General features: G+C 47.3%; 2 protein-coding genes and 1 pseudogene across 8 annotated transcripts; all 3 read right to left on the bottom strand.

The window, feature by feature from the left end:
* Window positions 1-4,853: 4,853 nt before the first annotated feature.
* Window positions 4,854-14,827, bottom strand: LOC109742830 (wall-associated receptor kinase 3). 3 transcript variants are annotated; one of them, XM_020301927.4, is made up of 5 exons: window positions 14,442-14,820; window positions 7,691-7,868; window positions 7,393-7,575; window positions 7,084-7,233; window positions 4,854-6,287 (listed from the first exon to the last, which is right to left on the bottom strand). In XM_020301927.4, exons 1-5 carry the CDS (start codon window positions 14,751-14,753, stop codon window positions 5,086-5,088), a joined length of 2,025 nt encoding a protein of 674 aa, XP_020157516.2. In that variant the 5' UTR covers window positions 14,754-14,820; the 3' UTR covers window positions 4,854-5,085. The 3 variants fall into 3 exon arrangements, with proteins under 3 accessions (XP_020157516.2, XP_040251315.1, XP_073362047.1); XM_040395381.3 differs by having other exon boundaries at window positions 7,393-7,858; window positions 14,442-14,827; XM_073505946.1 differs by having other exon boundaries at window positions 7,393-7,868; window positions 14,442-14,694.
* Window positions 14,828-14,845: 18 nt separating this feature from the next.
* On the bottom strand, window positions 14,846-17,039 carry LOC141027044 (wall-associated receptor kinase 3-like; annotated as a pseudogene).
* Window positions 17,040-17,100: 61 nt separating this feature from the next.
* LOC141028088 (uncharacterized) lies at window positions 17,101-46,919 on the bottom strand. 5 transcript variants are annotated; one of them, XR_012190341.1, is made up of 2 exons: window positions 46,452-46,919; window positions 17,101-18,305 (listed from the first exon to the last, which is right to left on the bottom strand). XR_012190341.1 is itself a non-coding variant. In XM_073505943.1 (2 exons), exon 2 carries the CDS (start codon window positions 43,497-43,499, stop codon window positions 40,473-40,475), a length of 3,027 nt encoding a protein of 1,008 aa, XP_073362044.1. In that variant the 5' UTR covers window positions 43,500-44,711; window positions 46,452-46,919; the 3' UTR covers window positions 39,046-40,472. The 5 variants fall into 5 exon arrangements, 3 of the variants coding, with proteins under 3 accessions (XP_073362044.1, XP_073362045.1, XP_073362046.1); XR_012190340.1 differs by lacking the exon at window positions 17,101-18,305 and adding an exon at window positions 37,253-37,534; XM_073505943.1 differs by lacking the exon at window positions 17,101-18,305 and adding an exon at window positions 39,046-44,711.
* Window positions 46,920-72,089: the final 25,170 nt, after the last annotated feature.

Here is a 72,089-nt window from a genome sequence, read left to right on the forward strand (position 1 = left end):
GGTCGGATCTATCACCTCCGCCACTGTCGTTGCTTGACATGACTATGTAGAGGGGGAGGGAAACGAACGGGGTGGAGGGGAAGCAACGGAGAGCGGAGTGCGAGTGAAGTGGAGCTAGGGTTAACTGTGACGCCCGGATGATCAAGCTACAGTAAACCTCTGCTAATGGTGCCACGTCACCTCGGTTACTGTTGATAAACTCGAGTTAGTTCAAAAACGATTCAAGTTAAAATTTAAAATATAGGCCAACAATAAAAGTTTTCAAATAATGAAAACTAAACTAAAAACTGAAAACTAAATTGTTCAAAATTTAGAAAATAAATCATGGGTGATTGTGGTGGAGAAACCACATTTTGATAAAATGTTTAGATGCAATAAATTAATTAAAACAGGGGCTAAACAATTACTTAAATGCTTTTAATTAGCAAACAAATATAAACCTATTTTATTAAAGTGTGAAACTTCTTGTGACAGAGGGTAATTTAAAACACTAAATTAAGTGTTGGTCTCATATTTTTATAAAACTAAAATCTACTAGTAATAAAATAAAACAGTAAAGAAAAAAAGAAAAAGAAACAAACAAAAAAAAGGAAAAAGAAAGAGAGAGCCCCCCCAATTGGGCCTCGGCCCAGCAGGCTACCAGGCCGCCAGGCCGGCCCAACCGCGCCCTCTACTAACCCCCCTGGGTGCCCGAAACCCTAGCCGGTCAACCCACTCCCTCCCGATCCCCACTCCCCCACTCGCTCCCTGCACGCCCCTCTCCCCTTTCCCCGCCTGGATCAGGGCAGAGGGCCCCGACCCCTTCGCCACGCTGCCGCCGCCCGGCGCCTCCGGCCACCCCCTCGCCGGCGCCTGCCTCCCCGACTCCCCCCGCATGGCGCCCGCCCCACCTCGACCCGAGCTAGATCGGGATCGACCCCGCTGCGCCCCGACGACCATGCCTCGCCGCCCGGTGCCGCTCGACGCCCTCGTCCACGACGACGCCATCGCTAGCCCCCGCCGGACCGCTACCTACCCCGCTGCCCCGGCGATGCCAGGCGGTCGCTGGACCTCGCCGGCGCCGCCCCATCTTCTCTTCCCCGCCGGCCTCCTCGAGCCACGCCGACCGGGGCGACCGCACCGGACGCCATCGCCTACGTCCACCCCGCCGCCGGATCTCGTCGCCCCGCCGCACGTCGTCGCCGTCCTCCTCCCCACGGATCGTCCCCGAGCCCACTGCCATGCCCCTCCCGCTCCCCTGTGAGCCGCCACCTCCCTCCTCCCTCTCCTCCTCTGTGCGTGCGTGCCGCCCTCACCGCGCGCTCGGCGCCCCGCTCCGTCGTTGCGACGCACGGCCACACGCGAGCCCGCACCCGCGCCTGGAGCTCACTCGGCCGTGGCCTCCCCCCCCCGTCACTGCCCCCGCCGTCCCACTGCGCCCGTCGCCGCCTGCACATGCGGCCACAGCACCTCGCCCGTCCGCCCCGCCCGCCTGCGCACGCGCGCCCACGGCTCCGGTCCCCTCCGCCCCATCGCCCTGTTCCGGCCGGCGCTCGTGCGGCCCCTGGCCGCTGGCGCCCGCGCCCGGCTCTGCTGCGTCGCCTCGGCGGGTTACGCCCGCACCCTGGGGCTCCGCCCCGTTTCGCCAGCGCCCCTGCGCCCCCATGCCCGTAACCCGTTCGCCCGCTTAGGCCCCAGGTGCCACTGACCCCTGGGCCCGGACCCCCCTAGGCCACTGACAACGGGCCCAGCGCACAGAACGAATAAAAATAAAAATAAAAATAATAAATAAAATAATAATGATAATAATAATAATAACAATAATAAAAATAATAAATTAATTAATAAAAATTAATAAATAAATAAATAAAGAAAATAATTTTAATTTTAATTAATTAATTAATTAACTAACTAAATTAATTAAGTTAATTAATCCTGTTTAAATTAATTAAACAGTAATTATTTAGCTAGACCCTAATTAAACTAAACAGAGAATGACAGGTGGGTCCCACTGGACCCACATGTCAGTTGACCCAGTCAACCCCTGTTGACTTCTGACGTCAGCATGACATCATGCTGATGTCATAAATCCATTTTCGAATTAATTTAAATAATTAATTAAATTCTAGAAATTAATAAAATCTTTAGAAAATCATATCTTTTGATCCGTAACTCGGATTAAAATACTTTCTACATGAAAGTTGCTCAGAACGACGAGACGAATCCGAATACGCAGTCCGTTCGTCTGGCACGCGTCCCTAGCATAGTGAACCTACAACATTTCACCTCCGGTTCATCTGTCCGAAAACGTGAAACACCGGGGATATTTTCCCGGATGTTTCCCCCCTTCACCGGTATCACCTCATACCGCGTTAGAACACGTCTAGCTCTGCCTGTTGTCCTGTTATGCACTTGCTTGCTATGTATTTACTGTTTCTCCCCCTCTTCTCTTCGGTAGACCCCGTGACGATGCTGATGCCCCTGTGGTCGACTACGTCACTAACGACCCCTCCTTGTCTGAACAACCAGGCAAGCCCCCCCCTTGATCACCAGATATCGCCTATTCTTCTCTATACTGCTTGCATTAGAGTAGTGTAGCATGTTACTGCTTTCCGTTAATCCTATACTGATGCATAGCCTTCCCTTGCTTCACTGTTGATACCTTTACCTGCAATCCTACTGCTTAGTATAGGATGCTAGTGTTCCATCAGTGGCCCTACACTCTTGTCCGTCTGCCATGCTATACTACTGGGCCGTGATCACTTCGGGAGGTGATCACGGGTATATACTATATACTTTATATACATGACACATGTGGTGACTAAAGTCGGGTCGGCTCGTTGAGTACCCGCAAGTGATGCTGATGAGGGGGCTGAGAGGACAGGTGGCTCCATCCCGGTAGAGGTGGGCCTGGGTTCCTGACGGCCCCCGACTGTTACTTTGTGGCGGAGCGACAGGGCAGGTTGAGACCACCTAGGAGAGAGGTGGGCCTGGCCCTGGTCGGCGTTCGCAGATACTTAACACGCTTAACGAGATCTTGATATTTGATCTGAGTCTGGCCATTTGGTCTATACGCACTAACCATCTACGTGGGAGTAGTTATGGGTATCCCGGCGTCGTGGTATCAGCCGAAGCTCTTTAGACGTCAGCGACTGAGTGGCGCGCGCCACATTGGACCGTAAGCTCGCGCTTGTATTAAGGGGGCTAGGTCTGCTTCCAGCCGCGTACGCAACGTGCAGGTGTGCATAGGGCGATGGGCCCAGACCCCTGCGCGCATAGGGTTAGACCGGCGTGCTGACCTCTCTGTTGAGCCTAGGTGGGGCTGCGACGTGTTGATCTTACGAGGCCGGGCATGACCCAGAAAAGTGTGTCCGGCCAAATGGGACCGAGCGTGTTGGGTTATGTGGTGCACCCCTGCAGGGAAGTTTATCTATTCGAATAGCCGTGTCCCTCGGTAAAAGGACGACCCGGAGTTGTACCTTGATCTTATGACAACTAGAACTGGATACTGAATAAAATACACCCTTCCAAGTGCTAGATACAACCCGGTGATCGCTCTCTAACAGGGCGACGAGGAGGGGATCGCCGGGTAGGATTATGCTATACGATGCTACTTGGAGGACTCCAATCTACTCTCTTCTACATGCTGCAAGATGGAGGCTGCCAGAAGCGTAGTCTTCGACAGGATTAGCTATCCCCCTCTTATTCTGGCATTCTGCAGTTCAGTCCACTGATATGGTCCTTTCCTTTACACCCATGCATATGTAGTGTAGCTCCTTGCTTGCGAGTACTTTGGATGAGTACTCATGGTTGCTTTTCTCCCTCTTTTTCCTTTTCTATACCGGATTGTCGCAACCAGATGCTGGAGTCCAGGAGCTAGAGATCCCGAGGATGATGCTACATGGAGTTCGGCTTCGAGGAGTAGTTAGGAGGTCCCAGGCAGGAGGCCTTGCCTTTTCGATCGTTGCCATTTTTGTGCTAGCCTTCTTAAGGCAAACTTGTTTAACTTATGTCTGTACTCAGATATTGTTGCTTCCGCTGACTCGTCTATGATCGAGCACTTATATTCGAGCCCTCGAGGCCCCTGGCTTATATTATAATGCTTGTATGACTTATTTATGTTTTAGAGTTGTGTTGTGATATCTTCCCGTGAGTCCCTGATCTTGATCGTACACATTTGCGTGCATGATTAGTGTACGGTCAAATCGGGGGCGTCACATTAACTCCGGGTGAGGATTTTACTGGGGACGGAGTGGGGTGGTGGGGGCCATGGTGGGCCGGGCTGACGTGGCGGAGGCGTCCAGGCCTCCCTAGATTTAGGATGGATATGAGGGTGCCGAACAGCCTGAACGTATAGGACTAGTTTGAGACGCCCGACCGGGTTGAATTCATCCGTCCGGTCGTATAGGAGGGTTTGGGGAACCCGGCTGTCGATGCACTAAGGGGACCCACTAACTGTCCACATCCAAATCCAATCAACAGGCATGAAAAACAAGCATTGTTGGGCGCCAGAGCACTAATATTTATTTTTTACCCTAGGCTCATCTGCTCTGGGTGCACAGTAAAATCAAAATAAATAAATACTAGAATGATTCTAAAAATCTGATTTTTTTTGTCAACCAAGACACTCAAATGCATGATGCCCAGGCAAAATTTCGTCATGTGCAGACATATGAGGAGCTCGTGGCAAAAATAACCCGGTCCAAATAGTGCATGAACAATAAACTTTCTCACATACCCCAATTTTGTTTTTGTTTTGCAGATGTCCAAACACCACCAAATTGGCATTTGAACATCCTCCATGAAAAAAAAACAGTTTTTTTTTGAATTTTTCTGGTATTTCTTTGAATTTACTGTTAATGCAAGGGAGCAAATGAGCTCTGGAGCCGAATCGCCCTGTCAGCCGAACCATCCTTAACGTTCACATGAAATGTACAAAATCATCCGAATCAAGGAAATGTCGCTACCAAATTGTTTCCAGAAAGATTTACAATTGAACAAGAACTAGGTTTCCTCCTCAGCAAAATCATCCGAAGACGTCCTTTGACTTGACATGTATTACAAGGAACCATGCAGTAGAGTTGTTCTTCAGGCCAAAACAGATCATCATCGAGGATACCTCTCCGACAACAAGATTCGCTCTTCCACGGTGTACTCCCCACTTGGCTCCTCGGTGTCCCCTTCAGTTGCCGTGTCGTCGATAGAGAATTGGCCATCATCATCATACCTCCTAGATTTTGCATCACGCGCAGCTTGCTTCCTCTTGATCCGCAGGTTTTCGAGCGTCATCTCGACTTCTCTCATCGCCGGCCGGTCTTCTCCGTTCAACCTCACGCACTTTGCTGCCAGCGCAGCTACCTCCTGGACCTCTCCGTCTTCCTCTTCCATGACCTGAGGATCCAGCAAGTCAGCCAGCACGCTTCCCGTAACCAGCGAGGCAAAATGCAGAACAAGACTATCGCCATCCACAGAATCATAGGCGAGTGGCCTCTTCCTGGTAAGCAGTTCTACGAGAAGCACGCCAAAGCTGAAGACATCGCTCTTGTCTGTTAGACGGCCAGTGTAATAGTACATGGGATCCAAGTAGCCAATGGTTCCTTGAACCGCAGTAGTCACCCCCGTTTGATCAATAGGAATAAACTTTGAAGCCCCAAAGTCTGATACCTTGGCTGTTAAGCTTTCGTCAAGAAGTATGTTGGCGGACTTAATATCTCTGTGATACACTGGTATTGAAGCAGCTGAATGTAGATAGGCCAGAGCTGTAGAGATCTCAAGTGCAATCCTCAACCGGTCGTTCCATGAGAGTGATACCGATCCTTCTACGTGCAGATGATGCTCAAGAGTTCCATTTGAAATGAACTCATAAACCAACAATGGGACTTCTGCCTCGAGACAACATCCAATAAGCTTTACGACATTCCTATGGTTGATTTGGGAAAGAATTGCAACCTCATTAATAAAGTCATCGATTTCTCTCTGTACGATAATCTTTGATTTCTTGATGGCTACAACTTGTAGATCCAGAATGCCTTTATACACAATGCCATGTCCTCCACCGCCAACCTCACGAGTTTTGTCAAAATTGTTTGTGGCCTTCTCTAGCTCTGCTAGGGTGATGATCATTCGTTCACCCATATCAGCTCTTTGTGATACTAACTGCTGAAATAGCAACCCATGATTTTGCTTGAAAAACTTGTCTTTTCTTTTTTTGGCCTTCTGTTGCTTGATCTTACGTGTCACAAAGGGAGCACCAAAAGCCAGAAGCACAAGAATTGACCCACCACTGGCTACTAGGCCTATGCTTAAACCTGCATTATTTGGAGAAATGGAATCAGATATTGCATCCGTACCCCATATCTTACTAAAAGGAAACAGTGTGCACTAAATTTATGATTTTTTATGAAATCCTGCGTCACAAGATTTAGAACCAAAGATTAATTTCTACCACCAACTAAAGGTTTGCAGTATGCAATTAGATTTAGTAAATTAAGCTGAGTAACATTGTTCTAAGCAAATTACCTACTTTAGCTATCTTTATATGTTTGGGACCATAGAGCTTTATCAATTTTTAGCTAACCTTGCTCTTGTCACTATGATGCTATATTATATTCAAGAATGCACACATGCCTTTGCTAACCAGGCTAGTTTTATTTATAGAAAAGCAACTTATCAAACTCTACTAAAATATCTGCCTAAAGTGCTAGACTGAAAATGCAGTGATAAGTTATCATTAAACTTCCCTCCCTGCAGTACAAGGCTGTAATGTCAAAGTGATCACTGGAGACCATAAATCTGAACTTATGAAGATGATCAGAATCAGATTTTTTGGAACAAGAGGGTACTTTTTATGCATGCAAGTAACAAAAATATAAGAGCAGAAGATATTCAGCAAGGAACATAATGGGTTATGTAAGCATTCTCATGTATAATATCAGCTTTCAGATCTCATCAATAAGTTGATGCAGGCAAGTAAAAATGGTACAGATTTCAGATTACTGAGTGTCATCAAATAATTGAAGGATTACTACATAATTTAACTCACATATTGAGTTGTGATCAGATGAATACATATTTTAAGTAATTACTGATGTGTAGTTTTGTTACCTTGAGAGGATTTCTTGTTCTTGATGCACCCCCCTTTCATGAAGGGATTCCCGTAGGTCTCATCAGGGCATTGGCAGCGAAACGCTCCAGGCATATTTATGCAGGTTCCGTAGCATGAGTGGAGTTCCCAGTGCGCACACTCATCAATGTCTAATCAAACAACAAAGAAGCACCGTAAACAAAACTGATAAACTAGCCACATATGTGGCCCATGAAATTATACCTAATTATAGGCACTAAGCTGTCCTCAGATCAACCTAATTTGCATAAGAACTGTGTAATAAAACCAGGTGAATTCAACTTGTATACCTTGGCATCCATCCACAACATAAGGGTTGCCTTGATAGCCAGCAGAGCAGCGACAGCGGTACCCTTTGTAAGCAAAGCTCGTATAGTTCTGACAGGAGCTGCTGCTGCTACGGCACCCAGATGTAGGCGTGCCAAGAAGCTCCTTGCCACATGTTGAGTTGCTGATCACCCAGTCCAGCAAGACTGGAAGAGTGTTTACAGTTTCGAATATCAGGCGCGTGACATTATAGGAGCCTTCCTCGGCTATGTAGACTGAAGAGTCTGCATCGAATTCAGAAACATTGCCAGGGGGCTGGACCTGGATGCTGTAAGAGGTGTAGCCTTTGGGGATGGCAGCACTGCAGCAGCCAATGCCGGAGCAATCCTTGCTCAAGGGGAACTGAAAAGGCTGGCCCTTTCCTGGGGCCGGTGGGCAGTAAGTGGCACAGGCGTTGACGGTGCTGTTGTCCTCCGCGAGGAGGAGGACCTGGACGTTGCTGCAAGACAGCACCAGGTGTTAGGTTGATCTCTCCACCAATGGGCCCAACGGCTCATTGGGCCCTTGACCCATGCCCTGATCGGGGGCGTCCAGCCCAAGCAAGGCTGGTGGGCCCCTGTCGCGCAGTACTATAAAGAGGAGGTGGGGACCAGGGGCACGGGGTACGAGGTTCGTCACCGCCACTGTTCCCCACTCCTAACCCTATCCGATCCAGAGGGAGGCACTGAAGCGATGGGAAGCTCCACCGCCGCCACTCACGCACTCTCTGCTACCACCTGCCACCGTCACCATGGCCGGTATCAGGACCTCCTCGAATCAAAGTGAAGGTATCTCCTACTACTCCTCCCATCTACCCTTAATGATCTAGCCTAGACGATCCCACAGAATCTATCAATGGTATCAGATGTCAACTAGGCTTGTTTTCGGGTAGAGAACCGAAAAGAAAACCCCTCCCCTCACCAGATCGGATCGAATCCGAACCACACAAAAAAAAAATCTTGAATCACTCCTCAGAGTTGTGCGCCGCCGCTGTGCCGCGCCGTTCCTCTCGATCCCGGCGCGCATCGCCTAGCGAGGCACCGGGAAGAAGAACAGAGACCCCAAAGGGGGACAGGGCACCGCAACCGGGCCGCTTGACGGCGGCGCGCGCTCCTTCGGGAGCACGCGCACACCGGCAAGAGGGCCGGGAGGGGCGCTGCCGCTCCGGTCGCCGTCGCGCAGCCAGGGAGCTGCGGAGGTCGCATCTCTGCTGCGTCTCTCTCTCTCACAGTAAACAGAACAAGGAGATGGCGGCGAGAGAGAGAGAGAGAGTGGAAATAAAAGGGGGAAGGGAAAAGGAGGTGCGCGCGGTTGTGGTGGCTCTCGCCGCCGTCGCCGGCGGCCGGGGCGGTAGGCCGGGGCGCAGCTCCCCTGTCTCGCCGTCGCTGGCGACAGAAGAGAGAGAGAGAGAAACAGAAAGGAGGCGCTAGGTCTCGGACGGGAGCTCTCTCTCGGTTTTGTTCGTCCTAAACGAGCGGGAGACCGTCCGATGAGAAAGGACGGCTGGGATTAAAACCCTAGTTCAGCCCTGGGCCACTGGGCCGAAAGCGCTGGTGGAAGCTGGGCCATTGCACCAGGCCGCAACCGCCAGCACCAGCTTCCACCAGCGAGCCGTGGAGCTCGCCCGCAGGCCGTGGGCGGCGAGCCGTGCGCGCGCTGGGCCGAGGCCGGCCGGCTGGGCTGCTGTTTTTTCTGTTTTGTTTTTGCTTTTCCTGTCCAGTTTTGGGCTAATTGCAGTACAGTTTTCTTTCTATTCACAATTATTCAAAGAATTTTTTTTGTTTAGAAAATAGAAAAGTAAACATAAAATGTTTCTGAGAATGAAAATTTTCAAAAAAGGAAATGTTCATGAATTTTATAAAGAAAATAATAAAGTCCATGAATTTTTTTTGTCAAAGAAAAGTTTCTGTAAAGAATTAAAAGTTCATGAGTTTTTATTCATGTTTTTCCGCTGCCTAAATAATTAATAGTGCTCTTTTACAAAGAAAGTAAAAGTTTTATCCTCCAATTAAATTTGAACCAACAAGAAATTTAATTGGAAGAACGGTTTTTGATAGAAGTTTTTTCACTTGTGGGTGAAATCAGATTCAGATAGCTTCAGTAGAAAGATATTTGATTAAAGTTTAATTATAGTATTGTTATTTTCTGACCAACGTTGAAGATGACAATATTATAATTCAATGAGTCTTATAGTTAAAAGTTCAAATCTCTGCCCAATTTTCAGAGAATTTGATACAGATTGAGAAATGTATATTGCTAGTTTTCCGCTGCAATAAAGTTGATAATGATGATTATTTTCTTAGCAAAGTTACTTAATAGAAATTTTATCATCACATTATTTATGAGTTATGCGTTTTTTCCATTTCTGCCCAACGGTGATGTGCAATTAATGTAAAGAGGTGATGTTTTATTCTAATTCTTCCACAACGATGATTTAGAATATAAAAGAAAGTTTCAAAAGTTTAATGTGCATATTTTTTTAACCAGACCAACGTAGGGTTATTTTTATGCTCATTATTGTTGATTATTGGCTAAGTTTTCTCAGACTAAAAGTTTTCCATGCCTTCATTCGTGAAAGCGAATGGCTGGGTACTTGTGACCCGAAAGATGACCAAGAAAGGTCATAACGTGAGGGAATATGTTCTCTCTAAAGAATGGCTTCAAAAGAGAAAGAATTCTTGGATATTGATCCAAGAAAAGAAAAGAGATAGATCATTGAGAGTCTTGGTTGACGAATGTCTTTCATGTACTCTCTATGAAGAAGATTTTTCAGTCAACATGATTTGAGATGAAACAAACAACATGCGTGTTTAATTTGACCAACGTCGGATCAAGCATGTGTGTCAAAGAGCATTCGGATTTATTTCTGAATTTGATTATTGAATATGCGGTCAAAAGAGCCAATTCTGTCATTTATGTCCCTTATAGGGAATTACCCGCATAGCGGGAAAAGATGATTATGATAAAACCGGCATGGCGGGAAAAGTCTGGAAAAATACCTGCGTAACTGGGTAAAGTTGACATAGTATTATGTCAAAAATCCTGTATGGCGGGAGAAATTTTGGCAAAGGACTTATCCTGTATGACAGGAGAAAGATATGATGGCTCATGTGCTTTTAATATGTCCCACTCTGGGAGAAAAGTATGGAGTAGCTATTATGCTTTCCTAGTATCGAATGTACATCGGTCATTAAGCACTCAATAAATCCAAAGAGAATAAAAGTTACAGACGAACCTAAAGATAAAAATGATATGTAAGTGCGACTTGCAAAAGTACTAATTATAAAGAACTCTGTTGAGTTTCTGAAATGGAATGAGGAAAAAATACTCCCATACCAGTTAACAGATAACTTCATTACGTATGAAGTAATCAGTTAAATGAAGTAGATAATCAAAGTTTCCTCAATTCACAAGAGTTATGAATGGTTTTTCGAAATTGTGGCAAAAAAGTTCTTGCCACATTTCAAGGGGGAGAAAGAAATATGAGATAATCTAAGAATGATGAAACTCCCCTATACTTTAGATAATGTGATGCACATTATGCATCTAAGGTGATCCATGAATGAAGAATGTGATCGTCTGGGGGAGTACGGCGGTCATAATAATACCCCTAAAGAAAAGAAATACATGTATTCCATTTTGAAAGCATACTAAGGAATGCTAAGACGGTGCTTAAAGTGCCATAAATAAGAAAGTTTTAACAGAATAAACCCAAATAATAAAGTTTAAAGATACGCCATTTTTAGTGAAGATGGAGTAATCTGGGGGAGCATGTTGTATGACCTATACAACACCTGTTGTTTTCTGTATAAAGGAGGAATGAGTAAACATGGATCCTGTGATAAAGGTCCCGGTAAAACCTATTGCCTCTTGGAAATGAAAGACTATACAATGAGATTGCCTCTTGGCAATGACAGAGCAATAACAACCCCATATGAAAGAAGTGCCAGTACCTGAGACACACAGATGGTCTCAAGGAATGAGAAAATCATATACTTCTGATTACTATAAAGTCTATGTTAATGGAGGTAGATCCTACCTCATTTAAAGCGCTCAATCGAGTTTCGAGAAGTGTTTGTTTGTATAAATGATAAGAGACTATGTGAGATGAAATAAAATTGGTGAATCCCGACGATGTTTGGGACTCATAAGTAATTTCCAATGGAGCCAAAACAGTAGGCTCTAAAGGGTCTACAAGGTCAATGTGACTCCAAAGGAAATACGTAAAGGTGTAAAACACGACTTAAATTGAAAGGTTTTTGCGCGTTTACACTGAATAGATTACAATAAGTGTTGGTAGCACATCATGATCTGAGTTACATCAGATGAAAGATATTATGATCTGAGTTACATCAGATGAAAGTAAAGAACACAGGGGATACTGCCTGAAGAAGTCTTTTATGGACTAAAGCAATCAAATGTTGTTTTGGGTTAAAGAAAATGAGAGGACAATTGTATCCATGCAAAGTTATAGAATGGGAAATTCATTTCATAATCCTGTGCATGTGGATGACGTCCTACTTGCTAGTGGTCATGTCAATCTACTGCAGGAGAAGAAAAGAAGTTCTTGTTCTCAAAGTTCAAAAGAATGTTCTCGGTAGAGTCTCTCGTTATAATTATCGAGATTCACCAAGAAAAGAATAAAAGGGGTATTAGTAATGTCGCATGGACATGCTTAGAAAGGTCTCTAAAGTATGCATGCGAGAAAGCCTACACATGTTCTTATAGTCAAGGATAATGGAACTGGAAACTATGGTGTTTCAAAAGTTGATGAGAAAAGATTGAAAACGGATATGGTGCCATATGCTTCAGCTGTTGAAGCTCAATATATTACCATGACATAGTTCACGTATCTGGGTTGTTTTGGCAATGTCCAGTCTATATATAGATCACTGGAATGGACTCAAAGATATCGACCTCATGCTGAAAGAAATAAGTACTCTCAAAAGATTGTGAGTACAAAGACAGGAGTTGTGAAATGTATAGCGAAATCCACAATTGTCGCTAATTTTCACACTTGGAGTTTTGGTGTGGAAAAGCTCCAAAGAATGAAATAATTACCATCAATGCGATGCAAAATATGGTATAGCTTGATATGAGGCTGAGGGACACGCAAAATGGTTAAGTATACCTGTACCCGGAGTTGATAATGGTTGACAACAGCGATAACCATTTTAAGTTTTTCCCTCCTATGACAACGAGTCAAGTGTTGACGCCAAACACACTGACACAGAGTTATGCGTTGTAAAGGAGAAAGTCCGGAATTATGTAGAAATGCTTGAAGTATAAAAGCAACAGACAAGTGTTTGCAGATCTGCTTATTAAAGGCTTGCCGCCAGTGTGTTCGGAGAACACACAGTCGACATGGGTTTTATGGTATAGTCTAAGATTTCCGGACAATAAAAGGGCCCAAGGTTAAAGAATCTGTTTCAAAACAGAGGAGTGTGTTGTAGGTGTTGATTCTATCGGGAATGAACTGTGATGATGAGACATGCTCTACATGCAAATCTGTGATGGAACGAGTACTTTGAAAAGAGTTATTTCAAAGTATAAAGTTAAAAGTATAATGATGAGATCAAAGGGGAGAATGTTAGGTTGATCTCTCCACCAATGGGCCCAACGGCTCATTGGGCCCTTGACCCATGCCCTGATCGGGGGCGTCCAGCCCAAGCAAGGCTGGTGGGCCCCTGTCGCGCAGTGCTATAAAGAGGAGGTGGGGACCAGGGGCACGGGGTACGAGGTTCGTCACCGCCACTGTTCCCCACTCCTAACCCTGTCCGATCCAAAGGGAGGCACTGAAGCGATGGGAAGCTCCACCGCCGCCACTCACGCACTCTCTGCTACCACCTGCCACCGTCACCATGGCCGGTATCAGGACCTCCTCGAATCAAAGTGAAGGTATCTACTACTACTCCTCCCATCTACCCTTAATGATCTAGCCTAGACGATCCCACATAATCTATCACCAGGAACTTGTTCTTCTCCGGCGAGACGAAGAACGGGCCGCCCCTTCTGAGCCCACTCCATGTGTGGTACTTCGCTGTGCTGTTGGCCTTGCCTGGTGCCCCTGCTGCTGGTGACAGCGCAATGCTACTGCTGTTGACGCGCACCGTGCCGCCGGGAATGGAGATCTCGAGCACCTCCACGGTGTCGTCGCCCAGGAACAGCTTGGGCGGCCGGTATGAGTGGTCGCAGGTGAGGTTGAAGCCGTCGCGGTAGCAGCCGGCCTCAATCCCGAAGGGGTAGGAGATGCCGATGCCGCCACAGAAGCACAACTCGCCTGCTCACTAACCTCTCCATAGATGCAGCTGCGGCTAGCTCAATCTCCACAAAAAGGTGGTGATGTTCGTGGACTGTTCTTCTCATCCCCATCCTCCAAGCCAATCAAGCACCACTTAACCAATCTACCCTCTGGTACTCTGTCTGCAGTCTACACCTACCGCATGCGCAGTCCGAGGAATTCAAGGCGCGTGCACGACGACTTGATTCGTTTGGGCTACCAACTAGCCAGGCGGCTAGTGCTTTCTTTAAGAAGAAAATGGTCAGCATTGGACATTCTCAATCGGATGGTGGAATATAGGGCGCATGTTACCATACTGTTCACCGGTGACATGCTCATGGCATGTCACTGGATCTCAATCCCAGCCTAACACCCAGGTTGAGTGATTATAATAGCACGTTCCACATGACTTCCACTCAAAGATGGCCCCATGATTACGACACTACTGATGGGAAAGGCTAAATTAGGTGACCAGCTGTTGCAGGATTTGCCCTCGCTCGGTGGTCATAGAACATTTTACTACGTACTGCACTGATTTGGCTAACATTTGGGCTTGGATAGTGGGTAGGTTTGATCTTGTGGACAAGTGGAGCACGAGCAGGAGCTGTGACTTTTTGTTCTTTGCTTGGAAGATGCCATGGAGCTTCCCTGTTCACATGTGTCTCAGCTCCAGATAAAATAAAATAAATCTCTAGAAGTGTGAATGCAAATCGAAGAAAGGGGGTAGGCAAGCAAGTATAGATTAAACGGAACCTTTGCCAATGGGATGAAGACGACGTCGGTGCCGCTGGCCTGCCCTCTCCGCCGACCGGCTCGCCCGGCAGAGCTAGGCGCCGCCGTGTCCACACCAGCCAGGAAGCGGCCGGAGTTTGCCTTCCTGCGGCGGGCGGCGGCCTTGGGATCCATGAGTTCTGGCCAGCATCGCCGCACGCCGCTCCTCCCACCGGTAGTTCTCTCCACCGAGCGCCGATTTGGCGCCGGCGCCGCGCGAGATGTTCGACGAGATGTCCTCACGTGCAGTGCACGTGCGTGTGTGTGATGACGGTACATCCACGATAGCGCCATCCCGTAGCGAAAACGAACGCCAACTTTACGCTTTCACTGACACAAACGGGATAATTAAACCCAAGACAAAGAAAACCTAGATTCAACTGACATACACAAAAACACAGGTCTATTGGACTTCATGCCTCCAAGTAACACTTTTCTCTCGAACCTGCCTCTAATGGACTTCATGATTCAACTGACATATACAGAAAAACTATCAAATTCATGACTTCAGCACAATAACGCAGGAATATTTGAACTTTTTTTCTCAAAGCGTATCATTATGAAGAATATTTGCTCATTGTCATACAAACAGAGCCTTCTCCTTTGTTCAGGCCCAAAAGAGATCATCTGGGGTACCTTGCTGACAGCAAGATTTCCTCTTCCATAGTAGTATATTGTCTGCTCGATGCCTCGGCATCCCCTTCAACAGGCATATCCTTCTTGGCGAGTAAATCTTCAATTGACTTATAATGCGCAGCAATCTGATCACCGTCGTATCTCTTTGATGCTGAATTATATGGGGCAGGATTCTTTCTGGCTCGCAAGTTTTCAAGGGCCATCTCCACTTCCTTCATTGTTGGTCGGCTCTCTCCTTCCAATCTCGTGCACATCGCCGCTAGCATGGCTACTTCTTGGAGCTCTCCATCATCTTCTTCTTCCATGACTTGTGGGTCTACTATGTCAGCAAGATCGCCTTTTTTGAGTGATGAGACGAAATGGGCAACAAGGCTGGCATCGTTATCTGATCTATACACATATGGTTTCTTCCTGGTTAGCAATTCTATAAGGAGAACACCGAAACTGAAAACATCGCTCTTGTCTGTTAGTCGACCTGTGTAATAGTACATGGGGTCTAAATAACCAAGTGTTCCTTGAACAGCTGTCATCACTGCCGTTTGATCAATTGGGATGTACCTTGAGGCTCCAAAGTCCGACACCTTTGCTGTTAAGCTCTCATCCAGAAGTATGTTGGAGGACTTGATATCTCTATGAAATATGGGCATTGAAGTAGCCGAGTGCAGATAGGCTAGAGCTCTAGCAATCTCAAGTGCAATCCTTAAACGATCATCCCATGATAGTGATTTTGGTCCTTCAACATTAAGATGGTGGTATAGGGTTCCATTTGAAATGAACTCATAAACCAACAGAGGCACTTCTGTCTCAAGGCAGCATCCCAGGAGCTTCACCACATTTCTATGGTTGATTTGAGAAAGAATAGCAACCTCATTGATGAATTCATCGATTTCCCTTTGTACTACAATCTTTGATTTCTTGATGGCAACAACATGTAGGTCTAGAATTCCTTTATACACGACACCATGTCCGCCGCCACCAACCTCACGAGACTTGTCAAAATTGTTCGTGGCCTTCTATATCCCCCAAGGTAAACATCATCCTTTCACCAATATCTGCCTTTTGTGATATTAACTGCTGCAATAGCAACCCATGATTTTGGTTGAATAACTTTTCTCTCATTTTCTTCACATTCCTTAGCTTCACCATACGTGTAACAAATGGAGCGCTAAGTGCCAGAAGCAAAATTGAGACACTGCTGATTACTATGCCTATGATTAAACCTGAAAAGTATGAAAATAACATTACGTAACTTGATGGTACAAACAGCTATACATTTTATCAATTTTCTATTTTCTCTGCAGTGTATGATGAGATTTCATAAGCTCCAAACTTCCAAAAGTTGTAGGGGGTAATCTCAAAATAAATAGCAGAGTGGAAGTGGGTTGCCATTGCCAAATGACTAGTTCATTAGTGAATAGCCATGATAGGTTTCAGTCTTGCCAACTATGAACATCAAGATTGAACATCTTAAAGATAGTTGGGGTGGATGTAAGATTGCAACAGAAACAACAGTAGTGGAATGTAAGAAAAAAAAGGGAATATATAACTTTTTCTTCTCACACATATGTCCGCATCTGCCATCTTGACAAAAATGGTTCGAGGTAACATTCCAGCGATGTAGTTAGATAATATATTTGGAGTGGATCATACTTATTAATTGACATGAATTAATCAGTGAACGGTTACCAATCTGTACCAACAGAATGTTACTAGCAATATGATTGTGCATACAAATACAAGATTATACAAAATCATAGTACAGGTAATCAATGCTATATAGCGGTTGTCACCTGCAGAGTAATTCGTGATCTTGATACAGCCCCCTTCTATAGAGGGGTTCCCATATGTCCCATCAGGGCAGCGGCAGTAAAATGTTCCAGGCATATTTTCGCAAATTCCATGGCATGAGTGGGCTTCCTTATGAACACATTCATCAATATCTAGTGAAATCACAAAACAGAACAAAAGATAAATAAACTATTATGATGGAAAGGAAGTCAAAATAATTACTCACCAGTGGGATTGTATTTGCTATTGTAGAAACTGTTGAAAGGATCGATACGGTCGACTAGAGGGGGGGGGGTGAATAGGAGACTACAAATTTTACTCTTTCTTGTCAATTTTAAGGCTTAGCGGATAAAAAGGGTTCACTAGATATGCAACTAGGTGAACACAACCTATATGACAAGCAAGCTCTAAGCTAAATATGCTAGGCAACAAACTAATTAGCAAGCCAACAAGCATACAAGGCTAAGTAAAGTGCGGGAAAGGATTAACCACAAGTGAGACGAGGACGCGGATTTTATCCCGAAGTTCACTCTTCCTTGGGGAAGAGCTACTCTCCGTTTGGAGCGGTGCCGGAGCCAAAGCTTGCGGAACGCCACCAAAGGCTCACCGTAATCTCCTTCGAGTCACCCCCAACGGATGAGCCTCGAATCACTCGGGGTTGGTCTTGAAGGCGACCACCACACCTTTACAAACTTCTCCGGAGCACACCACAAGCAAGGAAGCTTCCGGAGGAACCTCTAACCGCCTAGGAGCCCAAGCTCCAAGAGTAACAAGTCATGGTGGATGAATGTTGTGGGGAACGCGATTTGGTTTGGTCAAAGTGTAGATCGGGTCTTGCTCTCCCAATCCCCAAAGTTTCAACAAGATTGGGTGGAGGGATTGAGAGTAGTGAGCAAAATGGGGTGTAGCAATGGAGGAGCTCAACAAGACATTAGGGTTGAGGGATGGAGGAGGAAGAAGGGGGCTTATATAGTGTTCTTGGCCGGGAGGGGGTTTCTGCCCGTTGGACCCCGTGCGCACGGGCCAAGTCAGCCCCGTGCGCACGGGGTGTCCAGTGAGTTTCGAGGTACCCCGTGCGCACGGGGGTCAGAGACCCCGTGCGCACGGGGTGTCCCGAAATATTCTGACTACCCCGTGCACACGGGGTGTCCAGAAGATTTCTGATGAAACATCACAGGACACCACGGCAAAGCACACAATAAGTGGAATATCTGAGGAGGTGTAGGAGGGCTGGTGTATCTGTCTTGGAGGCATTCCCACACGACACTAAATCCACGAAGACCCCTCTTGATAGTGCGGTTTTACCTACGACTCAAATCGAACCAAAACGAAAAACCTTCGAGTCGCTGGTAACCACGCCTTTGATCTTTTTGGACTGGGGGGTCGCACACCTCCATCAATGGACACCTTGGAACCAAAGTCCTGAGATAAACTTTAGCAACCAACATTAGTTCCACTAACCACATTGTCATCACACCAAAATATAATCTAAGTGATACTTGCACTTTCAATCTCCCCCTTTTTGGTGCATTGATGACAATATGGTTAGGACATGGCATACAGGATACAACTTAAGTAAACAGCCATGCGACAATAGTTGATCAAAGGAGCTCCCCCTATATATGTGCAAGGAAAAAAATGCTTGATTATGCATCAAGCACACACATATGAGGCTCCCTCTAGATCCACATTGTCAAGGCATGCGATCAACATAATAATACCCAACACGGTGCCTAGATCACATGCAAGTGTGGTGATCAGAAAACGTGAGACTAACCTATAGAAGCTTGATCATACTCCACAAGATATATCAACATAAGCATAGATAAATTCCATAAAGTAGATAGTCTCTCACATAGACTAGGTAGCTCACGACCACACCGCAAAAGCAAGTAAATAAGAGTAAGCCAAATAAACACAACCAAAACAAACGAGGCCTTGAGATCTCACCCAACTGAAACCAACTGCAAATGCCCCTAATAGAACACTTCTCCCCCTTTGTCATCAAGACAACAAAAAGGGAAAAGGCGATGCTAACGAGACTCTAGACAAGAGGAGGTGCGCTCGAAGCATCATCATCATCATCAAAGTGCCATCCCTCCAAGGGAAAAGAACGAGCTGTGACCACACTGTCGTTGTCCTCGGACCCTGGACCAACCTCCTCACCAGCTGCAGCACGCTCAGCCTTCTTCTGACGCCTCACCATCTTGCCCTTGTTGATCTTCTTGACCTGACGGCGCTGAATGGACTGACACATTTTGAACATGTTGCTCACGGTCTTTAGAAGAGACTTCTTCTCCTCTCTGGTGAAACTGGCATCAGTAGCAACCTGCTTCCCTTCGCTACGCGGAATCCGCACATAGGATGAACATCCCTCAGTGTAGGTAGCACGATCCTCAGGCCTGGGGTTGCGCCCCTTCTTGGGAGGCACATATGGTGGAGGAGCAGCCGGAAGCCAGTTGGCATCACGCTTCGGAAAGGAGGTGCGGTACTTGGCAATGTACCTGGCGGGACAGACAGACTCAATCAAAGCTTGGATGAACGGAGCATAGATGCATGACTTGTTCTCCTAAACACACTGCCTGATCTCAAAGAACATGAAGTCCAGAACATCCACTTTCTTCTTGCCATGAAGGTAGACAAAGATGTCCAACATGGAGCTCCTCAGATTGAGAGAGTCCCCGGTCTTAGGATTAAGCGTGTACCTAAGAATGTGACGCATAGTATCATAGGTTGGCTTCAAATGTTTGATAGAACCGGTGGTGAAGGCCTTGTCTGGCTTGTAAGCAAAAGCAATCTCATCCTTTTCTCTACCTGTCTCACGAGCACGGCCATACTCAGGATGCTCCTCAGCAAAGAACCGATACGGAATGATGTCAGAGAATTTGGCCATGGAGGCCTCACACTCATATGTGCCAGACATCCAAGTCATAGTGCGAGCCTCATCACTGTGGAAGTATACGGTGGCAAAGAACTGCATCACAAGATCTTCACTGAACGGATGGTGGAAGGCGACGAACGGGATCAAGCCAAGCCTCCCAAGAGCATTATACACACCGGGATAGATATGATCATTGTCCCGAAGAGCCTCCACATTGATTTGCTTGTGGGGGGCAAACTTGTTTTTCTTGGTCATGATCAGCTCAGAGAACACACGGTGTTGAAAATCACTCTTGAATCTTGGGTCAACCCCTGCATCAGTGTTTGGCACATAGGGGAAATCCTGCCTGCGAGCCCAAAGCTCTGGCTTGGTCCACTTAGAGAGAGGTAGATTTTGACATTCCGACCTCCTGGGAGCACATGTTCCTCTCCTTCCTCCTCATCAACATCATCAACAGAATCATCCTCATCTTCTATCTCTGCATCTGCGGGGTTCTCATAGTGAGCATCTTCCTGCGAATCATACTCCTCTTCTGAATCCTCGGAGGCTTCAATCACTGGCTGCTTGGAAGCGGCACGGCGAACACGGCCCAGCTCAGAGCCCTGACCAATTCTTTCGGACGGCTGACGAAGAGCCAAAGTGAATTCCCTGGAACCTGCCTTGGTGCGCTTGCGACGGAGCTCGGACCTCTTGTCAGCAGAGTCTGAAACACAACAGCAACAAAACACAACAAACACGAGAGACACAAATAAGTACAAGTGCTCGAGAAGCTGGCGAGGAATGGAAGACAGAGAAGAAACAGGACTGGCACCACTGTGTACCCCGTGCACACGGGGGTCTGACCACCGTGGACACGGGGGTCCCGTGCGCACGGTACAAGGCCCGTGGACACGGGGTTCGCCCAGCGGCAACCACTTCCAGATCGAGATCCGGGAGTGAGTGCGGCAGGGAGAACCGCCACAGTAATGCCCATCCGATTCTAGTCTATCACAAGGGAACGACTGGCCTAGACTAGTAGAGGAGGAAACCCTAGACTAATAAGGATCCAAGGAGGAAAAAGAAGGACAAGGGGAGGGGGATACCAGAGGAGGACCCCATCCCGGGAGATCTCCACGGAGCAGCGAAGTCCCACGGCGCACGAAGGAGCACCGGCGACAAGGAGGCGACGGCGGCAGCCTGGAGGCGATCTGGGGCGTGGAGGGGGCGACTGGGTGGGAAAGAACCCAAACCCCCCCCCCCACGTCCCACCTCTTCAGGGCCAGATGTGACGCCCCCGCTTTGACCGTACACTAATCATGCATGCAAATGTGTACGATCAAGATCAGGGACTCACGGGAAGATATCACAACACAACTCTACAACATAAATAAGTCATACAAGCATCATAATACAAGCCAGGGGCCTCGAGGGCTCGAATACAAGTGCTCGATCACAGACGAGTCAGCGGAAGCAACAATATCTGAGTACAGACATAAGTTAAACAAGTTTGCCTTAAGAAGGCTAGCACAAACTGGGATACAGATCGAACGAGGCGCAGGCCTCTTGCCTGGGATCCTCCTAACTACTCCTGGTCGTCGCCAGCGGGCTGCACGTAGTAGTAGGCACCTCCAGTGTCGTAGGTGTCGTCGTCGACGGTGGCGTCTGGCTCCTGGACTCCAGCATCTGGTTGTGACAACCAGATAGAAAGGAAAGGGGGAAAAGAGGGAGAGAAGCAACCGTGAGTACTCATCCAAAGTACTCGCAAGCAAGGAGCTACACTACAATGCATGGGTATATGTGTAAAGGGGCATATCAGTGGACTGAACTGCAGAATGCCAGAATAAAAGGGGGATAGCTAGTCCTGTCGAAGACTACGCTTCTGGCAGCCTCCATCTTGCAGCATGTAGAAGCGAGTAGATTGAAGTCCTCCAAGTAGTATCGCTTAGCATAATCCTACCCGGCGATCCCCTCCTCGTCGCCCTGTTAGAGAGCGATCACCGGGTTGTATCTGGCACTTGGAAGGGTGTATTTTATTCAGTATCCGGTTCTAGTTGTCATAAGGTCAAGGTACAACTCCAGGTCGTCCTTTTACCGAGGGACACGGCTATTCGAATAGATAAACTTCCCTGCAGGGGTGCACCACATAACCCAACGTGCTCGATCCCATTTGGCCGGACACACTTTCCTGGGTCATGCCCGGCCTCGTAAGATCAACACGTCGCAGCCCCACCTAAGCACAACAGAGCGGTTAGCATGCCGGTCTAACCCTATGCGCGCAGGGGTCTGGGCCCATCGCCCTATGCACACCTGCACGTTGCGTACGCGGCCGGAAGCAGACCTAGCCTAGTGGCGTTCCAGTCCAATCCGGCGCGCGCCACTCAGTCGCTGACGTCAAGAAGGCTTCGGCTGATACCACGACGCCGGGATACCCATAACTACTCCCGCGTAGATGGTTAGTGCGTATAGACCAAATGGCCAGACTCAGATCAAATACCAAGAACTCGTTAAGCGTGTTATGTATCCGCGAACGCCGACCAGGGCCAGACCCACCTCTCTCCTAGGTGGTCTCAACCTGCCCTGTCGCTCCGCCACAAAGTAACGGTCGGGGGCCGTCAGGAACCCAGGCCCACCTCTACCGGGGTGGAGCCACCTGCCCTTTCAGCCCCCTCATCAGAATCACTAGCGGGTACTCCTCGAGCCGACCCGACTTTAGCCACCACATGTGTCATGTATATAATGTATATAGTATATACCCGTGATCACCTCCCGAAGTGATCACGGCCCAGTAGTATAGCATGGCAGACGGACAAGAATGTAGGGCCACTGATGAAACACTAGCATCCTATACTAAGCAGTAGGATAGCAGGTAAGGATAACAACTATAGCAACAATGACAGGCTATGCATCAGGATAGGATTAACGGAAAGCAGTAACATGCTACACTACTCTAATGCAAGCAGTATAGAGAAGAATAGGCGATATCTGGTGATCAAGGGGGGGGGGGCTTGCCTGGTTGCTCAGACAAGAAGGAGGGGTCATCGGTGACGTAGTCGACCACAGGGGCATCAACATCGTCACGGGGTCTAACGAAGAGAAGAGGGGGGGGGGAGAAACAGTAAATACATAGCAAGCAAGTGCATAACAGGACAACAGGCAGAGCTAGACGTGTTCTAACGCGGTATGAGGTGATACCGGTGAAGGGGGGAAACATCCGGGAAAATATCCCGGTGTTTCACGTTTTCGGACAGACGAACCGGAGGTGAAATGTTGCAGGTTCAATAGGTTAGTGATGTGTGGTGAACGAACGGGCTGCGTATCCGGATTCGTCTCGTCGTTCTGAGCAACTTTCATGTACAAAGTATTTCCATCCGGGTTACGGATTATTTTATATGATTTTCTAAAGATTTAATCATTTTCTGAATTTTAATTAATTATTTAATTCAACCTTATCCAAAACAGTGTTGCGATGACATCAGCATGACATCATGCTGACATCAGCAGTCATCTGACACGTGGGTCCCACATGTCATAGACTGATTAGGGTAATTAGGGCTAACTAATTAATTAACTATTAATTAAACTAATTAATTAAATTAGATTAATCTAAACAGGGTTAATTAACTTAATTAATTAACTAATTAATTAATTATTTTTATTTTCTTATTTTCTTTATTTACTTATTCATTAATTTTTATTAATTTAATTTATTATTTTTATTTTCAATATTATTATTATTTTAAATTCTTTCAATTTTTTTTATTTACCTTTTTTTTTACTAAACATTTTAGGAGAGGGGCCTGCCTATCATTGGCCCCAGGGGGCCTAGAGGGTTCGGCGGGTTCGGGTGCTGGAGCGGGCAACGGGCACCTGGGCGCGCGCTCGTCGGCAGGGAGTATGGCGGGGCGAGGCCACGGGCGCGACGTGCTCGCGCGTGGGCGCGGGCTGGGGAAAGCGAGGGCGCGGCAAGGCGGGCGAGCAGAGCAGCGGCAGTTGGTGCGGGCGAGCAGGGGGCGGACTCGCCCGAACGGCACAAGGCGATGGCGACGGTGCGGCCGGCAGCGGCGACCAGCACCGTGGCACAGCGACCGGAGGCGAGCGCCGGAAAGGGGGAAGAGGCATCGCGGGGAGAGGGACGGGGGCCGAGGCGTGCGCCGGCGCGGTGAGCATGTTCGGGGCCCGGTCGGCGAGTGTGCACGGCGACGGAGGGGAAGAGGAGGGAAGGCGGAGGTCGATGGCCTCACCGGCGTTGCAGAGAAGCGGGGCGGCGAGGCTCGGGGGCGACCGTTGTGGAGGAGGATGGGGACGAGGCGTCGTCGCCGTGTCGGGGAGGCGGACACAGTCCGGCGGGGAGGAGGACGGGGACGCGGCGACGGCGGGGCAGCGTCAGGCGAGGTCAGCTCCGGGCGGCGGCGATCCGGTGATGGGGCCACGGGTGGTGGCTCGGGCCGGGGTTGTCGAGGCCGACGCGGGGAGGCGAGGTGGCGGAGGAGGTGGTCGAGGTCCGGCGAAGGGCAGCACCAGCGTCGGGGCGCGGGGAAGGGGGTCGACGCGGGCGTCGAGGCGATGGGGGTGTCCGGTGACGGGGGCGAGGCGGCGGCGTCGCGGTCGTTGCCCCGATCCAGATGGGATCGGGGAGTGGGGGAGCGAGGGAGTGGGGAGGTGGGGGTTGTCGGTGGGGGAGTGGGGTGGATAAGGGAGCGGGGTGGGCTGGCCGGTTGGCCTGGTGGCCTGGCCCAGTGGGGCTGTGGCCTGCTGGGCCGGAGCCCAGTGGCGGGGGGGGGTTGCTCTTTTTTTTAGCTTTGTTTTATTTCTACTTTTTCTTTTCTGTTTTATTTTGTTCCTCATTTTATTTTAGTTTTGTAAAGTACAAAATGATCCCTAAATTAGTACTACCACCAAACCCACTGCGATAAAAAATTTAACACCTAACTAGAATAGTTTAACATTTTATTTATTATAAAAGGCATTTCAATAATTGTTTTGACTACTGTTTTATTCACTTTAGAGTATTTAAAGATTTTATATAAGTGTGGTTTTCTCCATCATAATTATCCATGATTTATTTGAATCCCCCCGAACATTTTAGTTTTTAATATTTTTGAAAACTTTTGTTGTTTGCCATATTTTGAATTTGAATTTTGATCCGGTTTTGAACTAACGCGAGATTATCAACACTAACAGAGGTGACGTGGCATCATTAGCGTAGGTTTACTGTAGCATAATTATCCGGGCGTCACAACTCTCCTCCACTATAAGAAATCTCGTCCCGAGATTTAAGAGGGAAGTAAAGGGGGAAGGTTCGGGTTACGAAATTATAACGGATCTTCTCGGAGAAGTTAATCCCTTTCATTGATGTCTGCAATTCTTTATTTCTATGCATCATGATGATGTTGCCGTCCTTTCTTCGGGGAACTCCATCGTACTTACGAATAGGTAAGGGGCAGCTCTTCAACGATAGGATGTTATAAGGGAAAATCATCTGGGGGGTATCCCAAGAATGAACATATGAGTATCCTTCGAGTTGAACAAATGAAACACATCGAGAGCAGAGTAGGACAGTGCAATAAGAAGTTTCGATCGGGTAGGCAATCGTTCGTTGCCTGAAACAGAGTGAAAAGGGGTTCAGAGCAACAGGAATAAGTATTGTGCCCGATACCAGAATTGATCACTTGGGATGGTGGCCCGTGAATTACATACGAAGTCAAGCTCGAGGAATAACTTCGACAACAGGGTGTATAGGAGAGTCAGGTTTCGATCCCGTGGAACTGTGGGTTATGGGCCCACCATGTGGGTTAAAAGTAGGAAGGGCGGTGACATCTTGCACGATCATGATAGCAAGGCATGTCAGAGAATACCCTGTCAGTTATGTCGGCAACACGTTGGTACCAAGGGCGAGGGACGAAGAGAACCATTTTCCTGCTCGTTAAAACGAGGCGGACCCTTAGGCAAAGTTCTCGTCCATCGGTGGTTACCGAAATGTCACCAACACTAGTAACAGGGTCTTACTGACAGAGTTGTACACCGAGGTGTTTACATAAGCAGGAGAATATTACTGCTTAGATCATATAGATCACCAGAAAGGTTAAACCAAACAATGGAAAGAAAAATATGATTATCAGATTAAACAGAAGAATGGAAAGGAAAATGTGTTTAAACACATATTTCAAGGGTATATCCTTCCCAAGGACAAGCAGAGCATGATATCCAGGACAGGATATAATGTAGAAAACTCTTTAGGTAAGGTGAGAGAATTTACATGACATTACCCATACAACGGTGGTTGGATAATTGAGCGAGAAACATTTAGCATTGGGCTTCAAATGTTCCTGTTGAAAATCGGAGTACCATAGACATGCTTCGAGATAGCATTGACATGGTCAACAGGTGAAGATCAGACTTTGGAAACAAAAGGATCCATCAGGAACAACTTATAGAATAAGTCTTACAGTTTCCTCATGGAAGAATGGATAACCTTGCTAAAAGGGAAAACTATAACAATAGGTCCTCCCGCCAGGTGTGCTGGGTATCATCACCTTACCGGGTCATAAATAGGCCAATGTTATAACTCTTGGAAATATGATCCAACCATCATATCTGACCGAGATTCAGATCTGATTGGTGTCAGGATAACTCAGACTCAGGATGCCTGAGAAGAAAGGTGCAACACAAATTGTCGAAACGACATCGAAGATTCTCGGGAGATGAACTATGGAAGCGAGTTCCGAATAAGGGTTCATCATTACATCAAGGAGAGGTGAGGAGGTGACTGATTGTCTCAGCGACAATCCATTGAGATTTCCAAAAGATGGATTTCCACCACTATGTGAACAAGGAGATAACATTAGCTAGTTCGAATGACTTAATGATGTATGCTCGAGGAAAACATACACAGTTAAACATTGGTTGAAATGTGCACCCGAAATATGGGCTAGGTAGCACAATCAATGTCTGAATGATGATTCATTAAGCCATAGACGTAGAATGAAACTATAGACCAATAACTTCAAAGCAATAGGGTTGCTAGAAGTTTAGAATTTACACATCACAGACCATTGGTCGGTATTCCTTTAGAAACAACACGGGGACCAGGAAAGAATGGTGATGGGGAGAAGTATCACTGTACCAAGATGTCATACGAGGTGGTGAAATTCTTACGACATACTTGACATAAAAGCTGGTAATACTCCAAGGTAGAACATATCATAAGCTAGATAGCAAGGAAATCAAGGTACAACACAAAACACGAACAAGTTTGTGTTGAATGGAAGGCGACAAAATGGTCGGCGATAAAACAAATCATCGAGGGCAAGGATGGTATTCCTCATCCAGAATTCGATAGATATCTTGGAAGAGCTCAGAATGTTGATGATGTTCACGACACATTTGTAGCGAGAATTTATGAAGAGGTAATCGATCGGCGATGACATCAAGTCAAAGGAATGACGAAGCGAAAAGTTATTGGAACCAGGGGTACGACACAAACTCGAAATCAAGCTTGCTGTTCAAGGCTAAATGATATGGCAAGGAAAATCGACGTAAGATTAGCTCACTGTCGAAATTTGTGCGCTGGGAAGGACCAGGTAGCACAGTTAAGATCGGCACGATAATGACATAGTTGAGCAAGCTAGGGATGACGTGATCGAGTACGAACTCGTAAGCAAAGGAGATTACTAAGAGTTGTTTAATCGTGTTGCGGACTCGATTCAGTTATCGATGTCCTTGAGTGTTTAATAACTCGAAGTCCGTGGACAATTGGAATCAATGAGAATGTAATGCTTGATGGAGACGACAGATTAAAATAGAGGTTGGATTGGGTATTGCTCTACAGAAGTCATGTGCTTAAACTTGCACGAGAAATGGTGTTTAAAGGAGAACATGGTCGGAACCACGATTGCAAAAGGCCAGATCCCAGATATAAGATGAACTTATACCAAGGTAATAATTTAATTTAAGAGAAGCTTTTAATGATAAGATCTACATCGTGTCCATGGGCATGAACACAAAGTTCAAGGTCGACTCCCACTTTTGTAATGCATAACCTTTCATTCACTGCTCTATTAAAAAATAATTTGAGTGCGAAGACCCACCTGGTGAATTACCAGAGGAGTATGATCCTTGGAAAACTTTCGGATTCACACAGATTAAGGAAGGCATAGGTTCAACCCATCAGGGCATCTTAGGAACATATACCACAAACTTCGGAGTAAATATTACAAGCTCGAAAGAAGAGCATTGTTCAAAAGCAGATGATACAATTTACCAAAGGCATTATATACCCATGGAAAGGCTCACAAAGTTATTCAATAGGAAGGACACTGTCGGATAAGATCCAACAAAGGAACCGATGGTCCACAAGGGATCTGATGTGAGCATCGGTACTCAACCAGAGGAAGAAGAATGCCAGGAGATCTGATTATAGAAACAACTGACTAACTCAAAGTTCAAATGCAAAAGAATTATGATTTCCAACTCAGGGGGTCAGAAGCAACGCTCTGATCAAGGATGGATAAGTTGAGTAGGCTTAGGGGTACAATCGATGGCAATTTGATAGGTCGAGTTCCAGCTCACGTTTAAAATGACGCCTGAGCCAGAAGAATGAATTCTAGGATATGATTGAGGATTGCGAGCATTCGCAACAAATTGAATCAACGGACTCAAAATGATAATGACAAGAGATGCCAATAAGATTACGAGACTTATGGGATTAACCATAATGCAAGCAAACAAGAATTTCGAGAGCAATAGGCTCCTGAGGATTTTCGGAAGATCGAATAGTATTTTGAAGACTATTGTGGAATACTTGAATCAACTGGGGATGACCGGATACTTGGTAAGTGCGAGAATTATCCGTAGGGGTATTCAGGTGACAAAGAACAGCAAGGCAGTAAGCTCAAAGGATTCTCGGAACAACAGAGAGAATTTCGGGGTATCTTGTAATAACAAGATCAACTGGGAAACATTGTATGAATGGCGAGTATACGTGGTTATCCATAGGAGTTTATCGATGAAAGAGAATTGCAAAAGCAATGAACACAAGTTCTCGGGTTATCAGCGGAGAGTATCTTCAGGGTCTTCACGTGCAGCAGACGATCATCAGTAATAAAGGGCTCTCTGGGTGAAAGTGATAACGAGATCCTAATGTTAGATTTAGTAAAATTCACTTAACCCGAATAGAAGAGAGATCAGAGTCCCAGAGTATAGACAATGAGTAAAAGATCCTAATACCACCCAATGGCGACGTGGGCTCGTAAGACACACAGCCATGTTAGTAAAAGTTTTTGCAATGTCTAGACTCGACTTCGGCCAAGGAGTTGGAAAGGGGGATTCCTACAGGCAGTTGGCTCTGATACCAACTTGTGACGCCCCCGCTTTGACCGTACACTAATCATGCATGCAAATGTGTACGATCAAGATCAGGGACTCACGGGAAGATATCACAACACAACTCTACAACATAAATAAGTCATACAAGCATCATAATACAAGCCAGGGGCCTCGAGGGCTCGAATACAAGTGCTCGATCACAGACGAGTCAGCGGAAGCAACAATATCTGAGTACAGACATAAGTTAAACAAGTTTGCCTTAAGAAGGCTAGCACAAACTGGGATACAGATCGAACGAGGCGCAGGCCTCCTGCCTGGGATCCTCCTAACTACTCCTGGTCGTCGCCAGCGGGCTGCACGTAGTAGTAGGCACCTCCAGTGTCGTAGGTGTCGTCGTCGACGGTGGCGTCTGGCTCCTGGACTCCAGCATCTGGTTGTGACAACCAGATAGAAAGGAAAGGGGGAAAAGAGGGAGAGAAGCAACCGTGAGTACTCATCCAAAGTACTCGCAAGCAAGGAGCTACACTACAATGCATGGGTATATGTGTAAAGGGGCATATCAGTGGACTGAACTGCAGAATGCCAGAATAAAAGGGGGATAGCTAGTCCTGTCGAAGACTACGCTTCTGGCAGCCTCCATCTTGCAGCATGTAGAAGCGAGTAGATTGAAGTCCTCCAAGTAGTATCGCTTAGCATAATCCTACCCGGCGATCCCCTCCTCGTCGCCCTGTTAGAGAGAGATCACCGGGTTGTATCTGGCACTTGGAAGGGTGTATTTTATTCAGTATCCGGTTCTAGTTGTCATAAGGTCAAGGTACAACTCCGGGTTGTATCTGGCACTTGGAAGTGTGTATTTTATTCAGTATCCGGTTCTAGTTGTCATAAGGTCAAGGTACAACTCCGGGTCGTCCTTTTACCGAGGGACACGGCTATTCGAATAGATAAACTTCCCTGCAGGGGTGCACCACATAACCCAACACGCTCGATCCCATTTGGCCGGACACACTTTCCTGGGTCATGCCCGGCCTCGCAAGATCAACACGTCGCAGCCCCACCTAAGCACAACAGAGCGGTCAGCACGCCGGTCTAACCCTATGCGCGCAGGGGTCTGGGCCCATCACCCTATGCACACCTGCACGTTGCGTACGCGGCCGGAAGCAGACCTAGCCTAGTGGCGTTCCAGTCCAATCCGGCGCGCGCCACTCAGTCGCTGACGTCAAGAAGGCTTCGGCTGATACCACGACGCCGGGATACCCATAACTACTCCCGCGTAGATGGTTAGTGCGTATAGACCAAATGGCCAGACTCAGATCAAATACCAAGAACTCGTTAAGCGTGTTATGTATCCGCGAACGCCGACCAGGGCCAGACCCACCTCTCTCCTAGGTGGTCTCAACCTGCCCTGTCGCTCCGCCACAAAGTAACGGTCGGGGGCCGTCAGGAACCCAGGCCCACCTCTACCGGGGTGGAGCCACCTGCCCTTTCAGCCCCCTCATCAGAATCACTAGCGGGTACTCCTCGAGCCGACCCGACTTTAGCCACCACATGTGTCATGTATATAATGTATATAGTATATACTCGTGATCACCTCCCGAAGTGATCATGGCCCAGTAGTATAGCATGGCAGACGGACAAGAGTGTAGGGCCACTGATGAAACACTAGCATCCTATACTAAGCAGTAGGATAGCAGGTAAGGGTAACAACTATAGCAACAATGACAGGCTATGCATCAGGATAGGATTAACGGAAAGCAGTAACATGCTACACTACTCTAATGCAAGCAGTATAGAGAAGAATAGGCGATATCTGGTGATCAAGGGGGGGGGCTTGCCTGGTTGCTCAGACAAGAAGGAGGGGTCATCGGTGACGTAGTCGACCACAGGGGCATCAGCATCGTCACGGGGTCTAACGAAGAGAAGAGGGGGGGAGAAACAGTAAATACATAGCAAGCAAGTGCATAACAGGACAACAGGCAGAGCTAGACGTGTTCTAACGCGGCATGAGGTGATACCGGTGAAGGGGGGAAACATCCGGGAAAATATCCCCGGTGTTTCACGTTTTCGGACAGACGAACCGGAGGTGAAATGTTGCAGGTTCAATAGGTTAGTGATGTGCGGTGAACGAACGGGCTGCGTATCCGGATTCGTCTCGTCGTTCTGAGCAACTTTCATGTACAAAGTATTTCCATCCGGGTTACGGATTATTTTATATGATTTTCTAAAGATTTAATCATTTTCTGAATTTTAATTAATTATTTAATTCAACCTTATCCAAAACAGTGTTGCGATGACATCAGCATGACATCATGCTGACGTCAGCAGTCATCTGACACGTGGGTCCCACATGTCATAGACTGATTAGGGTAATTAGGGCTAACTAATTAATTAACTATTAATTAAATTAGATTAATCTAAACAGGGTTAATTAACTTAATTAATTAATTATTTTTATTTTTATTTTCTTATTTTCTTTATTTACTTATTCATTAATTTTTATTAATTTAATTTATTATTTTTATTTTCATTATTATTATTATTTTAAATTCTTTTAATTTTTTTTATTTACCTTTTTTTACTAAACATTTTAGGAGAGGGGCCTGCCTGTCATTGGCCCCAGGGGGCCTAGAGGGTTCGGCGGGTTCGGGTGCTGGAGCGGGCAACGGGCACCTGGGCGCGCGCTCGTCGGCAGGGAGTACGGCGGGGCGAGGCCACGGGCGCGACGTGCTCGCGCGTGGGTGCGGGCTGGGGAAAGCGAGGGCGCGGCGAGGCGGGCGAGCAGAGCAGCGGCAGTGGGTGCGGGCGAGCAGGGGGCAGACTCGCCCGAACGGCACAAGGCGATGGCGACGGTGCGGCCGGCAGCGGCGACCAGCACCGTGGCACAGCGGCCGGAGGCGAGCGCCGGAAAGGGGGAAGAGGCATCGCGGGGAGAGGGACGGGGGCCGAGGCGTGCGCCGGCGCGGTGAGCACGTTCGGGGCCCGGTCGGCGAGTGTGCACGGCGACGGAGGGGAAGAGGAGGGAAGGCGGAGGCCGATGGCCTCACCGGCGTTGCAGAGAAGCGGGGCGGCGAGGCTCGGGGGCGACCGTTGTGGAGGAGGATGGGGACGAGGCGTCGTCGCCGTGTCGGGGAGGCGGACGCAGTCCGGCGGGGAGGAGGACGGGGACGCGGCGACGGCGGGGCAGCGTCAGGCGAGGTCAGCTCCGGGCGGCGGCGATCCGGTGATGGGGCCACGGGTGGTGGCTCGGGCCGGGGTTGTCGAGGCCGACGCGGGGAGGCGAGGTGGCGGAGGAGGTGGTCGAGGTCCGGCGAAGGGCAGCACCAGCGTCGGGGCGCGGGGAAGGGGGGTCGACGCGGGCGTCGAGGCGATGGGGGTGTCCGGCGACGGGGGCGAGGCGGCGGCGTCGCGGTCGTTGCCCCGATCCAGATGGGATCGGGGAGTGGGGGAGCGAGGGAGTGGGGAGGTGGGGGTTGTCGGTGGGGGAGTGGGGTGGATAAGGGAGCGGGGTGGGCTGGCCGGTTGGCCTGGTGGCCTGGCCCAGTGGGGCTGTGGCCTGCTGGGCCGGAGCCCAGTGGGGGGGGGGGTTGCTCTCTTTTTTTTAGCTTTGTTTTATTTCTACTTTTTCTTTTCTGTTTTATTTTGTTCCTCATTTTATTTTAGTTTTGTAAAGTACAAAATGATCCCTAAATTAGTACTACCACCAAACCCACTGCGATAAAAAATTTAACACCTAACTAGAATAGTTTAACATTTTATTTATTATAAAAGGCATTTCAATAATTGTTTTGACTACTGTTTTATTCACTTTAGAGTATTTAAAGATTTTATATAAGTGTGGTTTTCTCCATCATAATTATCCATGATTTATTTGAATCCCCCCGAACATTTTAGTTTTTAATATTTTTGAAAACTTTTGTTGTTTGCCATATTTTGAATTTGAATTTTGATCCGGTTTTGAACTAACGCGAGATTATCAACACTAACAGAGGTGACGTGGCATCGTTAGCGTAGGTTTACTGTAGCATAATTATCCGGGCGTCACACCAGAAACCGCAGACCCCGTGCGCACGGGCTAAAGGCCCCGTGCGCACGGAGGCCCGTGCGCACAGTACAAGGGCCGTGGGCACGGGGTCCCCGTGCGCACGGTACAAGGGCCGTGGGCACGGGGTATATCTAGAGGATTTTGACAGGAAGAAGCTTGTTGGGTTATGGCTGAATGCAAATTCTTACCAAGACCCCAAAGAGCATTTCCGCCTCACTTCTGAACACATCGCAGAAGACATCCAACACTACTAGAAAGGAGTATGTGTAGCACTTGCACTGGAAGAGAATCGAGAAACACACACACCGAAACACGAACACAAGGACAAGAAGAACCACACAAAAAAAGAAAAAAAGATCCAACCTCCAACGGAGGGCGGTGGCCGAAGCCACCATGTTTGAGTTTGTTTGGTATGGCACCGCGAAGATATGAACCTTGGGCCCAAGACCAATACTCATCTTTGAAGCACAAATGCCATCTTCAAATGGCTAATGTGAAAGATTTTGTTCAATTTATGCACTAGTAGGATAAGATAGCTCATTAGTTGAGCTAGCTCCCCCTACTTAGGTGCCTACATCTAAAACAAGATACTAGTAGAGTATGTGTGTGTATGCAAGAACCTCAATCCAAGTTACTTATATCCACGATATTCAGCTCATGCCTTAACTCGCGGAATCTTGCTTCATCAAGTGGCTTGGTGAAAATGTCGGCAAGTTGCTTCTCGGTGTTGACATGGAATAAATCAATGTCTCCCTTGGCCACATGATCTCGAATGAAGTGATGACGAATCTCAATATGTTTGGTTCGGCTATGTTGCACTGGATTGTCGGCGATCTTGATTGCACTTTCATTGTCACAAAATAGAGGCACTTTGTCACATTTGACACCATAATCCATCAAAGTTTGCCTCATCCATAATAATTGTGCACAACAACTTCCTGCGGCAATGTACTCGGCCTCGGCGGTTGAAAGGGACACACAATTCTGCTTCTTTGAAGACCAACTTACCAATGACCTCCCTAGGAATTGACATGACCCGGAAGTGGACTTGCGGTCTACCTTGTCTCCGGCCCAATCCGAATCCGAATATCCCAATAACTTGAAAGTTGCTCCTTTGGGATACCAAAGGCCCAAGTTTGGGGTATGAACCAAATATCAAAGGATTCTTTTCACTGCCGAAAAATGGCTCTCCTTGGGAGCGGATTGAAATCTTGCACACATACACACACTCAACATAATATCCGGCCTAGATGCACAAAGGTAAAGCAAAGAACCGATCATAGAGCGATATACCTTTTGATCCACATCTTTACCATTGGGATCAAGATTAAGTTGGTCATTTGTGGGCATGGGCGTCTTCATGGGCTTAACATCTTGCATTTTGAACCTCTTGAGCATGTCTTGAATATAAAGTGCTTGGTTGATGAAGGTTCCTCCTCTCAATTGCTTCACTTGAAATCCGAGGAAAAACTTCAACTCTCCCATCATGCTCATAGCAAATTCCTTGGTCATAAGATTCTCAAACTCAACGTTAATAGCATGGTTAGTGGAACCAAAAATAATATCATCAACATATATTTGGCACACAAACAATTCTCCTTTTACCCTCTTCGTGAAGAGAGTGGAATCTATTAACCCGATCTAGAACCCCTTCTCGCTTAAGAACGCAGTATGGTGATCATACCAAGCACGAGGTGCTTGTTTAAGTCCATAGAGCGCCTTATGGAGTTCATAAACGTGAGAGGGGTGATCGGGATCTTCGAAACCGGGAGGTTGTTTGACATACACCAACTCCTTAAGAGGACCATTAAGAAATGCACTCTTCACATCCATTTGATACAATTTAAAATCATGATGTGAAGCATATGCAAGCAAGATACGAATGGACTCAAGACGGGCAACGGGGGCAAAGGTTTCACCGAAGTCCAAACCTTCAACTTGGGTGAACCCTTGTGCCACTAACCTTGCCTTGTTTCTAGTGACTTGTCCATGCTCATCTTGTTTGTTCTTAAAGATCCACTTTGTTCCAATGACATTATGATGTTCTTTGGGTCTCTTCACAAGAGTCCATACTTTGTTGCGGGTGAAGTTGTTGAGTTCTTCATGCATGGCATTTACCCAATCCGGGTCGTCAAGTGCATCTTCAACCTTAAGGGGCTCAACACAAGAGACAAACGAGTGATGTTCACAAAAGTTTGCCAAACGTCTACGAGTAGTTACCCCTTTGTTGATGCTTCCATAAATGTTGTTGGTGAGATGTTGAAGATGCTTTAACTTGGCGGCCGCTTTTTGCACTTTGAGGGTAAGCTCTTCTTCACTTGGTTTTAAACTTGTGGAAGAAGCTTGGCCTTGGGAATGCTTTAGCCTTGGAGACACCCTTCTCTTCACAACCTCTAGTTCTTGATCACTTGGATGTGATGATGTGGAAGACACTTGAGGTTGGGATTGATCTTGATCTTGATCAAGAGCTTGACCTTGGGCCTCACGGATTGGTTCTTCGCCATTTGGTTGAGCTTGCCCTTGATCTTGCTCGGGAACATGAGGGACTTGATCTTGTTCTTGGATAGGTTCATGATTTCCCATAGCATCTTGACCTTGTGATGGTGGTGATGACTTCCCTTGTGGAGAATCCACAAGAGGGGCTCTTACTCCTTCTTCTTCTACTTGGACTTGGGGTGTTTCTTGTGGACGAATGTGGCCTATCCCCATAGTCCTTATAGCTTGTGAAGGAGCCTCATCACCTACAACACTAGGAACAATTTGCTCCGCACGGGAACCGTTATCTTCATCAAACTCCACATTTACCGTTTCCTCAATACATCTGGTGGATTTGTTGAGAACACGGTAAGCATGAGAGTTTGATGCATATCCAACAAATATGCCCTCATAAGTTTTAGGCGCAAACTTAGCTAAACGGGATTTCTTATTTAGAATGAAACACTTACAACCGAATACTCGAAAGTATTTGACGTCAGGCTTTCTCCCGATTAGGAGTTCGTAGGGAGTCTTGTTCTTGAGCTTACGAAGATAAAGCCGGTTTGTAGCATGGCACGCGGTGTTGATGGCTTCGGCCCAAAGCTTGTATGGAGACTTGTACTCGTCAAGCATGGTCCTTGCCATCTCAATGAGAGTCCGGTTCTTCCTTTCCGCAACACCATTTTGTTCGGGAGTGTATGGCGCGGCATATTGATGCTTGATCCCCTCATCGCTCAAGAACTCGTTCATAGTGTAATTTTTGAACTCGGTGCCGTTGTCACTTCGAATTGCCTTGATCTCACAATTATGTTGACGTTGAGCTTCTTTGGCAAAGTTGATGAAGGTGTCTTGATTTTCATCTTTAGTCTTGAGAAAGAACACCCATGTATATCTTGTATAGTCATCGACAATGACAAGGCAATACCTCCTCCCTCCCAAACTATCATAAGATGGAGGCCCAAAGAGATCCAAGTGAATGAGCTCGAGAGGCCTCAAAGTGGTAATGATAGTCGTCACCTTATGAGCTTTTTCATGAAGTTTTCCGGCAATGCATGTCAGGACCCCGATTCTAAGTCACACCGATCTAGCCTGTAACACCTCATATCACTTTGCGGCCTCACGCACGGTACTCCCACGGGTGTCGCCTTACCATGGCCCGGGACCGTTTGCGCCTTTTGGCTCACGTATATGACAATGTCGCTGGCATCCATATGACAGAGAACCCGGGCCGACATGGCTAGTCGTGAACCCAAAGCGGCACTAACGTATGGGGACAGGCATTCATGAATCAACATCGAACGTGTCGGTCAGCAGCGTGTGAATCCGGGCTGTAGCACTGGGCTAACAGGACTCCGGGAACCCGGGCTGTAGCAGGCTAGGCAGGACTCCGGATGTCACCGCGTGACATTTCCCCGAAGGGACAGACACAGGAACGATGTGAAACACATGCCGGCCAGTCAAGTGTCCAGAGCAGTAGTGCTGGGCTAGCAGGACTCCGGTGAACCGGGCTGTAGCGGACTACTATGGCTCATGGAGGCACTAGACTACATTTCCCCATAAGAGAGGCTGCCAAGGATAAACAACTAGATTGTCGGATCCCACACATACCAAGCATTTCAATCATACACACAATATGCTCTATATGTGTAAATACAACATGGCATCACAACAAAACTCTACAACTCAAAGTACTTTATTTAAAGGGCTCCGAAGAGCCATACATAACATGTTCATACAGATAGGGGTCACATGACCCGACACTGAAGTCATACAAACATACAAGCACATGCGGAAGCAAACTTGTCTGGGTACAGACACTAGAAAGAAAGAAGGCTTGACGAAGCTTGTCTATCTACGTAGGCCCTTCACAAGCTCAGATCACCACCTGGGTGGCAAGTCACTCGTCAACGTCGAGATCTACATAGAACCCATCGGAAGGGGCGGTGTTGTCGTCTGAAAACAGTAATTGAAGCAACATGAGTACAAAGGTACTCAGCAAGTCTTACAACAAATCCTACTATACATGTACATTCTCAAGAAGGTAGTGGAGTTATTGCAGCAAGCCAGCTTTGACTCTTGGCTAAGCTATCCTACGAGACACCACTTGTAAAATAGTTTTCGCACACGAGTCCACTAATCACCCTCTCAATACTCCATCGTGGATCCTCCCTCGTCATCCTACGAGAGAGCCATCCGCGGTACTCACACTTATCTTGAGGTTTTAGTAGTATCCATTTACTTGTCTATGAACTGCATAAGCGACCAAGTAGTCCTTTACCGCGGACGCGGCTATTCGAATAGTTTTATACCCTGCAGGGGTGTACTTCGTCACACACGCTCTCACCACTTACCGTCGTTACACGACATGTACTTGGCAACCTTCAAGCGGAAGCCCAACGTGGGTGTCGGCCACACCTACCTAAACACTCAAGTCTCTAGTCCAGGTTTATCGCCTATTCAGGTTCCATCCGCAGGGAGTCTGGCCGAGGTTTCCACATACGGCCCCAAACGATGTGTGCAGGGTTCCCGGGACACCAAACGGGTGACTCGGTACACTGTGCCACGAGCCTACCGCATCACAGCCCACCCCTCGGGTCAGCGCTGTCCACGGCCTCCAGCTTACTACAAACACCAGAAACTACGTGCAACTCCTGGACAGAGGACAAGGGTGATTAAGAAGCCGAGGGGGTCCATTGGTTTCGGGCCCAATGCGTGGTAGTAGCTGAATCTTAAATCACGCATACAGATCTCAGTTCTTAGGGACGGTCTCAATGAAACAACCCACCATGTACTCCTACATGGCCTCTCATCGATACCTTTACCAAAACGTATTCAACACCTCACTCTCATTACCGACACATGCTTTCACTCTAGTTCATCACCCTGATGAGCCAGACCTGACACGACTCTAAGCGTAGCAAGCATAGCATTGTAGGAACACAACATGGCTCAATCAACTCCTACACATGCTAGTGGGTTTCATCTAGTTACTGTGGCAATGACAGGTCATGCAAAGGAAAGTGGGTTCAACTACCGCAACACACAGCAGTTTGAATCGCGTTGTCTTAATGCAGTAAATGAGAGCAGAAGCGAGAAGATGGGTTTGTATCGAAATGATCAATGGGTTGCTTGCCTGACGGAGTGCTGGTGGAATACTGCCCTTCGGTTGGATACTCGTGAATATCCTCGGAGGCAGAACCTACCACGAAGAACACATCGAAGCACAATCAACACCAAGGAAAATGCAACAATATGATGCATGCATGAGACATGGCAAAATGAATGTATTGGGCTAATGCAACTAAGACCATATGGGTTTGGACCATTTTGAATCAAAGATTCAAATTCCAAGCTCATAAGTAGCCCTTATTAGTGCGTTATCTTGTTCTGCATTAAACAGCAGGTTAGTTTGCTTAAACATGCATGAAACCAGTACAGATGGATAGATTGGATTTTTCTGATCATTTTTCATATATAAATCTTTTCATTCTGAGCTATAGATTATTTTCTATGATTTTTTGAAGTTTGTGGTATTTTTTGGAATTCCCTGTATAGAAATAATTCCAGTAATTAAATTGTTTATTACGTCAGCAGTGTGTCATGATGACGTCAGCGGTCAACGGGGCGGTCCAGGTCAAACCTGACGTGTGGGTCCCCTGTGTCAGTGTCACTGTTAGTTAGTTAAACTAATTAGAATTAATTTAAATCTAACTCAGGTTAATTAGCAGGCGGGCCCCACTGTCAGTGACTCTGGGGAGTCAAACCCGTGGTTAAACCACGCTGACTCGCCGGCGTTTAGCCGCCGGCGACGTCCAGACGCGGCAGGAGGCTGCGGGATTCCTCCTCCGGCGACCAAAGGGGCGGCGGAGGGCACCTACGCGTAGCTGGGAGCAACCCGCGTCGATTGGTGGTGGAGGTGAAGCTCGGGGTCGCCGGAAATGACGCCGGCGACGAGCTGTGCGGCTGCTGGGGTACGGGTGAGGTCGGACCCGTCGTTGTGGTGCTCTTGGAGGCTCAAGGCCAGGTCCTACGTGGCCTACGTGACGAGGTGAACTCGTTGGGCATGGTGGCGTGCCCGTTGGGTGGCTACGGCTACGTCGGCGAGGTGGCAGCGGCTGCGTCGGCCATGGTGGAGGGAGGCGAGGGAGAGGCGATGGGGGAGAAAGGAAGTGCCCAGGGGCTCAGGGGCGCGACGTGGAGGTCGTCCAGCTCGTCCACGGGCGAAGCGGCAAGCAGGTGGCGCCGTGGCGAGCTCGCGCACGCCGGCGTCACCTCTCTGCCTGCTCTGGCGGGAGGAAGCAGCTGACTGGCGCGGGCCAGCACAGTGCTGGGCCGGCCAATGGGCTGCCAGGTAAGATTCTCTCCCTCTCTTTATTCGGTTTTGTTTTTCCTATTTTTCTGTAAGTGTAGGGCTTTATTAAAAATACTAAAACGTTTCCAAAAATCCTGCAAATAATTGTGGGCTCTGTTGGGATTATTCCTAACAGCCCTCACTTAAATCCAGAATTATTCTATAGCATTTAAATGCCCAAATGCAAATAGATAAAGGATTAATCCAATGACATTATGTGTCCTAGAAAATTGTGAACCCATTTTGTCAGAGGTCCTAACCCAAGACAAAAAGGGAGGACTTTTTAGAAGGGCATTTCAGGTTCATTGAAAATAATTTTACTAAACCCTAGTTGCTTTCAGAGGGGGTGCTGGGGTTTCTGTCATCCCCATTTCAAGTTTCTGGAAAAAGTAAACATGATGCAACACTCTAATGCATGAACTAGCTAGGATGTGACAATGCAAGCACTACAAGGACGATCTTTGGCAAAAGACACATTGGTTAGTCCAAGGATGTGCTCCCCCTTTAAGAGAGCTTATAAATTTCTCATGCCAACGTGTGCTAGCCGACGGTCTTGGCCATTAGACATGTTGCAAGATAAGTTTTCTCATTTGAGAAATCAACCACGTAAAGGTTGTCTTCAACATGCCCAACAAAGACCACTTTGAGATTGCTTCTCTTAAAGACGGTCACATGAAATTCACCGAAATGAGAATCATAACCGGCACGTGCCAATTGAATCGTAGAAAGTAAATTGTAGTGAAGGGATTGAACAAGCATGACATTCTTAAGTGATGCATCACTAGAGATTACCACCTTGCCCAAACCCAATACCTTGCCCTTGCTATTGTCACCAAAAGAGATGTTTGAAGTGGCCTTGAGCGAATCAATGAACTCCACAAGCATCTCCCTCTCTCCGGTCATATGATTGGTGCAACCACTATCGATCACCCATTGTGTTCCACCGGAGGTCCTACAAGAATCAAGCTTTGATTTTAGGTCCCCATTTTGAATGGGTCCTAGAGAGTTAGCAACAAGGGTCTTAGGAACCCAAATAGTCCAAGCATAATCATCATAGTTAGTGCCAACAAATTTAGCAAAGGTATAACCATCATCTCCTCTCATGAGGACATAAGATGGGTTGTTCTTGCCGGCAAACTCTTTGGGAATGGCCTTGTCCCTAGTGACCTTGCCATCCCCAACATTCCCTTTTTCCTTCTCCTTCTCCTTGTGTCCTTCATGAACAAATGCTATCTTTTGTTGGGGAGGAGGAGTAGGACCGATCTTCTTCTTGTGGTTCTTCTTCTTGGTCTTCTTCTTCTTAGAAGAGGGGTCAAACCCAATTCCCTCCTTGGCAACACACTCCTTTTGGTTGCTCAAGAGGTCATTGAGGTTTTTCTCCCCTTGAATGCACGACACAAGCCCTTTCTCAATTTGGGCTTTTAACTTCTTATTCTCCTCTTGGAGAGAGGTGCAATCATGAGCAAAGTTAGCCGTACAAGATTCATCATTTAAATCAATATGAGGGACGGAAGTAAGAGCCTTAATGGTTGTAGCTTTAAGTTGAGCATAAGACTCGGTGAGGGCAATGAGGTCACCTTTGACAACCTGGGAACTAGTCACAAGGAGCTCATGTTCCTCAACAAGTCTCGTGTGATCAACTAGAAGCTTTTCAACCCTTACTTTAAGGGCATCTTTGTTCTCAAGAGCAAGTTGCAACGCATCATCGGTTTTAACGAAGTCAATTTTATGAGAAGACAAGGCTTCCTCAAGTGATGCTCTCATGACACTCTCTTCATGTAGCTCGTGCTCAAGGAGTTCGACTCTCTCTTTTTCCTCTATGAGGAGGTTTTCAACGTTCTCGATAAAATCATCGCGTTCGGCTAGTGATTTAAGGAGATCGCTAAAACGAGCACGAGCTTCACCATGAAGAGTTTTCATGAAAGCCATCAAGGATTCCTCATCATTATCCACACCATCATCACACTCATCCTCCACTATCTCACATGAAACATTGGGAGTGTGGATGAAGGGTTTTAGAGATTTGGACTTTGTTTTTACCTCTTTGGCCATGAGGCAATGATGAGTGAACGGCTTGTCCTCGTTGGGAGAGTCGAAGAGGCCGGTGGTGGAGGAGGAGGTAGTGGCATGCATGGCAATGGCGGCCGTGCCCACATGATCATCATCACCGTCATCTTCATCTCCGGACATGTACTCCTCATGAACAAGAGCCTTGTCATCTTTCCTCTTGGAAAACTTGGTGAACTTCTTCTTCTTGAGCACAAGCTTCTCGGACTTGTCTTCACATCTCTCATAAGGACAATCGTGCACAAAATGTCTTGGGCTATCACAATTGTAGCATTTTCTTCGTCCAAACGATCTTCCTTGCAGATTCTTCCCTTTGTTTGCCATGGTCCCGGAATATTTCTTGACCAAGAGAGCCAAGTCTTCCGCAAAGTCATTTGCCGGGCATGAGGTGTCAACATCTTCCTCACAAGTCTCTTCAACAACTTCTTCATCCCTTGAGGGTTGGGCAACTACTTTCTTGGCCTTCAATGCAAGATTTGAGTTCTTGGTGGCTTGAGCTATGGCAAAGGTCTTCTTGGACTTGGTCTCCAAAAGAACATGAGTTGAGAAAGTGGATACAACTTGTGCCGCGGTCAACTTTTGATAGTCCGGGCGTTGATGTATCATCATCACCATGGTATGTTCCGTGAGAACCATAGCATCAATGAACTTGTCCTTAATGAAATCATCATTTGCCCAAGTGCACCCAAAGGTTCTCAAATTGAGCACAAGAGACTTCAACCTTCGATATACCTCTTCCGCGGACTCACCCTCATTTTTCACAAATAGGTTGACTTCTTGCTTGAGCAAAGCCAACCGAGATCTTTGAATTGCTTCATCACCTTCGAGGGCCTCCTCAAGGCAATCCCAAATTTCCTTGGCGGTCTTGAGTAGAGCAATGGAGTCACTATAGTCATCGGTCACCGCGGTGCGCAACATGTTGTGGGCGGTAGCATTGAGTTGATCATCAACCGCTTCTCTTGGAGTGAGATTCATGGGATCCTTGGGGTTGAAACCGTTGACCACAATCCACCATAGTTGTGTAGATGCACTGCGAATATGAGACTCCATATCTAGCTTCCACTTAGCAAACGCGTTAGCTTTCAAAGGGGGCGGAGGCCCCACAGGATTAATGCGAGGGTGCTGCAAGGGTTGTGGTGAGTAAAAGGGTTCCACGGCATTGTACTTGGGAACTTGAGTGCGAGCTGGGGATGCAAGAGGTTCTCTCGAATCATCCGCATCATGAACCGCATTTGGATCAAATGAGTTTGAGGCGGATGTCGAGGGCTTTAAGCGAGCATCAATTTCCTCCTTGACCGAGGAGCGAACTTCTTTCAACATAGCAGTTTTGAGGTCCGCAAACATTGAAAGAATATCGGCCGCGGTCAACGGGGCCCTTGGGTTAATGGGGGCGACGGGAGCAACGGCCGGAGCAACAAGTGCGTCGGCCGCGGCGGGGGGTAGGTTTTGACCATCCTCCGCAAGTGGTGCGTCACCTCCCTCATTCCCTAGATTGACCATATCCTCTAAGGTTGTAAAACCTTATATTAGAGCACGAGGCTCTGATACCAATTGAAAGGATCGATACGATCGACTAAAGGGGGGGTGAATAGGATACTACAAATTTTACTCTTTCTTGTCAATTTTAAGGCTTAGCGGATAAAAAGGGTTCACTAGATATGCAACTAGGTGAACACAACCTATATGACAAGCAAGCTCTAAGCTAAATATGCTAGGCAACAAACTAATTAGCATGCCAACAAGCATGCAAGGCTAAGTAAAGTGCAGGAAAGGATTAACCACAAGTGAGACGAGGACGCGGATTTTATCCCGAAGTTCACTCTTCCTTGGGGAAGAGCTACTCTCCGTTTGGAGCGATGCCGGAGCCAAAGCTTGCGGAACGCCACCGAAGGCTCACCGTAATCTCCTTCGAGTCACCCCCAACGGATGAGCCTCAAATCACTCGGGGTTGGTCTTGAAGGCGACCACCACACCTTTACAAACTTCTCCGGAGCACACCACAAGAAAGGAAGCTTCCGGAGGAACCTCTAACCGCCTAGGAGCCCAAGCTCCAAGAGTAACAAGTCATGGTGGATGAATGTTGTGGGGAACGCGATTTGGTTTGGTCAAAGTGTAGATCGGGTCTTGCTCTCCCAATCCCCAAAGTTTCAACAAGATTGGGTGGAGGGATTGAGAGTAGTGAGCAAAATGGGGTGTAGCAATGGAGGAGCTCAACAAGACATTAGGGTTGAGGGATGGAGGAGGAAGAAGGGGGCTTATATAGTGTTCTTGGCCGGGAGGGGATTTCTGCCCGTTGGACCCCGTGCGCACGGGCCAAGTCAGCCCCGTGCGCACGGGGTGTCCAGTGAGTTTCGAGGTACCCCGTGCGCACGGGGGTCAGAGACCCCATGCGCACGGGGTGTCCCGAAATATTCTGACTACCCCGTGCACACGGGGTTTCCAGAAGATTTCGGATGAAACATCACAGGACACCACGGCAAAGCACACAATAAGTGGAATATCTGAGGAGGTGTAGGAGGGCTGGTGTATCTGTCTTGGAGGCATTCCCACACGACACTAAATCCACGAAGACCCCTCTTGATAGTGCGGTTTTACCTACGACTCAAATCGAACCAAAACGAAAAACCTTCGAGTCGCCGGTAACCACGCCTTTGATCTTTTTGGACTGGGGGGTCGCACACCTCCATCAATGGACACCTTGGAACAAAAGTCCTGAGATAAACTTTAACAACCAACATTAGTTCCACTAACCACATTGTCATCACACCAAAATATAATCTAAGTGATACTTGCACTTTCAACTGTAAAACCAACTACACCAGTAAAATATTCAAATATACAACACACGTACATAGCTACTGAGTTTAAGGTGTAATCCCCCTAATTTATATCTTAACTTGTATGACAAGGGAATAAAGCTAAATTTATTTAACTTGTACCTTGGCATCCGTCCAGGATGTAAGGGTTTCCACGATAACCGGCAGAGCAGCGGCACTGGTAGCCATTGTAGACATAGCTTGTGTAGTTTTGACAAAAGCTGTTGCTGCTGCGGCATCCAGGAGCAACAGAGTTTTGCTTTTGGCATGACGAATTGCTGATCACCCAGTCTAGCAAGGCAGGAAGTGCCACACCGCGAGGTTCCGACATGAGTTTTGAGATGTTATAGGACCCCTCCTCGGCTATATATACTGACGATTTAGCATCGGAGCTCGAGTCATTGGAAGGCTGGAGCTGGATGTGGTAGGAAGTGTAACCTTTTGGGATGCCTCTATTACAGCAGCCAAGGCCTGAGCATTCACCATGCAGAAGTAGATACCGGATAAGCTGAGGCTGTGCGTCTGAGTTCCCCAAGGATGGGCAGTAAGTGGCGCAGGCATTGATGGTGGAGTTGTCCTCCCCCATGAGGATGACTTGGATGTTGTTGCACGACAACACAAGGAACTTGTTCCTATCCGGCGCAACAAAGAACGGTCCTCTCTCTCTGAGGCCACCCCATGTGTGGTACCTGCTTGTGTTGGGCCTGGATGCACCGTCAATATCATGACTCATTGGCATGATATTGGTGCTGTGATGCGCACCATGCCGCTGGGGATGGAGATCTCGAGCACTTTGACAGTGCCATCGCCAAGGAAAAGTTTGGGAGGGCGGTACGAGTAGTCACAGGTGAGGTTAAAGCCGTCATGGTAGCAATCAGGCTCGATGCCAAATGGGTAGGGGATGCTGATGTTACCACAACTTGTACTGCATCCTGCTGCTGTCACCACTGCACTTAGTAGCTGCAGCAGCACCGCGGCAACCACAGCTGGGACGGGCATTTGCCTACTTGCTACTCTCTCCATGTTGCTAGCTAATCTCCACAAGCAAATGCAGTTCTTTCCTCATCTCCAAATGAAGCACTACATCACTTTATATCTCAACTGGCAAACGCTGCAAAGAACTCTTTAATCACTCAGCACTGCACATGTCTTTACTGGTACTGCTCAATTTTTGTATTCTAATCCACCTAACGACCCAATAAAATAGTAGCAAAGATAATATAAAGAGAGATCTTGTGCATCACGCGGGGCACTCGCAGCCCAAAGCAGGGCAGGGTTCCCATGAGTGGCCGTGTGGGGTTTGTCGGCGCTTTCCTATCCAGCTATTAAGCTATAGATTTTGTTTTAGACCCGTGATGAAGAAGCCGGACATCCTTTGGCAATATTACAAGAAAATTCCCACAATTCAGGAGTGTGCCAATTTAGTTTGCTTTGGATATAGACCAGTAAATGTCCTCTCACAACAAGTGATGCTTAATCTATTCATCAACTAGAACAGTCAGATGACTATCTCAGGAAATGATATTACTATCAGCTACATCACACTCATCGATGTGTAAACAAGCCGCAATTAGGGGCAAAAATAACGGAACTTGATGCGAGTAGAGAATTCGTAGATGCTGGTGAACGAAATTACCTTAGCATGGAGGTGGATGTTTACTTGAGCTTGTCTGGCCTGGTAGCTCACAAAATGGTGGATGGCAGAGCCCAGATCCGCATCCGCCCTTCCACGGCGAGCTGCCTGTGGCAGGCTTAGCTCCTCCGCCGATCCGACCATGGCCTGCGGCGAGCGCGGCCAACCTCCGCCCGATGTGACCGCGAGAAGCGTTGGTCCCATCCATCCCGGGGTCGCCTCCTCCGGCTCCTCGGCCCTCGTCTAACAATCGATCCCTTCCCCTCCATTTCGCCCACTACCGTTACACACGACGGTGCCCAGATTCCGCGGCCGCCGGCCTTCTGCCTTTTCGACGAATTCCCGTCGAGCGGCACCGGGCGCCAATAGCGCTGGGCAGCGCCGCCGCGTGGAGCTATCATTTTTCCCTCGCCGACTCCTTGGTAGAAAAATTCGTTTTTGTCCCTCGGGCTCACAGAAGTCCAAAAACAACCCCCAAACCTAGCCCCAGCGTCACCTCGAGGCAACACGGGTGGCGGCAACGTACCTGGCCAAACGGGCCGGCCCGGCCCATCACAATCGGTCCTGGCCCAGCACGGCCAGGGCACGATTACTATACGGGCCGGGCCGTGCCGGCTCGCGTGCTGCGCCCCTAGGCCCAGGCACGGTCCAGTTAGTAAACAGGCCGGCACGTTGGCCCGTTTAGCACGGCAGGCCGTATATTTTCAGCCTGTTATTTGACGCATTGAGCGTTTTTAGCCTATTTTACATGTTGGGCCATATATAGATGTATAAAAAAAATTAAAAAAACATAATCGGGCCATGTCGTGCCGGCCCGCGTGCCCAGCCTCCAAGCCCAGGCACGGCGCAGGGCGTGCCGCGTGCCGGGCCTGGCCCGTTTAGCCTGTGTTGTGCATTGCCCAAGGCGGGCCGTGCTCACGGGCTGGCCCGAAAAAAAGGCCCATTTGGCCAGCTATAGGCGACAACCCCGAGGCAAAGTACCTCGCGGTGGTTGGTAGTGGTAGGTGCTCTCATGCGCAGCCGCCCATTCCATCCCACCCATCGCGAAGCTCTCACCTGGAGCCAGCGCCCGGCCAGTCTGGGCACTGGCCCGGGCTGTTGCCTAAACTTTACTGTGAGACCTGTACGTTGTCCCTTTTTTTAGGCAAGCCTATACATTGTGTTGGCACAGCTGAAAAAATCCACTATCTTTTTGAGAATCGGAAAAATCCACATATGCATCGTGGTTTCCCGGGTAAATTTTTTTTGGGTCAGCTTTCTTTGGTAATGGGCTTTGTAAGAGCTAGGCCTAGCAACCGAGAATCGCGCGTTCGGCTGTTTGTCTTACCTTCCCCCGGCGCCTATTTTGGGTGCATATTGCGCGGAACAGACTTGCGGGAGTGAGCGGAGGCTGAGCTTCGCCTCGGCGTGTGGCTTGCGACGGGATGAACGGAACCATGTTGGCGCCGCCTCTCGCAACGCCGCTCTTCTTCTACCTCTCGGTTGCCTCACACAACCCTCTCCCTTCTTCTCTTCACATTTTGTCTCTCAAGAACACAGAACACACACGGTGGAAAAGAACTTACACGCACACACACACTTCACCAAGGAAGATGAACAATAGCTTTGCCAAAGACCCTTCTTTGATGACAACACAATGGCTACATCTTTTCTCCACAGCCCTCTTGGCCTCTTTGATTACTCAATATGCAACACGTATTTATACACCAAGCGTTGGACTCACGCACAAACACTAGTGGAAAAAAGCCTAACTATGGCGTGGCAAAAAGTGCCTTGCTGGCATAGAGACCCAACGCCACCAATATGACGCCAGTGAAAACAGTTTAGTGGTGGCGTTGGCAGACACGTCAGCAGTATTTTAGTACTGATGGCGTCCACCTGGCTAACGCCAGCAATATATTGTTTTATTTATGGTGTTTATTGTGAGGCAACGCCAGCAATTTGTATTTTTCAGCAATAAAAATATACCCAGCGATTAGTATATGTGCATCCATTTAAACTTCTAGTGGTAAGTCTCAAATCCACAAAATATACCCAGCTATTACTACAGTTTTCAGTAACTAGCTTGCTACTACCTACAAGCAAAAGTTATCCGGTGGCTAGCTCTATATACAAGAAAAAGTATCGTCATCGATCTCACGCAACTTGTTAACCGCACGCTAACTAGCTACAATGAAGAATGATCCTCATCTCACGCAACTTGTTCCTGTTGCTCTCTCCCTCATTTCTGAAATAGACTTTGCCGGTCTTCAGCTCCTCCCTCTCGGCATTCAGGAGCCGTATCTCCTTCTTCATAGACTTGATCTCGGTGACTAGTAGCTGCTTCTGGTCAATGAGCTTCAATTTCTTATCGACGAGATCTCCGATCTCGTCGATCATATCGTCCTTCTCTTTCTTCAGGGAGTTATTCAATTCGTTAAGTGCCTTCATTGTACTCTCCTTTGACGCGACAAGCTAACGGCTGAGCATTTCCACGTCACGTACCGGTAGCTGTTGCTGGACCAGTTCTGGAGATGGGTCTCGTACATACGCCTGGCAAGTCAAATATTTGAAATCATCAATAAATAATGGTTAGATGATATATGTATATATGCATGTGTTTGAAGGAAATATGCCCTAGAGGCAATAATAAAGTTGTTATTTTATATTTCCTTATTCATGATAAATGTTTATTATTCATGCTAGAATTGTATTGACCGGAAACCTTAATACATGTGTGAATACATAGACAAAACACTGAGTCCCTAGTGAGCCTCTGCTTGACTAGCTCGTTGATCAAAGATGGTTAAGGTTTCCTAGCCATGGACATGAGTTGTCATTTGATAACGGGATCACATCATTAGGAGAATGATGTGATGGACAAGACCCATCCGTTAGCTTAGCATGTTGATCGTTCAGTTATATTGCTATTGCTTTCATGTATGTCAAATACATATTCCTTTGACTATGAGATCATGCAACTCCCGGATACCGGAGGAATGTCTTATGTGCCATCAAACGTCACAACGTAACTAGGTGATTATAAAGATGCTGTACAGGTATCTCCGAAGGTGTCTTGTTGGGTTGGCGTGAATCGAGATTAGGATTTGTCACTCCGAGTATCGGAGAGGTATCTGTGGGCCCTCTCAGTAATGCACATCATAAGAAGCCTTGCAAGCAAAGTGACTAATGAGTTAGTTGCGGGATGATGTATTATGGAACGAGTAAAGAGACTTGCCGGTAACGAGATTGAACTAGGTATGAAGAGACCGACGATCGAATCTCGGGCAAGTAACATACCGATGACAAAGGGAATAACGTATGTTTTCATAACGGTTCGACCGATAAAGATCTTCGTAGAACATGTAGGAGCCAATATGAGCATCCAAGTTCCGCTATTGGTTATTGACCGGAGAAGTGTCTCGGTCATGTCTACATAGTTCTCGAACCCGTAGGGTCCGCACGCTTAACGTTCGATGACGATTTTGTATTATATGAGTTATGTGATTTGGTGACCGAATGTTGTTCAGAGTCCCGGATGAGATCACAGACATGACGAGGAGTCTCGAAATGGTGGAGAGGTAAAGATTGATATATAGGACGGTGATATTCGGACACCGGAAGTGTTTCGGGATGCACCGGGTACTTCTCGGGTCACCGGAAGGGGTTCCAGGCACCCCCGACAAAAGATATGGGCCTTATGGGCCAAGAGGGGAAACACACCAGCCACAAAGGGGTTGGTGCGCCCCCACCCCCCATATGGGCTGGCCAAATTGGAGTAGAAAAGGGGAAGGAGGAAAGGAAAAAGGGGGATAGGATTCCCACTTCCCCGTCTTCCCTTCCTACTCCGAATAGGAATAGGAAAGGGGGGAGGCCGAATTGGGAGGACCCCAAGTAGGATTCCTCCTACTTGGGGCGCCCCTTGGCTGCCTCTCGTCCCCTTCAACCTATATATATGTGGGAGGGCACCGCTAGAACACACACACCAACAATTGTTAGCCGTGTGCGACGCCCCCTCCACAGTTTACGCCTCCGTTCATATCACTACAAAAAAAATACACTTCCGTGATGATACATGTTTGTCACAGTAGGTCACGTTTTCTGTCATGCATGTACGTCCATGACAAATTTATGACAGAATCAAGATAGTCATACTTGTGTTGTCGTAGAAGTGTTCCATGACATTACCAAAATTATCATCACGGAAGTGTCCACTTCCATGACGATAAATCGCGCGTCACAGAAGTGCTTTCGTCAAGGGTGACCGACATGTGGCATCCACCGTAACGGAACGCTGTTAAGCTATCGGGTCCGGTTTTGGATCTGATAACCCGTTAACAGCCCCGACCAATGGGGATTTTCCACGTGTAAAATCATCATTGGCTGGAGGAAACACGTGTCGGCTCACCGTTGGGACAGATGTCATCCACTCATTGGACCCAAAGCGCCTATGATATGTCGACATGTGGCACGGCCCAACAGAGGCCCATTCCTGTGAAAAGGCCGGCCCATTTGACTTGGTCAAAAGGTGGCGGGCCGGCCCACGGCAAGCTTGTTAACGGCCTGTTCGCATATAGCCCATTTACAGCTCGCTAACCCAGGGCCCGTTTACGGCCTATCCGAATTAGGCCCAGTAGCGTCATCTGGGCCGTCCAATATAATTCCAGCCCGTTTTAACTTCCGGCCCATGTATGGCCCATGACGTCTTTTGGCCCATATGAGGCCCTTAGTAACCCTCGGCCCATTAACGGCCCGTGGTAAAACTGGCCCGTAATGAACAGTGTATCACTTTATACCCATTAATGGCCCATTATTCCGTTGGGCCGTTTCCAGCCCATGTTATCTGTCGGCCTTCTCAGGGCCCATTTATTCTTGGGCTCATTTCCAGCATTCGGTTACTTACGGCCCGTTACTGTCATTTTCTGCTTGTGGGCCAAATTCAGCCCGTGCTTACAGTCAGCCCGTTTGTGGCCCGTTAATACGTTGGGCCGTTTTCATAGCGTCATCAAATACGGCCCATTATGGTCGGCCCATGAACGGACGATTCCAACTCTAGCCCGTTTACGGCCATAAAGCGGTATGTTATCGGCCCATGTTTGGGCAATCGATCATACGGCCCGTATAAGGCCCATTGATGATACTGCCCGTAGAAGGCCCATTGATGATACGGCCCGTAGAAGGCCCATTGTTTCTACACCCCGTAGAAGGCCCATTGTTTCTACGTTCCGTAGAAGGCCCAGTGTCACTACAGTAAATATGTAGCCCATGGTTATTGTGGCCTAGTTTTAAAAAATAGGTTATTGCGGCCACTAGCAAACCGCGGAAAAAGAACAACACTGACTACAAGCAAACAAATAAACAAGACAACAAGGAAATAAATAAGCAAGCAACTTACGCTAGGCTATCACGGCTATTACACATATTACATCCACTGGGCATCAAAGTTCGCCACCAGTGCAAATATAGGGAACAAAGCAGCATATCATATACACTGGTTGTCAAAGTTGGCGACCAGTGCAAATAAACGCCGCAGCAAAACAAGTCCAGAACTGAAACCACTTCAGAAGATCTCAAGAAACAATATCCTGGGTACCCATAATGCTGGCAAGATGCTTAGCAAGCTTATTAACTTTCTCTTGTTTGGCGCTTAAATCCTCCAGCGCTTGCTGTTGCACCAGAAAGTATGCATCTGAATTATGCAGGGACTTCCTCAGTCCTTCAGCTTCCTGTCGATCTATGTCTTTCAACTTGAAGTTGAGACTCAAGAAGACGAACTGATTCAGGCAGCGAGTTCGAAGAGCTTGTGCCAGCAGTAGTGGCCAGTAACTCGAACACTGTATCAAGATAGGACTTCTGGGTTCTCTCACTGTCGTCATGGTAGTTTTTATCAGCTTTCTTGGAGACCAACAGGGATGTCTCACTATCTTGAACCTTATCTGCATTACTTCCTTCAGCATTGCATAACAGGGTATTGTTCTCCAATATTTTGTCCGCATTCTAAAAGAGAAACAAGCAGACACGTCACAGGTTTACCATGTTGTATATGAAACTCATTTTGGTAAATCAATTCCGTAGTAAAGTGCACAGGATAACAGCATGAAACAAACATATATCTATGTACCATGGTCACTTTATGGTCTATATCATTCTAGTTTTTGTTGCCAAATCAAGATAAAGACACAGTTCAAATAATATTTGTTCAAGACAAAGCAGAATAGACAGAATATAAGTATGGGAAACTATAGAGACACTTGTAATGTGCATGACATGAGAACATAACTGTTTATTCAATTGAAACTGAAATCAATATAGAGCAAGTTACAACAGCAAACCAATTAAAGAAACAAGTTTAAAACATACCTGTTGCGCCATTGGAGTTTCAATTCCATCCTTCAAATTTGAAAATAGTTGGTCTGAGTAAATACAATGATGCAAGAGCAAAGGAGTATGAACCATAGCTACAGAACCTGACCTGAGAACAATTCTTCTTCTCCTTTAAGCGTTGAGTTGGGATTCGAAGTGGTGGTCCTCGTGCTTTGGGCACTGCAGTTCCCTTACTAACTGCTCGTGTTTGGGTGCTGTGTGGTGGAGACGGTGCTGTGCCAACTGGAACTGGGTTACTATCTGCTGGGGTTGGGGTTAGAAGGGGTGTAGCTGGCTCTCTGTCCAACTGGGTAGGGGTACAATCTGCGAGAGTATGGGTTATGTGTGGTGGGGCTAGTTCTTGGGCAAGTACAACCGTGGTTCTATCTGCATCAACTGGTAGCACTGTCTTTTCTGAAGACCGTGTTGTTACTCCCTTAGATACTGCCATCACCCTCTCCAATTCAAATGACTGATAAACAAGAAAAGTAATTGAATGTACAGACATTGTATGATAGACAGGTGCAATGGATAGTGGGGAATAAAAGAGGGCATGAAATAATTCACATTTATGTTTTCTAACCAAATATGATAGCATGACACAATTTCACATATATGATGGCTAACTAAACAGGATAGCATGATACAACTTCACATTGTGATGGCTAACTAAAAAAGATGGAAAGACATAGTTCAAAATATGATGATTATGTAAACAGGATGACATGGTATAACTATATAATGTGTTTATTAAATAGGTTGGCATGCCATAATTCACATACATGCCGCCTATGGAAACATGATAGCATGATATAATTCCCGGATAGAATGACATAATTCAAAATATGATGACTGTAAACACTAAGCAGGATGAGATGATATAACTATATGATGTCTTTATTAAATGGGTTGCCATGCCATAATTCAGATAGATGTTGTGTATGTAAACATGATGGCATGATATAATTCAAATATATGATTTATATAGTAAGCAAGTAAGCAGATGACAATCCATATATGATGTAAAAACTAAGCAATGCAAGACAACATGCATGACATGGGTAATATAACCCTGCCAAGTTTGAGCATAGACCTCAGGGGGGAAATAGGACTGGTCATCAGTCTCTGAGGAGCTCTCTATATCCAGCAAGATGTCTGCTTCAGCAGGTAGCATTGTCTGCTCTGAATACCTTGTTTTCACTCCAGATACTTTCATCACCGCTTCAAATGGCTGATGCACAGGAAGAGTAGTTGAATATACAAACGTTGTCGACAAATGGAACACGTAATACAAAAAAAATGATAGCATGATATAATTCACATACATGATGATTGGCTCAACAGCATGACATTGCATAATTCACATATATAATGCCTTTGCAACAAGATAACATTGCATAATTCACATATATAATGTCTTGCAACAAGATGGCAATGCATAATTCACATATATGGTAATTAGACACTAAACAGGTGGCATTCACACAAAGCATGTCTAAACTAATCAAATGACATCGCAATGCAAGACACCATACACACGATATGAGCAACATAACCCTGCCAAGTTAATTAGAGCATACACCTCAGGGGGGAAATAGGACTGGTCATCTGTCTCTGAATCCTCCTCTGAGGAGCTATCCGTAACCAGCGAGATATGCGCTTCGTCAGATAGCATAGTCTGCTCTGAAGACCTTGTTTTCACTCCAGAATTTTCCATCACCGTGTCAAATGGCTGATGCACACGAAGAGTAGTTGAATGTACTAACATTGTTGACAAATGTAATACGTAATGGAAAAAAAGGATGGCCTGATATAATTCACATATAAGATGACTAGCTAAGCAGGATGACATTGCAAAATTCACATATATGATGCCTGGCTAAACAAGATGGCATTGCATAATTCACATAAACGATGAATAAACTAAACAGATGGCATTCACACAAAGCATGTCTAAACTAAACAGTTGACATATTTGATGTATAAAGTACGCAATGCAAGGCACCATATGCATGATATAACCAACATCAGCATGCCAAGTTAGAGCGAAGACCTCATGGGGTAAATAGGAGTGGTCTTCTGCTTCTGAATCCCCCTCAGAACAGTTATCTTCCTCTTGATTACGATCCGAAATGGGTGGAGGGGGGCTGACTTTGCGCCCACCATAGAGCGACATCTGCATGAAATTCTATTGCCACGCAAGGCTCGTCTCTTTCGCTCTACATGTTCAGTTCTGTTGTGTACAATAACTGACATGCATAGGAATAAAACATAGTGAGATTATGTAAGGAGTGCATGCACAAATCCAGAGTGATGGTAGCAAACTGTGGACAGACCCAAAACCAATGATAGCAGGCAGATAATAGCTTTAGTTAAAAAATACAGATAATGGCTCCTTTAATGTTTGTTTGCACCCAACATGAAACTCATAGTAGACACCCGAGATTAACCAGATAGTAGACAGATAGTACTGATTGCTGCCCCAATATGTACCCCACAACCATTTTAAAACTCAAGTTTCAGCATAAGTTTGGACCTGACTCGGAGTCTAATAGGTGAACACGACGATAAAGTAGCATGCCATCATATTAAGCGATGCATAACGTAAGCAGACACGGAAGAGTGCGACCTCTCTTGCGGACCCGTGTAGTCCTCAAGGTCATCTGCTCACTTGATGATGGAAATGCAGTTGTCGTGGCTGCCGGCGGCGGGGAAGAAGATCTGAGGCGACGAAAGACGGTCTAGAGAGCGGATCCCTGCTGTGGTGAACCCTTCCGTCGTTGGAGCAGTTGAGCTGGGGTGGAACACAGCACCGCAGGAGGAGGACAAACCACACAAGGTTTTCTTTGACACATATCTGTAATAGAAGTAATTGTGTAAGGGCTTGTTCGAATTTGAGGATTCTAACAATGCAGAGATAGGAAATAGATAGGAATAGGATAGGAATGCACGTGCAAAACAGAGAATTTCTGCCAATCTGGGTGTTTGGTTCACAAGAATTGGAAGATCACAGGATGCAAAGAAGCATGGTGAGATTAAGTCAAACCACAAGAAAATGTACGGTTATAATGCTATTATGCTACTATCTCTTAGTCTTGTGCTTCATGAATAGGAATTTGAAAAGGAGGACAAGTGGAAATTAAAATTCCTACGGTTTTTCTTTCAAGGAGACACTAAAGGAACAAATCCTACAGTTTTCCTTTGCTCCATTCCTTTGCACCAAATTCATGAAAAGTAGTACCATACAAAACTTTCCAATTCCTATGTTTTTCATTCACTTTTCCTTTCAAGCACTGGCGATTCCAGTAGGCAGGCTTGAGCAAGGAAAAGCCTACACTAAAAAAATGTTTTTGTGCTACTTCTATTACTTTGGACCCAGGCCACTGCCCTACTAGCTCAACTCCCAGGGCCATCGACAAATGCACAGCTCAAACACGCAGAGATAAATAATGATGGCGTTCAAGAGAGTCCATCACGGATAGCTAAGTTGCCTGGTACCTCACTGCTTGTCATATAGTAGGATAAAATGATCGTATTTCTCGTTACTCCGTGTGCTCAGTGGACAATATATATATATATATATATATATATATATATATATATATATATATATATATATAACATGTAGAGTAAAAAAGATATGCAACAAGTGTACAACCTCATTGGCGAAGCCATGTCGATCTCAGCGTGATTGGGTTGGACGGTGAGGATGCCCCGGCTGACTTGGCTGTCGGAGGAGGGGAAGAAGATCTTAGGCGTCTGGAGATGGAGCCCGAGGTACTGCTCCGCTTTTATGGAGGGTTTCGTCATTGGAGCAGCTCCGGTGAGTTATACGACGCCGAGGCTGAAGCAGGACAAGAGAGACAACGTTAACCTGAGTGGAATTCTAATAACATCTCCAATAGATGACGTAAAATACATAACCACAAAGTGCTAGATGTATACATCAGCCGCTCATCTCTAAACTTAACTGTCGAAACTAAATTTAACTGTCGAAACTGAATTTTGCTGTCGAAACTGAACGCACTAGAGGTGAGGCTACACGTCAGTCGACTGACTTTTTCATCTCTGGTCAGTCGATTTTGCAGCCGTTGGATACGAAATCAAGGGCCTGCAGTTCATCTTCAACCTCCACCCCCCCTGAGCCGCCAGCCACCACCGGCCAAACAGCCGCCCCCGCCGCCCGTGGCGGCGGTGCGCCGCCCCGCCCGCCCCGAAAACACTCCCCACTGCCGGTCCGCCGCCGCCCCGGCCATCCCTGTAGGCCCCCCTGCCGAGCTTTTTCTTCGGCAATCCCCACGCCACCGCCCCACCACCGCCGGCGACCACCGCCCCCACCCTGAACCCTAAGATAGATAGTGGGGTACCTCTCCGGCGAGCCCCCTTCCCCGCTGCGGCTGGTTCTTCCTTAACTCCGGTGAGCCCCCCCACCCCCTGAAAATCGGCTGACCCAAAAGTCAATTCAGTCGACTGAAGTGTAGCTAAATCGGAGCAGCATCGCAAGCAAGAGCGAGAGCAGTAGCGCGAGCAAGAGCAAGAGCAGACCAGGTAGGGGACCGAGAGCAAGAGCAGACCAGCAGCGCGAGCGAGAGCTAAAGCAGCACCAGCTCCTACTGATGTGGCCGCAGCCGCCGAGGGAGCGACGCCGTGGAGGAAGTGGCCGGCGATGCTGCCGTGGATGGAGCCGCGCCGTGTCGGCTCGGGATCGAGCGCCGGCAGCACCGTGAGATCGAATCAAGAAGAAAATGCGGCGATTAGTGTACAACCTCTTTGGTGGCGCCGATTAGGCCGTAGATTCATCCGAGGAAACGGTGATGATGATGCTCTTCCGGTGGTGTAGGTGAAGACGGTGGTGTGGGAATGGAGGTGGCGTGAAAGACGAGGGGAACATCGGGGCAGCTCCTTGGAGGTGGAGGACGGGGTGGCTGAACCGGCAGGACGACCAGATCGACGACGGATCCTCATCCGGTACGGTGGATGAGGGGCGTCGAGGTGTTGCTGTGGACGACGTCGTCGGGGAAGAGGCTCCGGCTGGGTGGCGGACGGAGGAGGGTGTGGGGCTTCGCGGGTTTTCCCGGCCTCAGTGTACGAATGGGTGGGCGGATGGGATGGGAGTGGGGAACCATGGCTTAGGGACGCGCTTGTCCGAAATGTGGGGTAAGTTACGAAAGTACCCCCACCGATTTGAGGCGGTTCTTTCGGTTCAGGGGTATCACGGGCATTTCGCGTGTCGGGATTTCACAGGAGGTGGGAGTTTTCGCGCGCGTTGTAATTTTGGAATAGCAAGGCGCGGGTTGAGATGGAGGGAGTTGTCGGAGCACAACGAGACAAAGATATATCTTAAATATTTCGGGCTAACAAGGCGCGGGTTCAAATTTCCGGACAAGCCTAACGTGTACTGTACCAAATCAATTCGCACTACAAATGTTCAAAACTTTGAATTCATGTTATGTTCAATCAAAATATTTCGCTACGTGTATAATGCATGCAACCTAGTACTCAAATGAACGTTTTAGTGCATTCCAAACGTATATACTACTGCTTCAATATGAACTAAATTTGAATTCGTTTCTCTATTTGAATAAGATCTACAATAATGATTGTTGTGAAGTCAAAGCATTTGAATTCATTTCTCTGTTTTAATAAGATCTACAATCGTCATTATTGTCAAGTTAAACCATCGTTTATGTATTATCTTCACAGCACACCACATGATTAGTCTCGAGTTACATATGAACTATGTGTACTATATGAACTCGAACTCGATTTTTTGAATCCACTTTATGTTGATTCCAAATCATAGTACATTTCAAGCTCTAGCTAGATCTTCACAAACTAAACCATGTCTCATATGTATAATGTGTTTATCACATTATGTATGGTGCCCCGCCCCCTACGCCTATAAGTATTTAGATGTGAGTTGCAAACACCACACATTACCACAAATTCAAATAAAATGTGAGAATGTTTGATATATAGTATTGTTTAGATTGTTCGGTATTTAGTTGTAAGCTGCAAACGCCACACATTATCACAAATTCAAATAAAATGTGAGATTGTTCGATGTATAGTATGGTTTAGATTGTTCGATATTTAGCTGTGAGTTGCAAACGCCATGCATTATCACATTATGGTATAACATGTGCAAAACCACAACATGTGTATCACCGCTATATTCATGCATGCATATGTTTAAAACACTATGATCTCCTGTTCAAATATATGAATCCACTTTCATATCAAATTATGATCTTTGTTAGTCTCTTACAACCACACAATCCTCTAACCTTTGTAGCTACCACTAACTTTCTCTCGTGCATGCACACGCCCTCCTCGCCCTCCCCCTCCCTCAGCATTCTATCCATCGCGCACATTCATTTTTTTTTCTTTAGGTCGTTCTCCCACAGTCTCCACAACTCCTTTCCGACACACACCGATCGATAAACCTCTCCAGCGATGTCTGCCTACAACATACACACGCACCTTCAATCTCCTCCTTTATGTGTCCTTGCGTCGTGTCTCTCATACGGTCCCACACACGTGTAAACTCTCGCCCCTCTTTTCATTGATCTCACAACCGCACACTCCTCCCCCTATCTAGCTAGTAGCTGGGCCTCTCGCACCATCTCCTAGCTCCGTTCTCTCTGTCTATCCGTCTCGCCGGGCCTTATTTGCCTCTAACAAATGGACGTACACCGACCGATCTCCCGCTATACATATAGCTAGCTAGGTCCTTATAACTCGTTTTCCCCACGCGTCGATCGATCTACCTCATTAGTTGTGTCTCTCCCTTCCCCCGACAAACAACAATTGATCTACCGATCTAGTTAGGTTTGCTTACCAAACACATGGTCCCCTTCATCATCCATGGATTTGTCCCGACAGATCTATCACGCACAGGCACACACAGAAACACATCTCCACTCTTATTGATAATATTGCAGTTCCACCGTCAGTTTGTCTAGTAGGCCTCTCCCACCATCTTCGAGAAGCAAATCCATCACCCATCCATCACTCTACCCCTCTCCCTCCCTCTCTCTCCTCTCTCTCTGTCCCATCCTATTTCCCGTCCTTCAGTTATGTATGGACGTCGACCGATCTCCCTCAAGACATAGCTGGGTCACTCCTTCTCAACACATATACGAGTTGTTCTACCTCTATAGTTAGGCCTCTGCCTACCCCTCCCCCACCCCCTCGCACACACACACACACACACCGATACATCGAGCGCTCTAGTCATGTCTCCGTGCCACACACAAACTTGACCTGTGCCCTCTGACGTTCCGGTAGCTAGGTCAGTCGCCCTATATTTTTGACTAGCACACACACACAATTTCGATGGCTCTCTTCATCGATCTCACACCCACCCACTTGATCCTCTCTTCGACTCTATCGATATCTATGACCCCTCCCTCTCTTCTCGTGGATCACCCGACCCTCTATATATGATATGGATAGGCCTCCATTTCACACACATTGCATGCAAAATTTTGTTTGAGATGTCATCGACACATATTCCCACAAATACATTCACGAAATCAACCTCCCCCCCCCCAAAACAAAAAACACTCATGAACGCACAAGCCATTTGTCTAGGTTTGTATCTCTCACACACACCCACGTAGGTGGGGGACATGCACGAAGAGAAGAGATGCACGCACGGCGCACGTACTCCCGTCTCTTTCCCAACCACACCTGCGCGGGTACACGGTGGAGCTCATTTCTGTACGAAAAGGCAGCCCACGTGGTAACTTCGCACGTGTATTGGTTGTCCACTAGATGGAGGGAGGATCGTCTACCACGGGTGAACAAACAAATTGCGACTTGACGCGTTATGTTAAAAAAGAGGCAAACCATGTGGGGCCTACCTTAGAGGCAAGGCTCTATACACTGGAGTACTTTTGATGTGTCCCGTCAACTCGCAGAACGAGGAGAATCTTGCTTAGTACACCGTCTCCCCCGCCCACGGGCGCGGTGGCTCGCAGGATGAGGTGAAGCTTGCTTACTACGCCTTACGCCCGCTCCCTCGCCCACGCGCGCGGTGGCTCGCAGGACGAGGAGAAAATTTTACTAGTACTCCCTCCGTTTACTCCTCGTCCCTACCTTGGTTAGAGAGATTATCATATTGTTTGGAATATATGTCCTTTAGTAGATTTCAATATGAACTACTAGTACATACTCCAAACACTGATGTATATAGACATATTTTAGAGTGTAGATTCACTCATTTTGCTCCGTATGTAGTCCATATTGAAACGGACGTAATAGTACGCACTCTCCCTCGCCCCTCGACCCTCGCCACGTGGTGGACGTGCAACAATTCATTCGGTCTCATATAGCCAGAATGATATATACTGCAGTACCATTATTGCTCGACTTCCCGAAGAGGCGAAGAGCCAATCACAAGGTTAATAGTTTGGAGATGCCAAGCGCAAGGTTTATAAGAGAACGAGTAGTAGGTGCCGCGTCATTTATAAATAAAGTTTTTTTCTTCAGTGGCACGTACGCAATATAAATAGGTTCATATGGAGAGAAAAGGAAACCGCTCCAGTATATACATAGGCAGGACGAGGCTACACGGTTGCTTGCTGGGGTTGCTCTCTTCAGTTTTCACACTCTCTCGCACAAAACCACTGTGGCCACATCTCTAACATCCCGGCGGATCACGTCCACCGGGGGAAGGGGTGGATGCTTAGTGTAGATGCGGTCGCCATCGTCGACGGCGAAAACACACTGTCGGCACGTCCCGATCAGGGGTCCCCGCCATTCTCTCTCACAAAGCCGGTGAGGTTGCCTTCGTCCATTGCTCACTGCCGTGACGTGGGTAGTTGCCTCCTCCCGCCGCCCTCCTCTAGGTTGAGCTACGTCCCGACATCCCTTAGGTACAACGCCCTTTACAGCCGGCTTGCACCACTGCTCCAGCTGCCCACATCACTCCATGTGGATATTTCTCTACTTCTTTGCCCCGCACATACCTCTACTGGCTTCTACGTACTGTATTTGTGATGAGTTTATGTCTCATCAACTAGTCCCGGTAATCTTATTCTAATCACGCTTCTTCAATTTCTTTGCCACAGGGATGCTCATCTCGATTTTGGTGAAACTGCACAAAATGATCCGATGGTCAAAGGGTTGCAAACTTCATTTCTTAGGAAGCGCCGACATTGCCAGCAAATTAAAGCCTGGTTAGGGTTTAAGGTTAAAGGGCTAGGGACTGCATGGATCGTTTTTTTCTTTAGCTGTCTCTGTTTCAATGGCTAGGGACTGCATGAGTAGTAGTAGTACTGTACGCCTTACGCCCGCTCCCTCGCCCACGCGTGCGATGGCTCGCAGGACGAGGAGAAAATTTTACTACTCCCTCCGTTTACTCCTCGTCCCTACTACCTTGGTTAGAGAGATTATCATATTGTTTGGAATATATATGTCCTTTAGTAGATTTCAATATGAACTACTAGTACATACTCCAAACACTGATGTATATAGACGTATTTTAGAGTGTAGATTCACTCATTTTGCTCCGTATGTAGCATAAAGTTGAGACACTTATTTTGGAACGGAGGGAGTACATATTTGCTATGATCTGTCAATCATTGAGATGCAATAGTATGCATGTTAGTCTCCTTTGTATTTGATGAAATGTTGCAACGGTCAACCTTGGACGCAAGATACATGTAACAGAAGCTGGAAGCTTCATAGCATTGTACTATCTCGCTGATAAATTACAGTACGTACTATACAAGTACTTCCTCCGTTCCTAAATATAAGTCTTTGTAGAGATTTCACCATGAACCACATACGGATGTATATAGATGCATTTTAAGTGTAGATTCATTCATTTTGTTCCGTATGTAGTCCACCTAGTGGAATCTCTACAAAGACTTATATTTAGGAACGGAGGGAGTACTATGTAAAGAGTTAGGTGTCGCACGGTGTCCATAAAATATGGTGATAGTGTGAGGTGGGCCATGTAATCACTGAGCCTGCGTGTTTTCACTGCTCTTGCACTCCTCCGCCGTAAGAATGGAGAAAATTATAATCTAGTAGTACCTCCTTTCGCCGAAAGCGTGGGACATCCAGCAGTCCTACCACCTCGGTAATAATGACCAATGAGCCGTCAAATCACATAGACCTAGCAGTAAGTTGGACGGACGAAGCAACCATCACTCTTGAATCTGCTTCTCCCTTCAACACAGGCGCCAGTGAGAGGTCGCGTCCGCTCTACCCGGGCATGAATGCTGCACTGACTGTTTCGGGCGGGAAGCGCGCGCGGGCGATGGAGGGGCTTTGGGTGGGCCAGGCTGGTCAGGAGCGGGCGTGGCAGCTGTCCGCCTGTCCCTACCGCACGCCCAGAAATGAGAGGATGCACCGACTCTGGCGGCTAAAATCATACACTACACACCATCTCTCTATAGGAGTAGGTCGATCTGTCGCTCTCTCTAACACACACATGCTGTTAAACACACACACGCACACGCACACGCACACACAGGTCCATAGAATAGGAAAATCGTGCGAGTGCGAAGCCACAGGAAGTGAGATACAAATGGAGTACGTATAAGAAGAGAAGAGGTGACGAATATTCCATCAAACCTGGACTGAGGAGTAGTACTCCCTCCGTCTAGGTGTTAAGTCGTCCTACAGAAATCAGATATTCCCAAAATGTTTAGGCGTCGTCCATTAACTTCGCATCTCAATCCCCTCCTGGCCTCGTTGCTAGCGAGCGTTGTTATTTAGGGAGCGTTTGGATCCTTAGCAAGAACAGCTTATAGCATAGCCGGGCAAGGTTAGGCGTTTGTAACTGTTAAAATAGGTTAGCTTTTGTGGGCCAGCTAGCTTGGGTGGGCTAGAAAAACCTTGCTAGCTCAGGAGAGCCAGATCGGCTCGCTTCCGACGGCAAACTTCGCGTAGTAGTAACATAGACTAGTAACATATGCATGTTGTACTAGTCCAAGTTACTCACCACTATGACCAGCCTAAGCAATGTAACAAAACGCTCCTTACTCTGCCTTGTTATCTCCCCCGGATACCCAATGCATGGAGCGCAACTACGCGTTGATCAGTCAAGAAATCAAAGTCGGTTTGCATGCGAGTTAATACGTGGCCCTGCATGGTAGCTAAGACGGCATCTCTTAGTTGTTTGGATTAATTGTTGCGTTTAGAGACAGAAATCAGGGCTTTGATTGGAGGAATGACCGGTCAAGTTTCTCCTTCTCCTCCAATCTGCTTGCACCTTGGTCCCGCTGCACCTTCTAACGTGACTTATTACACCTAGACGGAGGGAGTCGTACGAGATACGGTGGCACACTGACTTAGGTTGAATACAAGTGCCCAAAATTGTGTGCATGTTATAATAAGGATTCACTTAAAATAGTACGTGAGCAAACAGAGGCATCAATTGGACAGTGTTCCCGAGCAGTAGCGAGATGTGTGAGGTAAGATACACCGCTGGCGCTTTTAATTTTTCTTATTAATTTGTTTGTTTCACCCTCTGACTGCTGGGACCCAACGTACTACGTGGAGAGAGGTAAGGTGACTAAGGCTGCATTATTTCTACACCACTGTGGATAGTCTTACTGATACGTCTCCGCCGTATCTACTTTTCCAAACACTTTTGCCCTTGTTTTGGACTCTAACTTGCATGATTTGAATGGAACTAACCCGGACTGACGCTGTTTTCAGCAAACTTTCCATGGTGTTATTTATGTGTAGAAACAAAAGTTCTCGGAATGACCTGAAACTCCATGGAACGTCTATTTGGAAATAATAAAAAATCCTTGCAAAAGATGAAGACCAGGGGGCCCACACCCTAGCCACGAGGGTGGGGGGCACGCCTGCCCCCCTAGGGCACGCCCCCTACCTCGCGGGCCCCCTGGAGCTCCTCCGACCTCAACTCTAACTCTATATATTTGCTTTCGGGGAGAAAAAAACAGGGAGAAGGATTCATCGCGTTTTACGATACGGAGCCGCCGCCAAGCCCTAAAACCTCTCGGGAGGGCTGATCTGGAGTCCGTTCGGGGCTCCGGAGAGGGGGATTCGTCGCCGTCGTCATCATCAACCATCCTCCATCACCAATTTCATGATGCTCACCGCCGTGCGTGAGTAATTCCATCATAGGCTTGCTGGACGGTGATGGGTTGGATGAGATTTATCATGTAATCGAGTTAGATTTGTTAGGGTTTGATCCCTAGTATCCACTATGTTCTGAGATTGATGTTGCTATGACTTTGCTATGCTTAATGCTTGTCACTAGGGCCCGAGTGCCATGATTTCAGATCTGAAAACTATTATGTTTTCATGAATATATGTGAGTTCTTGATCCTATCTTGCAAGTCTATAGTCACCTACTATGTGTTATGATCCGGCAACCCCGAAGTGACAATAATCGGGACCACTCCCGGTGATGACCATAGTTTGAGGAGTTCATGTATTCACTATGTGTTAATGCTTTGTTCCGGTACTCTCTTAAAAGGAGGCCTTAATATCCCTTAGTTTCCATTAGGACCCCGCTGCCACGGGAGGGTAGGACAAAAGATGTCATGCAAGTTCTTTTCCATAAGCACGTATGACTATATTCGGAATACATGCCTACATTACATTGATGAATTGGAGCTAGTTCTGTGTCACCCTATGTTATGACTGTTACATGATGAACCGCATCTGGCATAATTCTCCATCACCGATCCAATGCCTACGAGCTTTTCACATATTGTTCTTCGCTTATATACTTTTCCGTTGCTACTGTTACAATCACTACAAAACACCAAAAATATTACTTTTGCTACTGTTACTTTTGTTACCGTTACCACTACTATCATATTACTTTGCTACTAAATACTTTGCTGCAGATATTAAGTTATCCAGGTGTGGTTGAATTGACAACTCAGTTGCTAATACTTGAGAATATTCTTTGGCTCCCCTTGTGTCGAATCAATAAATTTGGGTTGAATACTCTACCCTCGAAAACTGTTGCGATCCCCTATACTTGTGGGTTATCACTTACCACCAAAGCCACATGACACGATTATGATTCAAATACCAATGACTCCCACACACAAAAAAACACGGCATGCTTGTCACACGAATGCAGGAATGAATAAAAGGTTATTTTCCTCTTGTTGAACATAACGGGAGGGTTGTGTAGCTGGTGAGCCTGTTCGCTCATCAAACTTGAGGTCTCGGGTTCGATAACTACACTTTTTTTGAAGGGGTGTTCGATAACTACACTTGAGCATAATTCGTGCCAGGAGGATTCTTTGACTGGTCAAAATGGATGGATACGGAGCTATACGATCTCGTAGTGACCGTATAATCACCTCATCACGTATAAGCTGCAGCGGCGCTTGTTTTCTAGGGTTTGCACTCTTCACACTCTCTCCAGTATATATATACATGCTGGAGCCTCAGCGCTTGTAGTTGCTCTCTTCACACTCTCTCACCCTCTCTAGATCTAAACAAGACTTCGTTGGCCTCTCTCTCCCCTCACTGCTGGTTTGCTTGTAGTTGCTCTCTTCACACTCTCTCACCCTCTCCAGATCTAAACAAGACTTCGTTGGCCTCTCTCTCTCTCCCCTCACATCTGGTCAAAGAGCCGGCAGGATCCATCCGCCGGGAAGGGAAGGAGGCTTAACGCTGTCGCCGTCGGCGAGGGAGGGAATCCACTACCGGCGCAGCTGTTCACTTTCACCCTGCGACGGCGCGGGAGGGCCTCCGACGCCTTCTTCTTCGTCGCCGTACATAGTGTGGGTCGAACGGCCTCCGGTCGCCCACCGAACCACACCCCAAGAACCTTAAGGTATAATTTACTTATTCCACATGCATTGCTCCAGCTGCATGTGGGCTTTTCCCCCTTCTACAGTCGAATCTAGGTGTTGGATCAAACAGGAAAGTAGTGGGGAAAGTTGTATACCATGAATCTAGGACGTGGTTCAAAGAGGAAAGGAATGGGGGAAAGTAGTGGGAAAAGTTGTATAGCATGAATCTAGGATGTGGTTCAAAAAGGAAATGAAGGGGGAAAGTAGTGGGGAAAGTTTTATCGCATGAATCTAAGACGTGGTTCAAAGAGGACAGGAATGGGGGAAAGTAGTGGGGAAAGTTGTATAGCATAAATCTAGGACGTGGTTCACAGAGGAAAGGAAGTGGGGAAAGTACTAGTACAGACTGGCTATCCAGCATCTACGTTGGTCGAAAAGGGAAAACAATGACAAACGCAGTACGCACATCTGTAACAAACTGATCTTTTGTTTTGGGGGACAAGGCTGTAGAGTTTGAGCAGGACTAAATTTGTTGCGCTCACATAGGGAAAGGTGTCTAAAGATAACAAAACTGGGACCAACACAAATATGCTCCTTGGTTGTTTGTTCTTTGTTGCAACAGACTATGCATCACCCCAGTACATCAGTAGATGCACATGGTGCTGGTGCGTCCACTGTCCCGTGCAACTCTTTAGCTGTTGTTAATCTAAGGCCCTGTTTGGTTAAAAACTCCCTAGTCCCTACCAACTTGGTTCCAGGGACTAAACATGGACTAGAGGTTATTAAATGACATGCTAAAAGACCATGTTACCCCTAGTAATGAACTAATAGAGACAAGGTGTGATGCGTGGCAGGGGCAACTGTTGGAAAAAGTCCCAAAAAGACTCTCCCTCGGGGTCTTCTTTCTTTAGTCCCAAATGCCCACTTTTAGTCCCTAAAAGTCCGTCCTGTTTGGTTTAGATGAGATTGACACGGAGTTTTTTTAGTCCCTCCACCAAAATGTCCCTGTAAACAAGCACCCTCTAATAATGCCGCTGGAAAATTGATGCAATGCCACAGTTAAAAGAAAATTACATGTTTAACGAATTTTATTGTTAATATAATCTCTCTGCTAATATTAATCAATGCCACCATTTGAGAAATGCTACTGTCTTGCTTTCTTTCCCATTTAGGTAAGGTAGGTGCTTCTTTTTGTTGGCTTCTGCGTCATCCACCGTTATTGACCACTAGTTGTTTCCTTTGCACCTCTGTGTAAACAGGGTTATCTACTTCACCTCGTTGCCATTGTGACCTTTTGTTGCACTGCACAAAACACTTTTGTTTTAAGAGTGTTTTGTGCAGTTCAACCAAAATGTCACACCAACAATGTTGGTTTATTGCTTGATCTTAGTGGAACTGCACAAGAGGAGATCTTACTTCCTATCCGTGTTGGCAAATTTGGTTCAGATCTTCTTCTTGTGAGTTGTTTGAATTCCGCATCATGAGAGGTCAGTACTAGCCTTCTTTCACATGATTCTGCAGTGTGCTTTCATATGTTGTGCTACTTGTACGGTAATGTTGCTTGATTTTAGTGAACTGCACAAATGGAGACAAGACTTCCAATCCGTATGTGCACCGCAATATCCCATTGAGGTAAGATAAGGATATTTCACAACTGTTGGCCTGTATTTTGCCACTTTCATTAGAAAATTAATGTCATTGTTTAGTGCTATACTTGTGCAACCTAATTGACACGCCAAATCTTACATTGAAGGCGAAGCTTGTCAGTTATATAACCAAGTGATGAAGGGGAAGAACAAGCGGAAAAAAACAAAAATCAACTCCTGGTGCTGTAATGAAGCACTGGAACTATGATGACAGATGACACAAGTAATGATATAGTTTTGCATCTTAATTTATTGCTATGGCTGGAACGATCAATTGTTTTGCCACTGATTTGATGCCACTCTTAATGTAATACGTAATTATCTCTACTTGTGCAAACAGGGATCTTCTTTGAAGATACCATATATTTTAGTGGAACTGCACAAGAAGATGTTGGAAACATTAATCTAATCGAGGAGTATATAGTAAGCATGGCCACCACATTAGATAGCAACAGATGGTTCTGGAGAAGTGCTTCATCTGTATGCTCTACACAATAAGCCTCCTGACAAAGGTTGGTACTCGCCCACTGATTTCATCCATATGATTGAGCTTTGTTATCTCTATTGGTGTTGTGCTACTGTTTAGATACTGTCATCAAAAAGTGGTATTGTCCATGAGAAGTGCTTCATCTGTGCTGTTTTAAATATTTCCTTTCCTTTTTTTTCGAGCAAACAGGGATGCTAGCATTTAGTTATCCTCTTGTCTTTGCACAACAGGATCATCGTCCTCTGAAGAAGAATATGGAGTACGTGAAGTGACTAGTTCCGATTATGCCAGGATGAAGAAGCCCTGCCTATCTTCTCATCAGAAGGAGCAGTTGAAGGACGGTTACATTACCCCCCACAAGACCAAACTAACTTCAGCTCAGAAGGACTGACAAATCTCCATTTTCTTGCTGTGATGCGCGAGTACAATGTTGTTCTAGGATTCTTTCCGGTGAGTTCCATTTTTCAAAAAGTGTGCTCTACATGGACCATGTCGGTGCCTGTTTAAACTATCAATTCATAGTACAGTTTGCTTTATACTAATCACTTTTTTTGCATTTGTGCAAACAGGGTGCTCAGCTTGATTTCAATGGGAACTGCACAAAATGTTCATGAATACATCGAATCATTCATTTCCACCACAAGAAAGGAGGTGCCGATAAGTTCAAGGTGTTGCAACATATAAGGGCAAAATCATACAAGCTATGCGCGAATTTGGTTGATTTTGGTGGAACTGCACAAAAAGAACAACTAGTTTAGTTAGCACGAGGTGCCATGTCAATGTCTGAACTGATGGCAAACCCTGCCCATTCCACAATCGTAGGCATTTGATATTTTGGAATGGGAAAACCTTGTCAAATTTTGCTCATTGATTTTAGCAAGAAGACATGCATTTGATATTTTCGAATGGGACGCCCTTTGCTGTCAGCAGCGTCGATCCATTTTTTCTTTATTCTTTAGTTGTGAAGTAAATATTGGCTCTGACATGTGAATCACTGAGATGCATAATCATCGATTGTTTTGAATGTTCTCTATGAATTGCCAGGCCTGTGTGTTTGATTGCAATGTACAGGAACGCTAAAAAGTTGCTCAAACTCTTTGTACTCCTTCTGTTCCTTTTTACTTCGCACATTGTGAAAGTGCATACTTTTTTCTATAAGATTGGTCAAAGTAGAGATACTTTGACTGCAGACAAAACTTGTATGCAGACTAGAAAGGACCAGAGGGAGTACATGTGAAACTGCTGCAAACGAGGTGATCACCCTGGGAATAATGCTAGTACGTATTGTTTTGCATGTTCATCCAATGCCAGTGATACAAGAATTCGAACTAATCGAAATAAATTCATTCATACACGGTCGGATTTCATATAAACATGCCGGATTTCATCACATTTCATACATTCTTCAACTAAAAAGGGGTGCGCTGGAGGTATAATTAATTAACCGAAGCTACCCACCTGTGTCCTGCTGAGCCGAACAGAAGCTTCAGTGACTTAACTGCAGGTGTAGTTGCGTAACTGACATGTGGCCCAGATGCCTATTGGGCCCACGTGACAGTCAGCCAACTGCACCAGCAGTTAAGTAGAAGCAGCGTCCTTCTCCAACATAGCTCCCTGACTCCACGTCGCCGCCAAGAAGCTAACCGGCCGTCAGTGGTCAACCCGCCTAGCTTGGCTTCAACCGAGGGTAGCAGCGGTGGCCTTACTTGGACCCGAGCGGCGGCAACCTACCGTGTTCTACTCTTCCTCATTTTCTGTGTGGCGCGGCCTCGCTGGCAGTGGGGCGGGGCCTCGGCGGAGCCGGCGATGTCCTCTGTCTCGTTGCCAGCAGGCGGCGCCTCGGCGGAGCGGGGGAAATCCTCCCCTTCGTTGCCGGCAGGGTGGGGCCTCGGCGGAGCTGGCGATGTTCTCTGCCTCGTTGTTGGCGCCGCGGGCCCTCAGCGGAGCAGGGCCTCATCAACGCCAGCGGAGCGGGGACTCGTCGGAGCCGGCATTGTCCTCTGCCTCGTCCTCGGTCTCGCCAAACAACGCCTTGCCCGCTTCATCGCCCTCTTTGTAGGCGGCCGCAGCCTCCGCCACCCGCATGCGGTACCGCCAGCGCTCGAGGCGGCCCTCGCGGGCGGAGCGGTACGAGTCGAGCAGCGCCTCCTGCTCCGCCCGCTCCGTGGCGATCTGCTCCTCCGCCTGCAGGTGCTCCTGGAGGAGATGGTGGTTGTAGGCGGCGTCGGCCTGCGCCTCGCGGAACTGCTCCTCACGCTTCTGCCTCACCGTGTCCATATATTGGGCACGGGCCTCGCCGATGGTCATGGTGCAATGCACCGGCGAGGATGGCGCGGAGGAGGGGGTTGGCGCCGGATCATCGACTGCCATGTTCTCCATTGGGACGTCGTCGTCCTCCGGCTGCCTGCCGGCCAGCCAGTCGGCAGCAATGGCTGCCATCTCCTTGTGGTCCGCCGTCCGCCCGTCCCGAAGAGCGCTGGAGCGCGAGGAAGCCATGGTGGGCAGTAGTGGTGTGGACAGGAGAATAGGAACGGATGCGGATGACTGCGGCTATGGCCGGCGCAGTAGTTTATATAGCAATGGTGGGCGGCGGGGGGACGGACTTGTGGCGCCGGAGTAGCCGCCTCAGCAACCGCGTATCATTAATGTGGGTGGCAGAAGGACGGACAGACGACACTTGTGTCGTTTGAAGGCGGAGCAATCGCATGCACCGGGAAGCGGGGCGGGCGGCGCTGACCGTTTCGGGCGGAAAGCGCGCACGGGCGAGGGAGGCAGTCTAGGTGGGCCAGGGCAGTCAGACTCGTGCTTGGCAGTGGGTCGGTCTAGCAGCCGTACATGCTGGCTCGCCAGCTACCTCGCCGAGCTGAGCGACGACAATCAGACGATGGACGTAGCTTCCGACCAGGAGCCGGCGCCTCTGTCCAAGCCGGTTCATGCCGTGTTCACCATAGAGCAGGTGCGGCCGCACTTCGACGCCCTAATGGCGGAAGAGCTACCAGCGCAGGAGGACCTGTGCTGCAACCTCTGTCTCCTCAACGAGCACCGGTGAACAAGCGAACGATAATGCCGCCGCGGACATGTGACCGTATGATCCTGGCTTCCCGAATGAGCAGCGGGCGCTGTATCAGACCATCTGTAGGGCCCGCGAGGCCCTCTCCGTCATCCTTCGAGTTGTTGCGCTCGCCGTGGCGCCGCCGTCTCGCGTTGTCAACATGGTCAACGGACATGAGGATGAGGAGATGACTTTACTTGGAGAGGATGACAGTGGGGACCCACCAGGGCCATAGCCGCACGTACGCAAGTGCCTCCTTATTAGTATATAAAACAATATTTTTTTTGCTTCCTCCTGGTTTCCTGACATTAGGGACCCACACCATTGTCAACCTATGTAGTCAATAAACGAGAGAATTGCACA

Source organism: Aegilops tauschii, chromosome 7, assembly GCF_002575655.3.
Source record: "Aegilops tauschii subsp. strangulata cultivar AL8/78 chromosome 7, Aet v6.0, whole genome shotgun sequence".
Classification (NCBI taxonomy): domain Eukaryota; kingdom Viridiplantae; phylum Streptophyta; class Magnoliopsida; order Poales; family Poaceae; genus Aegilops; species Aegilops tauschii.

Excerpts from the sequence above, each read along its gene's own strand:
- LOC141028088 (XM_073505943.1), bottom strand. The coding sequence starts at position 43,499 with ATGGTCAATCTAGGGAATGAGGGAGGTGACGCACCACTTGCGGAGGAT.
- LOC109742830 (XM_040395381.3), bottom strand. The coding sequence starts at position 14,753 with ATGGCGCTATCGTGGATGTACCGTCATCACACACACGCACGTGCACTG. Across the intron at positions 7,234-7,392 it reads TGTTGTGGATGGATGCCAAG|ACATTGATGAGTGTGCGCAC; the intron begins GTATACAAGTTG and ends TTGTTTGATTAG. Across the intron at positions 6,288-7,083 it reads GAACAAGAAATCCTCTCAAG|GTTTAAGCATAGGCCTAGTA; the intron begins GTAACAAAACTA and ends CAAATAATGCAG.